Source organism: Salvia miltiorrhiza, chromosome 1 (assembly GCF_028751815.1).
Source record: "Salvia miltiorrhiza cultivar Shanhuang (shh) chromosome 1, IMPLAD_Smil_shh, whole genome shotgun sequence".
Taxonomy (NCBI): domain Eukaryota; kingdom Viridiplantae; phylum Streptophyta; class Magnoliopsida; order Lamiales; family Lamiaceae; genus Salvia; species Salvia miltiorrhiza.
Window position 1 is genome coordinate 3,416,700 of NC_080387.1, and position 72,089 is coordinate 3,488,788.

Below are 72,089 nucleotides of genomic sequence, written 5' to 3' on the forward strand. Positions count from 1 at the left end.
GAGAATTTCAAGATGGAAACTCGAGGAGGAATGCAAAAATCAATGCTCATTTATCCCATCTTGCCCAAACTATCGCTCGGATGGAAAAGAAGCAGGGCAAGCCTCCTGTCCAGGTGGAGGTTAAGGGAGTGAATGCTGTGATGCTGATGAGTAGGGAAGATATCCTGCCCCGGAAAGCACATCTCGACCAAATGGATGTTATGATCCAAGAAAGCCTGATAGAGGACTATGCCGAAAACGAGGATATGGAGGAAGCTGCTGGAATGATGGATACCCTAAAGGAGGAAGTGGGATACATAGAAGCCCTTAATATTCCCACCATCGGACTAGAGGACAAGTTGGTGTCGTCACCCGAGAGAGCACCCAAGCTCGAATTGAAGAATTTGCCCAAGCACCTAATGTACATCTATCTGGGCGAGAATGAGACTATGCCCTTGAGCGTCAGTTTGGACTTAAGCCCAACAGAGAAGGAGTAAGTCCGAGAGATTTTGAGCACATATGAGGAGGCAATCAGTTGGACCCTAGCAGACATCAAGGGCATAAGCCAGACTGTGTGCATGCATCATATTCTCATGGAGGAGGATGACGTTCCAGTTCGTGACCCACAACGAAAGCTTAATCCAATCGTGAAGGATGTGGTAATGAAGAGACCCTTGAAACCTCCTCTTGAGCATAAGCCTCCTATGGTTTTGTTTTTATTTTGTTTTGTTTTGAGTCTGTTTCGTCTCTACCTTCTTTCCTGTTTCTGTTTTGTCTTGTTTGGCCATGGTCAAGGAAGGGGTGACCCTTTGCCCTCACCTTTGTTTTGCCCAAAGCAAAACACATGGTGAGGGCACCTAAAGTTTTGGCCGATCCTTTCTGTTTTCGTTTTTATTTCCGTAGTGTCTGTTCTTCGACCTCCTCTACGCACCCACTTTGCCCAAAGCAAAGTGTGTGTGTGGGGAGGGTCACCCTTTTTGTTTTTGTTTGTTGTTGGTATTCCTCCTTCTAACACCCTTTGCCTAAGGCAAAGTGTGTGAGTGGGGAGGAATACCTGTTTTTTATGTGTTTTGTTTATGTTTCAGCATGGTTCTCCTGAAGGACGTGTGCATCAAGGGCAAGAGAGTCAGATTCACCACCTTTGTAGAGGTTACGCCCACAGCAAGCTTTCAGCCATCTACCCCAGCAAGTAAGAACAAGGAGAAGTCAGAGAACCCTGCCCATCTGAGTGCAAGTAATGACACCCGTATGGGCATAACAGAAGCCATGATGATGGAGACCAGAAAAGCACTCTTTGCCTACTTTCCGAGCACTAGATTTAGGTACCCACCTGAGCTCTGTTCTGGGCATAACCCTCCCTAGGTCTTAGTTTTTTTTGTTTTCGTTTTGAGTCTATTTTTCGACCCCCTCTACACACCTACTTTGCCCAAGGCAAAGTGTGTGTGTGGGGTGAGCCAAGCTTTGTTTCTTTATCCTGTGGTTAGCCTTTCGATTTGCAATCAATTAAGCATGATTATATTCTGAGTTTGTTGTGCAAGTAGTTTGAGATTTAAATTTTCAAGCATGTCGTATGTGACAGCCCGAAACCCATTTAATTATTTAATTATTTTGTTTGATTGCATTATTTAAATTTTTAACCATTTTTTTTATATCATGAAAAGAATATATTTATATAGCAAGTTCATAAAATATATAGTCGTGCCCCTAGTTAGATAAATAAATTTAGATTACATATTACGACTTTAGCAATAAAATTTTATGCTCAAGAATATTAAGTCATATTTGGGCCAATAAAATAAACATTTGCAAATCTTCTATATTGGGCCTTATGTGTATTTTATTTATATATTTTTCCTTGGGCTGAAATTTAAGCCCATAACATTTTATAAAATCAAGGCAATACATGTTTTTCTTCCTTAGCCAAGATATGTATTAAATTTTAACCACAAATTCTAAGCTTATTTCCATCAGCCACGTGATCTTGAGCTGCAAGCACCATTTCAAGCCTTCTTATTTAAAACATCAGCCTTTATCACCTCTGTTTTCCACCGCCTCAATTTTTCCAATGTTAAATTTTTTCATTTTCTGAAAATAACTCAAAAACCCAGCAATCAACTTCTTGTTTCTGCTGCTTTCGATTCAAGTGGTAATTTTAATTCTTGTACAGAGCTTATGTAATTTTATTTCAGCATCTCAATAGTTTCTCTAATTTCTGCCCAAAACCAAGAGTTTCCAAATCCAAACTTGCATACATACATCAATAAATTTAGTGTTTGTATTTCATAAGAAATTGAAATAGAATGCATATTTCACTGTTTTTACAATAAAGAAACTTAGATTTAGAAACCTAGAATAATGGAGGGAATTAAAATGACATGGGGTAAGGGGTTGCTCGTCGGAGCAACGGCCGCCGCTGCATGTGCCGAGGCGGCGGTGTAGAGAAGCAGGGACGGCGGCGGCGCTATGGCTTCGGCGGCTGCCCCGCTGTTCCAGTCGAGATAGGGGGAGGAGGTGGCTGGGCGGCTGCTACTGTCTGTCGTGGGACGGCGACGGCGGTGCTTCTGCCGGGCAAGAGAAGGTGGTGGCAGGCGACGTGGATCGCCGGAGAAAAGGGAAGGGGAGCTGCGGCTGCGACTGGGGCACAGTGAGGAAAGGACAGAGAGGATGGTGAGGAGAGATAAGAGGGCAAGAGGGAGAGAAGGTGGAGCTGCCGGTCTCCGCCGACGGCGCTGTCGTCCGGTGGCGCGGCGGCAGGTGACCGAGAGAGAGAGGGAGAGAGGGAGAAGGGAAATGGGGGCTGCGTATTTTGTGTTTGTGTGGTGGAAGTGAGTTAAATTAGGGATTTAAGGGAGAGAAGGAAGTATGGGCTTGGGCCTAGGAAGGTTTTAATTTAATTGTTGGGCTCTTATTTTAAATGGGCTGGACTTCATATTTTAAATTGCATTATTAAGTTGGGCCTGATTATTTTTTTATTAAATCCCAACTCAAAGTTTTAAAGAAGCATACATTTTATTATTTGATTCATTAGACCAACTATTTTCCAAATGATTTTATGATAATAAATTCTTAAGATTTAAACTACTATTATTATTATTTTTAAAGTTCAATTAGGCCCTTATGTTTATTATTTGAATTTATCTGACTAGGTGCGGCGCGACTAGGATATGGATTTTAATTTGAATTATCAGAATTAGCTTTCAAGTTGAAGTTCAAATTCAGGTGTGGGATTTATTTCAGTACATGCTGTGGTTAATTGTTGTCCATTTTAATATTATGTGTTTGCCATATGTGTTGTAAATTCAGTTATATCGCTAGGGGCCCGCTCAATGGGTCCAGGACTTCACCGTCCTTGGTATGCCACAATGCGATTTCATGTTACAGTTAAGGTTGCAACCTATTCGCCAGGGGCCTGCTCAATGGGTCCAGGACTTTAAAGTCCTTGGTATGCCACCGTGCGAATTTCAGTTATCAGTACAGTGCAGTGCGTATGTGTTGACCATTTTATTAACGTGGACAATTATTGCATGTTTCCCACACTGAGTATATTTCATATGCTCATCCCATATTTAACATTTTCAGGTAACTAAGGTTGGAGACGCGTGGAGGATCGAATGGGCGCGTCAAGTATATATATATTTTGAAAAATATGATGGCGTAGTTACATCTAGCCTTTTTCTTGTATAGTTTCAAAGTCTAAAACTACTTTTGAGATTTTAATATAACTTATCAGGTTTAATGTTATCATATTAGCTTTTCCACCATGGCTTGTCTTCTTTTAAAGTTATTTCAAATATTTTATTTAGGAATTTATTTCTTTGAATTTCTTTATAATTTAAATCTTTATGCTTTTCGCTGTCAAAAGTCATTTAAATTCATTTTTAACACTTTAATTAGATTAGGGTGTTACAGGGTGGTATCAGAGCAGGTCTACTTTCCTGTAGACTCTGCAAAATAAAATTTTTCTTAAAATGTTTCAAGTCAAGTGTGACAAGGCCATTCGACCACTACGCGCTCCGACGTCAAGGTAAAAGTTATTTTAAAAGTTTTCAAGGGGATGAGTATAAACTGTTTATATTCCGAATTTATGTTAAACTTGCTGCAATAATTGAAGTTGTTATCAGAAAGTTCAAGTTCATTATGCAAGTTATTATGAGAAAGTTCAGTATACAAGTTATTATGTTGAAGATTATTGCAGCTATGAATTTTATTTCGGAATTTTACAGTTCATGACATTGAGATTTGATGAGTTCAAACTTTTCATGTTGAATATAGTCCTCGAATTAGGAATAACCTAGCATTTTCCTAGAAAAGTCTTGTTTTATAATCCCTTATTTATGTGATAGTGCCTCTGAATATAGAACCATGAGGAATACGCGTGCACATTCCCACCACGCCGAGAACTCAAATACAAATTCCGAAGCAGAAGCTGGACAACCTCATCCAACTAAAGGAGGAAACTTCCAAGATAAGAGGCCGAAGTTTGGTGGAGGCGTTAATCTGGGAACAACGGGGACAAGACCACAATGCCAGAAATGTGGAAAATATCACTATGGAGAGTGCATGTGGGGTAAAAGAGTTTGTTTCTTTTGCCACGAACCGGGGCACACTACACATAATTGTCCTAAGAAGATATATAATGCGCCAGAAGGGAAGAAAAATGTGGGACCAGACAGAATAGGAATCAAGGAGCCAGAAAAGAAAGGAAATGCCCGATTCTTCGCTTTAGCAGATCAAGAAGCAGCGGAGGACGACGACACAATGACTGGTACGTTACTCATATCTGGAACACCAGCAGTTGTTCTATTTGATTCTGGAGCTTCGCACTCGTTCATTTCTGCTAAGTTTTGTCAAAAGAATCATATCCCTTGTGAAGTTGAAAACTTAGCCTTGAACATAAGTGTCCCTTCTGGAGAATGCATTAAGACGAATAGGATTGCTCGGAGAATTCCCTTGAACTTTAGAAATAGAAAGCTTGAAGCCGATTTGTACCTCATAGAGATCCATGACTTCGATGTGATCTTGGGAATGGACTGGCTAAGTCGAAACTTTGCAACAATTAAGTGTCACGAGAGGGAAGTTGCTTTCAACGTACCAGGAAAGAAAGAATTTTCATTTCAAGGATCAAAGTTAGGAAAAATGCCTATGGTGATATCTGCGATGAAAGCAATAAAGATTTTGAACAAAGGCTTTGGCGAGGCTTATCTCGTAAGCATTGTAGGCAAGGAAGATGGAGAACTTACTCTCGAAAGTGTGCCAGTGGTACGTGATTACTCCGATGTTTTTCCCGAGAATCTACCTGGATTACCGCCAGATAGGCAAGTGGAGTTCGCGATCGATTTAATGCCTGGAGCAGCACCCGTTTCAAAAGCACCATATAGGATGGCACCAAAGGAATTGGAGGAATTGAAAACACAACTACAAGAGCTTTTGGACATAGGGTTCATACGGCCAAGTGTATCACCTTGGGGAGCGCCTGTCTTGTTTGTTAAGAAGAAAGATGGAACAATGCGTATGTGTATCGACTACCGTGAGCTTAATCGACTTACCATCAAGAACAAGTATCCTCTACCAAGGATAGAAGATTTGTTCGACCAATTGAAGGGTGCAAAGGTGTTTTCAAAAATTGATCTGAGGTCGGGCTACCACCAACTCAAGATAAAGGGTAGCGATGTACCGAAAACAGCTTTTCGGACAAGATACGGTCATTATGAGTTTGTAGTTATGCCATTCGGTCTAACCAATGCTCCAGCGGTATTTATGGACCTGATGAATCGTGTTTTTCACTCATATTTGGACAAGTTCGTCATAGTTTTCATCGACGACATCTTGATATACTCAAGAGATAATGCACAACATGAAGAGCATCTTAAGATCGTCTTGGAAACATTGAGGAGTGAAAAACTTTATGCCAAATTTAAGAAATGCGAATTTTGGCTAGACCGAGTAGTTTTTCTTGGTCACGTGGTGACTGGAAATGGAATTGAGGTGGACCCAGCTAAGGTTGAAGCTGTAAGTAATTGGAAGGCACCTACAAATGCAAGTGAGGTAAGGAGTTTTCTTGGACTCGCTGGTTATTATAGAAGATTCATCGAGGGATTCTCAAAGATAGCGGGTTCGATGACACAATTAACAAGGAAAGGAGTTGCGTTCCAGTGGACTGATAAGTGCGAGCAAAGTTTTCAGGAGCTGAAAAGAAGATTGACGACAGCACCGGTATTAACCATACCTGATGGATCAGATGATTTTGTCATTTATACCGACGCCTCGAAACAAGGTTTGGGATGTGTTCTAATGCAAAAAGGGAAAGTTATTGCCTATGCATCCAGACAGTTGAAGCCACACGAGCATAACTACCCTACACATGATCTAGAGCTAGCCGCTGTGGTTCATGCGCTAAAGATTTGGAGACATTACTTGTATGGAGGAAAATGTGAGATCTTCACTGATCACAAAAGCTTGAAATATTTCTTCACACAGAAAGAGCTGAACATGAGACAAAGAAGGTGGCTAGAACTCGTGAAGGATTATGACTGTACTATACAGTACCACCCAGGAAAGGCTAATGTGGTGGCAGATGCACTTAGCCGAAAAGGTGAAGGACAACTAGCTTTGATGATGACTCAACAGGAGACTTTGATAAGAGAATTTGAAAAGTTGAAACTCGAAGTGATAACTCCGAATGCCAAGGAAGCTATGCTCGCAACGCTAGTTGTTAGGCCTACATTACGAGATCGAATTAAGGAAATCCAAGAAACCAACGACTTCCTCCAGAAGATGAAGAATAAGGGACTTAGCAATGATAGTACGAGTTTCTCGTTGGCAAACGATGGAACACTCACATATGCAGGCAGAATTTGTGTCCCTAAAGACAAGCAGTTGATAAAGGAAATTCTGGATGAGGCACACTGCACGACCTACACGGCACATCCTGGAAGCACCAAGATGTATCAAGATCTTCGAAAAACATTTTGGTGGAGAGGCATGAAGAGATCGATAGCTGAATATGTTGGAAAATGCATGACGTGCCAACAAGTGAAGGCCGAACACCAACGACCGTCTGGATTGTTGAATCCATTGGAGATACCCGAATGGAAATGGGAACACATTACAATGGATTTTGTAGTGAGACTTCCGAAGACAACACGCAGTCACGATGCAATTTGGGTAGTCGTGGATCGACTTACTAAGTCAGCACACTTCCTTGCTGTAAAGATGACTTATTCGATGGACCAATTGGCGAGATTGTATGTGCAAGAGGTGGTGAGACTACATGGAGTGCCAGTATCCATTGTCTCTGATCGAGATCCAAGATTCACGTCCAGATTTTGGAAAAGTTTACATGCAGCCATGGGAACGAAGCTCAACTTTTCAACAGCATATCATCCTCAAACAGATGGACAATCTGAAAGAACTATTCAGATTTTAGAAGACATGCTGCGAACTAGTGTCATGGACATTGGAGGTAATTGGGAAACTCACCTGCCCTTGATTGAATTCGCGTATAACAACAGTTTTCAAACGACCCTTGGCATGGCTCCATACGAAGCGTTATACGGAAGAAAGTGTAGATCGCCACTATATTGGGACGAAGTTGGTGAACGAAAAGTGTTGGGCCCGGAAATCGTTGAGAGAACGGTTGAGGTCATCGAGAAAATAAAAGAGAAGATTAAAATGGCTCAGGATCGACAGAAATCATATGCTGATCGCAGGCGAAAGGAATTACATTTTCAGGTTGGCGAAAAAGTTTTTCTCAAAGTAGCACCAATGAAAGGAGTCCTAAGATTCGGCAAGAAAGGGAAGTTGAGGCCTCGATTTATAGGACCTTTTGAGATCCTCGAGCGCATAGGAGACGTAGCCTATCGTTTAGCTTTAACGCCAGAATTGTCGGCTGTCCACAACGTGTTTCACGTCTCCATGCTGCGAAAATATATGCACGATCCTAGTCACATCATTCATCATGAAGAACTTCAAATCAATAAGGACCTCACGTACGAAGAAGAGCCGAGTGTCATACTAGATCGAAAGGTAAAGGTTTTGCGAGGTAAAGAAATACCCTTGGTAAAAATTCAGTGGACTAGGCACGGACCTGATGAAGCAACTTGGGAACGTGAAGAAGAAATCCTAGCTCGCTATCCCCACTTAGAACCAAGTAAGTTAAATTTCGAGGACGAAATTTTCTTTTAGTGGGTAGGGTTGTGACAGCCCGAAACCCATTTAATTATTTAATTATTTTGTTTGATTGCATTATTTAAATTTTTAACCATTTTTTTTATATCATGAAAAGAATATATTTATATAGCAAGTTCATAAAATATATAGTCGTGCCCCTAGTTAGATAAATAAATTTAGATTACATATTACGACTTTAGCAATAAAATTTTATGCTCAAGAATATTAAGTCATATTTGGGCCAATAAAATAAACATTTGCAAATCTTCTATATTGGGCCTTATGTGTATTTTATTTATATATTTTTCCTTGGGCTGAAATTTAAGCCCATAACATTTTATAAAATCAAGGCAATACATGTTTTTCTTCCTTAGCCAAGATATGTATTAAATTTTAACCACAAATTCTAAGCTTATTTCCATCAGCCACGTGATCTTGAGCTGCAAGCACCATTTCAAGCCTTCTTATTTAAAACATCAGCCTTTATCACCTCTGTTTTCCACCGCCTCAATTTTTCCAATGTTAAATTTTTTCATTTTCTGAAAATAACTCAAAAACCCAGCAATCAACTTCTTGTTTCTGCTGCTTTCGATTCAAGTGGTAATTTTAATTCTTGTACAGAGCTTATGTAATTTTATTTCAGCATCTCAATAGTTTCTCTAATTTCTGCCCAAAACCAAGAGTTTCCAAATCCAAACTTGCATACATACATCAATAAATTTAGTGTTTGTATTTCATAAGAAATTGAAATAGAATGCATATTTCACTGTTTTTACAATAAAGAAACTTAGATTTAGAAACCTAGAATAATGGAGGGAATTAAAATGACATGGGGTAAGGGGTTGCTCGTCGGAGCAACGGCCGCCGCTGCATGTGCCGAGGCGGCGGTGTAGAGAAGCAGGGACGGCGGCGGCGCTATGGCTTCGGCGGCTGCCCCGCTGTTCCAGTCGAGATAGGGGGAGGAGGTGGCTGGGCGGCTGCTACTGTCTGTCGTGGGACGGCGATGGCGGTGCTTCTGCCGGGCAAGAGAAGGTGGTGGCAGGCGACGTGGATCGCCGGAGAAAAGGGAAGGGGAGCTGCGGCTGCGACTGGGGCACAGTGAGGAAAGGACAGAGAGGATGGTGAGGAGAGATAAGAGGGCAAGAGGGAGAGAAGGTGGAGCTGCCGGTCTCCGCCGACGGCGCTGTCGTCCGGTGGCGCGGCGGCAGGTGACCGAGAGAGAGAGGGAGAGAGGGAGAAGGGAAATGGGGGCTGCGTATTTTGTGTTTGTGTGGTGGAAGTGAGTTAAATTAGGGATTTAAGGGAGAGAAGGAAGTATGGGCTTGGGCCTAGGAAGGTTTTAATTTAATTGTTGGGCTCTTATTTTAAATGGGCTGGACTTCATATTTTAAATTGCATTATTAAGTTGGGCCTGATTATTTTTTTATTAAATCCCAACTCAAAGTTTTAAAGAAGCATACATTTTATTATTTGATTCATTAGACCAACTATTTTCCAAATGATTTTATGATAATAAATTCTTAAGATTTAAACTACTATTATTATTATTTTTAAAGTTCAATTAGGCCCTTATGTTTATTATTTGAATTTATCTGACTAGGTGCGGCGCGACTAGGATATGGATTTTAATTTGAATTATCAGAATTAGCTTTCAAGTTGAAGTTCAAATTCAGGTGTGGGATTTATTTCAGTACATGCTGTGGTTAATTGTTGTCCATTTTAATATTATGTGTTTGCCATATGTGTTGTAAATTCAGTTATATCGCTAGGGGCCCGCTCAATGGGTCCAGGACTTCACCGTCCTTGGTATGCCACAATGCGATTTCATGTTACAGTTAAGGTTGCAACCTATTCGCCAGGGGCCTGCTCAATGGGTCCAGGACTTTAAAGTCCTTGGTATGCCACCGTGCGAATTTCAGTTATCAGTACAGTGCAGTGCGTATGTGTTGACCATTTTATTAACGTGGACAATTATTGCATGTTTCCCACACTGAGTATATTTCATATGCTCATCCCATATTTAACATTTTCAGGTAACTAAGGTTGGAGACGCGTGGAGGATCGAATGGGCGCGTCAAGTATATATATATTTTGAAAAATATGATGGCGTAGTTACATCTAGCCTTTTTCTTGTATAGTTTCAAAGTCTAAAACTACTTTTGAGATTTTAATATAACTTATCAGGTTTAATGTTATCATATTAGCTTTTCCACCATGGCTTGTCTTCTTTTAAAGTTATTTCAAATATTTTATTTAGGAATTTATTTCTTTGAATTTCTTTATAATTTAAATCTTTATGCTTTTCGCTGTCAAAAGTCATTTAAATTCATTTTTAACACTTTAATTAGATTAGGGTGTTACATCGTATGTAGTTGAGGACGATGGATAGGGTTGTGGGCATACCATGTGAGGTTTTGAGCTTTGATATATGTTGTCTTATGCCCATAACAGCTTTTTCTTTCTTGTGTGAAACTTGACATCTTGACTAAGGTAATGCTAGAACTTGCTTTGATTCTTAGTCGAACCCTGTGTACATAGTCTAGGTGTGTTAAATGATTTAGGCAATTCTTTCTTTAGCCCACAAAGCCAAACTGACCAACCCTACATCTATCACTTGTGAACCCTTTTGAGCTTAATAATTCATTTGAACTCACTGATAAATTTGCCCAAATTTGAGCCGTCCTGGTCAAACTGAACTTAAGGGCAAAAGAAGGGAAGATAGTGTAGTGGATCCTATGAGCAGGACTAGTGCAAAAAATTTAGTGGATCCTATGAGCAGGACTAGTGCAAAAATTGTAAAATGGGACATCTAATCCCAAAATAAAGAAAAGTCCTTTAAAAAAAATAAAAAAAAAGTAAATGTCTTGGCCAGTATGTGCTTAAGCCCGCAAGAATAGGCAAGGATCTTAAAAATCTGGGAAGTTTGTTGCCCAGAATGAAGTTCAGAATGACCTTAGCCTCGTACCAAAAATTCTCACCTTATGCCTTAAGCCACGTTACAACCCATAAAAGACCTAATGAGATACACCTAGAACTTTGACTAACGGGGAAGACAATAGAAAATAGGCAAGCCTATGGCAGAACCTAGCATGATGTCACGAGCGTAAACACATCCCAAAAACATTTGAGAGAATGAGCGATGGGGAGGAACATCCTTACGCCCACAGACCCCTTCTTGACTCAACTGATGGCATTGCATGATTTTTTTTTGTCTCTGATTGCTTGCATGTTTTTGCTTAGATATTTTCTTGCATTTTTGTATTGCATTCTCGTTGTGCTAACCCTTGTATCGAGTCTTGTCTGTTTTGTTTGTGTCTGTCTTTTTGGCATAATTGCATGTGCACGCTTGAGGACAATCGTGTTTAAAGTGTGTGCATGTGATCAGCCCATGTTTGTGCTCGTTTTTCATGTCTGTTTTATGTCTAGATAGAGTCTTTTTCCTTTGTTTTGCTAGAGTCAGTCGCCTGGGAGGGCGTAGTTCCAGGGCAGGCCCGTTCTTAGGGCAGAAGGTGCTTTTAAGGCATAATACTGCTGCATTCCGCGAAAGAGGCATGAGTTTGAAGCAGAGGAGTTTGGGACACTCAGAAGCTTGGTTTGAAGACCAAAAGTTTGAGAAGCAGGAAGTTGGGCAAACCGACCCTTTGCCCATAAGTACCGCGCGGGATCCAGTTGCATCGGAAGAACGTTCTGGGCATAATGCGACTTCGGTTCGGGGAAGAAATATGAGCACAGGTACAGAGCCAATTGGAGATTGAAGCAGCATGTTACAAAAGCTTAGATGAAGTTTGGAGTTGCTCAAGGCAAAACTGACCCTTTGCCAATAAGTACCGCGCGGGACCCAGTTGCATGAGAACATGATCGTGGGCAGAAGGTACAGACAGGGCAGAGAAAAAGAGTGCAGGAGACAAATTCGTGTTGAGGGCAAAGGCACAATCTGATCAGAAGATGTAGATAAGGAAAGAAATCCAAAAACCTTATCCCTTGAGGTTTGGATAAGGAAAGAATCAGCCTCCAGATCTGGATGCAATCTCTGGCAGAAGAAGCCCTAATTCTAGCCCACTCCTTTTGGGCCCAGCCTGCGTAGCCCTAACTTATGCCTATAAATACCACATAGCTGTGAACCATTCAAGGAGGCAGAGCAGAGGGGGAGGCACGAATTTTGAGAGACCACTGCAGTAGTTTTACTTTCCATAGTTAGGTAGGAGTAGTCTCCCCTTATGGGCATAGTTGTTTAATTTTTTGTTCATGTTTTCTGCGGCACTTTTGGCCGTAAGTACCCTTTGCCTTAAGTAAGTTTCTATTTCAGTTTTTACTTTATGTTTTCCTTTATGTCTTTTGCCTTTGTTATTTCTTTTATGTTTGGCTAAGTTTTATATTCTGATTTGGGCAAGATGATCTAAGCATGAACACTTAACCCGAGAGGTCTAATTTGGGCATAACAATTGTATGAGCATATTCCCGATACACTAGGTTTGATTCCAATAAGGTTGTAACAACTTGGTTAATTAATTGATCACTAGTTAACTAGGGAGTTCTGGCCACAAGTAATACTTTGGGCACAAGGCAAAACACCATCGACCTCCAAAATAGTACAACGAGTGTTGGAGCCGTGACTGCTGTGAAATATCGGCGTAAGAGTCAAGTGGGTCTATCTAAATCTTAAAGCATTCTGGGCAAAGCACAACTAGCGATAGGCCATCGCAGAGAGCGTGGATGTTGCCCGGGGTAGTTGATTTCCATTAGCTGAACCTTCTAAGGGATCATAAACTGAAAGGATAGATTGGGCAAGGGGTTTTTATGTGCGTGACGAGTGACAATAGGGACGCAACAATCCTTATGCCTATAACCACTGGTATGCGAGTATAGTAATTATCTTTGCACCAATGATCGAGTGTCTAGTTCATGTTTAGTGATTCAAACCCAAGTCAGAATTGTTTTGTTATTTGATTTATCTACTTTTGTTATTTCAGTTTAGGTTGGAAACCCCGTTCTGCCCATAAGCACGTTGTGGTCAGAACACTGCAGGAGGAGTTACTGCTCAGTTCCCTGTGGATTCGACTCTGGACTTACACCTAGCTAGTCTAGTTGTGGGCACAGGATATTTTATTTGCGTGAAGCTCAAATGACGGCTTCGTCAATTATCTTCTTCGGTTCAAACTTTGGAAGGCTTTGATTTACTGAGTTGTGATTTCGGCAGCGTTTCAGCTTGTGTATTTGAATCAATTTAGATTGAAGTGATCATCGAGCTCTATTTATAGGAGAGGTCTTGAATAGATCCGTTGGCGGATATGGTCTTCAAGAATTCATCCGTTGGAGAGAAAATTCGAACTTTGCTGATGCTTCAATATTCAAGGTTCCTTGTTTGGTGAGAAACGACTACTCTGGAACAGGAGGTAAGACATCTCTGAAAAGGTAATCACCAAAAAGGAATGCTCTGCAGAGAAAGGACGATCCTTGAGATCTCTGCATTTAATGCGGTTGTACTTGGGAGTGCGTGGCTTCCTTTTAATTCATGAGGTTCAGTCCGAGGAAGAATGTTAACTGATACTTGACTTTAGTATCAGTCCGCTAAATCCACTTGGCCAGCATTGATGAATTAGTCATAACTAATCCTTTAGTTGAGAAACTCGGTCACTCAAACATCAGTGTTTGACTCTGCCTTTAATTGCAACATCAGTTGAGTTCTCCAGTCTTCAATTTTTCAGTCCTCTGGTCTTCAGTCTTCAATCTTCAGAACTCTAGCTAAACTAGAAAAAGAACTCCAACACTTGAGTTCGAAAAGTTCTAGGCTATTACAAAGAAAACTTAACAATTTTGGTATCATCAAAACTAGGGCAAGGATATTTTACCAAGTTCCCAACAAGAATTTATTATTTTCGTATCTTAGATTTAATTTATTTTCTGCAAGATTGAAGATTCCAGCTATTCGTGGAGAGTTCTTTCCGAATTTTATTTATTTCAGTCTTTCCAATTGTTTTCTATTTAATCATGTTTTTTATATGTTTGGCTAGTTTCGTTTTCGATTCTACGGTTGTAGTATGTAGTTGATTGAATTTGTGTGTATGATTTGTTGATATCAATTTGCCTTCCATCTTGTGATTCATGATTCTTGGTGCCTGATTTCTTGTGAATTGCCTTATCAATAATTTGCATGTCTAGCTGTTCAGCTTGAGACTTACATGTGATAATTCTTCAGTCAATTCAGTAATGCATGATATAATATTTTACCTTGAGGCTTTAATGTGATAGGTGGACTATAGAAAGGTATTATTTGTGTCATCTTTAAAGTTAATGTATTCTCTTGAGATTTGAATGTGATAGGAAATTTATTAATCAATTTTCATAGTTGTTCGTTAGAGAACATTATGAATAGGATTGTGATATTTATCATGGCTGGATTAAAATTGGTAATTGAGTCAATAGGTTAAATGTATAGGTTTAATTAATGTCAGTACATTCCCTAGGATCAGTGTTTTTATTATCTGATTTTATTCTTTGATTTTATTTGTTTAGTCTTGAGTCTAATTTTAGTTATTCATCATATTTCTATTTTGTTGGCCTGAATATTGATTTTGTTCTAATTAGGATTACTCATTGTGTTTTCGATTTCCAGTCTCTGTGGATACGCTACATGTTTGCTATATATTCTACAATTACATTGTATTACTGGCAGTTTTATTGCTAGTAAAATGGTGATCAACGAGCTGAGCTCGATTCAGAATTCGTGAAAAATTGTCGAGCCAAATACGAGTCGAGCTCGATCTCAAGCTCGAACTCGCTCTGATCGAATAATTATCAAACCGAATTTGAACCAAGCTCGATCTCAATATTTATTTGTCTAGCTGAGCTCGAGCCGAATAAAAATTTCATGATGAACCGAGCCCGAGCTTGAAACTATTCGCCTCGGCTAGGCTAGGCTTGATTCATATACAACCCTACCTATATACAGTAATATCGTGTATGCATGAACTATTGTGCTCGCATTAATTACAACGCATATATCATGCTCCAGTGCACAAATGAACACAAATAGGCTCGAAATTCAAACTTTATGACATTGAATACTACACCAAGCATAAAATCACAATCAAATTGCAATTATATTGGGGGTACTAACAGAAGGAAAGCGATTTTAACTATTGGTCATACAATGGAGGATTTTAGGGTATTTGCCACCGCTGTTTTGGTTGCTTCTATTCCGGCGAGCCTTCATGCTCCATTGTTATTTTCGGTAAACTTGTTTTTTGAATACGAAATCGACTTCAACACGGTTTTAATTTATAAGTTCTTCAAAAATTCACATTTTTTCTAAAGAGAATAATGTGTGTGTGTGTGGGCATGAGAGAGATAGAGAGAGAGAGAGAGATTGTTCAGACTAGATTTTGAAAGTATAAATATCATCAAAAACCCCGAACTATACCAATTTTATCAAAAATACCCTAAACTATAAGAAATGTTATCTAAACCCCCAAACTATCAAGTTTGTATCAAAATAATCTGCTTTCATTTTCCGGTCCCTGAAAATTTGGCGTGGCTCGCCGGATGCAAATGTGTAATTTATATATTATTTTTTGAATGACATGACATAAAACGACGTTGTTTCGTATCATGTCATTTTAAAAATTAAAATCTACGCTGGAATATAATATCCATGCTAAAAATTAAAATCTATGCTTAGAAGGAAGAATAAATTCTTTAATTCAAACCCTAATTGAAGAGAATTCCCACAACTCTCATATCAGCTCCGATAATTCCCAAAACTCTCGTATCAGCGCCAATCGTAATCTTCCTCAACCCAATTCAGTCTTTATTATATATTATTTGATGATCAAAGACACCTAAAAATGAAGAAAGTATTATGTAGCCATGAAGAAAGTATTATGCACGGAAATTGTCGCCGCTCATCATTTAACGTATTGAGATTTTTCAATTAATACCTTCGCAAGTAGAGTCGTCAATTTTGCAACAGTATCGATGGTCCAAACGTTGTGTTTTGCAGCGGCTTAACGTATTTTGAAGCAGTATCTTGTAAGACAAATTCGAAAGAAATTTCGCTCACTGAAGAAGTACTGAATCTGATTCTTTCGTCTTCGGACAATTTTAGAGTTTTGGGAACTAATTTCAATTAGGTGATGACTGGTATGCAGGAATGGAATTAGAAGGGAATGGAATGAAATATAGGATTCTCATGGTTGGTATTACAAGGATGAATGGATAGGAATGAAATAAAATTAACACAATAATAATAATAATAATAATAATAATAATAATAATAATAATAATAATAATAATAATAATAATAATAATAATAATAATAATAATAATAATAATAATAATAATAATAATAATAATAATAATAATTATAATAATATTAATAATATTATTAGGGTTAAGGTGCAGATAGGCCCCTTAAGTGTGAGCCCTTAGAGCGATTTACTCCATTTACTAACTGTGTGTGCAAGTTAGCCCCTAAACTACCAAAAATCACACATTTAAACCCCCGCGACCAAACTCCGTTAGTCAACATTTGGTTTAATTTTCTTTTTATTTATTCAAACTGCGGGACCCAACCGCCGCCTCCGGCGTAAGGCTTCGTCTACGGCCACAACATCAGGAGCTCTTACAGATCAAACCGCCACTCAGATTAAATATTCATATTCAAGAAAATGTACAATTTAACATAGGTTCCCCCCCCCTCAGAATTTCCCAGCCACCGTAATTCCTCAGCCCGTTCGACCACGACGAAGGTACCTTAATTTCTTTCTCTAGATCTCTGAGAAATCTTGAGGAATTAAGAAAGCAATGATGATATTGATATAGGTAGGGTCGTTTACATAAGAAAAATCAGCAAATGAAAATGGTGCGTCAAATGGCGCAAGAAGAGCTCTCTGTTGATTCATGGGCATGGCGGAAATACGGTCATAAGCCCATTAAAGGTTCTCCATATCCGAGGTGCAGCACCCGCAGCAAACTCGCTTCTCCGCTGCCCAAAGGGCTCGATGTCGAATATGGCTTTTTCTTCTTCTTCGTCGCTCGCCGCCGGAGCGAGTTTATCTCCGGATACTCCGTCGATGGAAGGCGAACGCAGAACGAGGACGTGCAGATGGCCGAGGAGGACGATGGCGCCGTAGATGAGGACGACGAGAATATAATCATGATCCCAAGTGATTTGATGATCGACGATGATGACATGTTCGGATCAGGATTTCAAGATTTCAATATTATTATTATTATTATTATTATTATTATTATTATTATTATTATTATTATTATTATTATTATTATTATTATTATTATTATTATTATTATTATTATTATTATTATTATTATTTATCATTATTTTATAATTATTAATTATTGTTTTACAACTATAATTTATTATTTATTATTATTATGTGATAAAGCATAATATCAACACCTAAACTAGAAAACAGTAAACGACACACGGATTTACGTGGTTCGGTCGTCAAGACCTACATCCACGGGAGTTCTTCATTGGTTTTACTATACTGAGAGTGTTTACATATTACAAATGGTGAAAATAATACAAGATGATCTCTAACTCACTACCAAGCTTCTATTTATAGTCATGTAAAATAAACCGTAAGGCCTTTAGCCCATCTCTTAGACAATTGGGCCCAAAGCCCCTTAATACCTTAATACATTAACTATTAGCTTCTAGCTTTGAGCCTTCAACACCGAGAGCTTCATTATCTTGTGACTGCGCAGACACCTCGAGTTCTCTAGGCTGCGCAAGTGCTTCGGTTTCTCTAGCCTGTGCAAGTGCTTCGGGTTCTCTTACCTGCACAGGCACTTCGGGTATCTTTGACTGTGCAGGAGCTTCGTATTCCTTTTATTATCCCCAGTCTTTAGTTAAACCTGCGCTGGTTAGATTACTTAATAACAATAACAATAACAATAATAATATCAATTAGGTAAAATAGACTTGAATTACTAAGCTCAGCGCTGATGAGTATTCCAGTCCTCATTATTATTATTATTATTATTATTATTATTATTATTATTATTATTATTATTATTATTATTATTATTATTATTATTATTATTATTATTATTATTATTATTATTATTATTATTATTTTAATAATATTATATTATTGAAATTATTTATTTTTTTACAATTAGTATTATTATTTTTATTATTATTATTATTATTATTATTATATTAATAAAATTAAATTATTTTACTATTATTATTATTATTTAATTAAAAATAAATAAACTTTTATTTTTGAGTAATATTATATCCGTGAGAATACACAATACCATAGGAGAGGAGAGGAATGGCTAATCCCATATACATGGGAATATGCATTCCATCGGGAATCACAACAACATAATTCGCGATCACCGACGGATTTTTCCATCGGTAAAACCCAACTTTCCGTCGGTAAAGGTGGATTCCGACGGAGTGCCGACGTCAACAGCTCGACGTTAAAAGACGTGTCGGTAAACAGTACACCGACGGATAAAGGTGTCCGTCGGTAATTTCCGACGGATTAACGACCGAAAATCCGTCGCCCCATTCTCTGTAGCCGACGACTTTATCTTCCTGTGGCCGACGGAACACCGACGGACTATTCCGTCGGTAATTGTCGCCGGAGCCGCCGTGCGATCGCCGGAAAAGTTTCGACGGAATATCCGTCGGTATTCATTTTAAAAAAACTGAAATTATCCAGATTTTTAGTTTCACCTGTTATCGACGATTTACACATATTTTACAAATCAATCTATTTAACGACAATGATAATTTAAATCAAACTAAAGTCCAATGATAACACACATCCAAGTCAATCCTAATAAGTTTTCAAACATTCAAATGCAATCCTAATAAGTTTTCACATACTACAATCCTAATAAGTTTTCACACATCAAAGTCTAACATACTACATATCCAAAATAGTAACACACATCATAGTCAAAGAGGCGGAGGTGGTGGGGGGGGGGGGGGCAATCCCGACTGTGCACAAAAGCGAGTCAAGTACTCGTGCTGTGCTAGTAGGTGTGCCTTGAAGCTCTCACTCTCTTGTCGGCGCTCATCTCGCTCTTTCTGCAACTCATTCTGGAGGCCAACTATTGTATCGCCATAAGCTGAGGACCGAGCATGAGATGATCCACTCGAACCATCACTCCTGAGGGTAGATGCCAGACTACCAACACCGAACAACCTCTTCTTCTTATCCAATCCACCTACAGCCTCAAGGTATATTTTGGCCATGTCCACCTCCTGTGGCTCAGTATATCCATCCACCGGCTGACTTTGTTGTTCCCTTAGCTCTTCAATCTTTCTCTACAATTAACAAACAAATTTGCAATTGCATAAGTAACATATAATGTACTAAACAATCATAAAAGTTATATCACATACCCCAACTATCTCAGATCTAGGGTCAGTATATGATCCATCTTTGTTCACGTGGAGGACCTCATAAGCGTCATAGAAGCACTGACTGGGATCAACGCCCTTCTGTTTGGCCTTTATATTAAAAATGATTGAAGTTTATATTAAGTATAAATATGTGCAAACTATTAAAAACATTTAAATGAAAAATTAAAAAGTTACTTACAATCTCATCGGCAATCTGGAGAGTAGATTTGGAGCCTCCTTTATGCTTCAATGATTACCGATGGAATAATAGTCCGTCGGCTTATCCATCGGTATTCGGCAGTTTTTTTTTGTAGTGAATGTCGATTCCCATCACAAAGACCGTTCCAGCCATAGGATTGGGAATGGATGCAGGAATCACCATTCTATTCTCATTCCATTCCTGCATATCAGCCATGCCCTTTGGGTTTGTTAATTAAAAAAAATATTCTGAAAGAAAAAAAGGGGCAAATCACAGTTTAGTTCAAATTCCAGTGTGGATTTTAGTTTTTAAATCTTATGGTATGAAACAACGTCATTTTATGCCATGTAATTTAAAGGTTTTGATAACATTTCTTATAGTTCAAGTTATTTTTTATAAAACGAGTATAGTTCGGAGCTTTTTATGACATTTATCCATTTCGAAATTATACACGATTTGAAACATAAAGGGCTAATTGCTTGTAAATCCATAACATTTTTCAGAAATTGGTTATTGCACCAGATTTGAAAAATTGATTTTTTAATCCATAACCTTTTGTTTTTGTCTGAATTTTGTCTGGTGATCAGTTTCCCTCAAATTTTAAATGACGTGACATCGGAATATGACGTGGCACCGAAATGTTCACTATAGGATTGCCAGAAATTAAATTAAAACAACATCGTTTCACGTCGTTTCTACACAATTAAACATCTGAACTTTGAATTTCCCAAATCACTTTTCACTTTCGACAGATTAGGGTTCTCCGTAGATCATCAATAGGCGCAAGCGATTAAGGGTTCGAACAACAAAAATTACGTGCGACGATTGGACTGCGACTGGCGCCATGGCCGATGAAGTGGTGAACCCGTAAGTATTCTTCACTTTGTGGAGTGGTTGCAGAACTTTTTTTGCTTAAGTTAAGAGCTTTTTTTATTAAATTTGTATTTTGAATGCACTGACACTTTTGTTCTATTTATTCACCATGGATTGTCATCATTGTGTCGCTTCTGGGATAACGGAGCAGCTGCAGACTGATGTCCTAATGGTTGGACTAGTTCGATCACAGTTGAAGGTTGTCTACTCTGTGACTAATGAGATTCAGATTTGACAACTTTGGATTACTCTGGTGAAGCATCATTGCAAAGAACTGTTGCTTCCTCAGTCAGGTTTTCTAGTTCCTTATCCTCATCAGTCAAACTTTCTTCATCTTTCTCTTCAGAACGCAGAAGTTGGAAGTGGCTTTCTGATGTCAGGTTTTCGATGCTGAAATCAACCTGGTGTCCTTTCTTTGATTTTTCTTTGACGATTTTAATCAGTGTTTCGTCAAGGAGTCTTCTTGATTGGATTAGTTCATCTTCTGTCTCCCTGAAGATTCCTTGAACAAGTTGATTTCTCTCAATCTGAAGTGTCTACATCAACTAATCTAACCTGATAAGCTCTTAAGTTATCTCTTCCTTGGAGTTTCCGTCATGGATATTTGAAGAAATCTCATTTGCTCTGGATGAAGTCATGGCGATAGCCATTTTCAGTCTTTGTTTCTCCACGAGGATATATTCAAATTTGAATATCAGATCCTCGTAGGAGCATACAACTTGTTCCAGCTCACTTACTTCAAGGATCATATGTTCAGAGGAGGGGGCTCCAGAGTCTTCTACACTATTTTCGGCTAAGAAGAATTGACTTTCAGCATCTGAATCCGAAGTCTTACCGGAGGAGCAATCTGACAAGTAGTAGTGAGCTTTCGTGTTCCAGTCAGCAACCCCTTTTCCTTTATCCAACGGACCGACTTCATTTTCTTCGGAGAAGGTATGGAATGTTGATGAACAAGATGGATCACATGTTATTCTTATTTTCATCGGCTCTTCCGCTGGATGGGAGGAGCCAGTTGGATCATTTTCAACAGGAGTTTCCTTCTCTTGTTTATTCTCTACACTGTTCTTCTTCCATTGATTTGTACGTCTGTGCTAGCCAGTTGCTTGTAGAGTGATTTCTTCAAGCTCTTTTGATGATTGCTTAAAATCATTCTCGGCATCTTCAAGAAGAGATCGCAGCTTCGCCTTTTCAGATTGTAGAAGTTCCATCATCTTCATCAGCCTGTAGTCTTCTACAATCCTTTTATCCATGTCTGCTTCATTTGGGAAGTAAAGAATGATCGTTTCTTGATCAAACCATACTTTTATGATCTCTTTCTCAATTCTCCAATTTTCCCTAATGAGGTCTTCGAAGATCTTTCACAAATCCTGATATTTATGCAAGACTTGATCATACACACTTACTTCTTCCAAATGTGAGTGTCTCGGACTCTCATTCTCTTCAGGGAAGACAAATGAATCATCGGAGTCAGAATCCAAAGATCCAATTTCAAGCCCATTGACTCCACGGAAGTAGATGTTGATGTAGTCGCTTGCAGAGTCTTCAATGTTCCTGGCCATAGGAGAAGAGAGGAGATAGACAAGAAGGGAAGGGGAGGGAACACAAAGCACGTTGGAAGAGAAAGAAAATTTTAAAAATAACTAGGTTAGAACAAACCGTTCTTGCGAACAACCTGCTCTGATACCAATTGTTGGGGTCCTGGAGGGTTGACTGACAGGTGTATGAGGGGGAATACACCTATGAGCTAATTTTCACAAATCAAAACAAACTTAACCAGTTTCGGTATGAAAAGGTTGTAGACTGATACTGAAGGTAATTCAGTAAGTTGACAACAGTCGAGCACTGGGCTTAACTGATATCCAAGTAAGGCTTCAGTCTAGTTTGTAAAACAAAGTAGAGTTATCAATCTTCTCTGACTATTAGTTGAGTCGTCAGTATGATTAATAACTCAGCGGCGGAATTTAAACTTAGTACGAATAGCTTTTTAGAAAATGTTTGTCATTTGTAAAATCCTTAGTTACACTTTTCAGTTAGTCCAGTTCAGTTGAAGACAGTTTTGCACATACAAGGAAATAACTGAAAGCAGGTAAAGAACACAAGGATTTTTAACGTGGTTCGGAGATATCTCCCCTACATCCACATCCAGATTATTTGTCTAACAAACACTCTGGGCTTATGCTTAGAGGTGCACAACAAACCTACCAATCCATCCTGAATTGGATTTAACACTTAGCACGCCCTGACACTTTCATGCCCACATAGCTAATGCTAAGGTAATTGGAGCCAACGCCTTTAAGCTGAACTCCCTCTTGGCTTCTGGGTGCCAAGGAAATCGAACGGTTTAGTTTTGAACCGGTACTAAACCACAACCAACACCGTTTAGTTAACACACTTTTCTCTCAGTTGAAAAGAGGTTTGAACTCTTCCAACTAAGATTACTGAGAACAAGCTCTCCAATAATCCATACTAGGCTAATAATATAACATGTGGTGCCTAGTCTAATAAGAGAGTGTAGATAATCAGTTAAACTGATTTTACAACGTTGATTACTCCCTTCTTCGATTCGAAATCTGTCTATCTATGGGAATGCTAGCTCTTGAATTCGACAGAGCTTCAGCGTATGTCTTCGAATCGATGAAGAATGCAGTTGTTCCTCGAGCTCATCTATTTATAGGCAAAGTCTTGAATAGATCCGTTGGAGAGATGGTCTTCAAGTTTTCTGCCATTGTGAGAGGTTGTCGCTTCTTGGGTTGAGGTGGCAATCTTCGAATACTCCATTTGACCAAGTCTTGAATTGTTCTTGTCCTTGGAGTGGTGCATCTACATCTTTACACGCAAAGAGGAGCTCTAGTACTTGTACGGATGATCTTCAAATCTTCGGCATTTAATGCTGCTGTTGAGCATTTGATGCAACGTGTCCGGTATTCTTCTCTTCAGTTAGATGCAGAATGTCGACTGGTGCTTGACAAGTCTTCAGTTCAGAGTTGATATTGAATGTGTGAGCTTCTTCGACTGATGACTTCTAGTCGCGATACGTCCTTCTGTTTGTTCAGTGAACTGTGCTTCAGTTGTGCTGTCTTTAGTCTTCAGTCTTCAGTCTTCTGTTCTTAGTCCCACTACACTAAAGTCTTTGCAGCTTCTGTCAGGGCCTGTAAGGACTGGAACACTTGGACCAGCAATAAAAATAAAGACAAGCGAAACATTCTAATGGTTTTGGTATCATCAAAACTAGTTGGATATTCCTATTATTTCCCAACACTATTTAAAATATCTTGATTCTAGATATTTCCTAACAAAATATCTTCTACAACTCAAGTTTAATTCTTTCAACAATTGATACGACAGCGTTTACGTCACTAAGTCATAAGTAATACGACGTCGTTCTTGTTAATGACGCGTCATTAGGGCGACACGTCATTAACACGTAGGATAATAACATCGTCGGATAACTAATCGGGGCTTAAATTGAATTAATCAGTGCTAAAACTGAACACCGGGTAAAGTTATCCATATAAATTAGAACATTTTAAATTCGTGTTAAATTTGAAATTCGACTAAAATTCGTGATATTACATGCATTTAACCCTTAAAAAATAGTAAAAGTAGTAGTGAAATACGTGCGATAGGACGTAGAGTTTGGAAAAGAAGATCCCGTCCGCTTTTATGTACATGTGCAATGTTCTAATTTCATTTATTTTGTTTTATTTTCTTCTTCAATTTTAATTTTGTATGCTTAAATTTAATTTTATAATTATTAATTACACTTTATTCTATTCAATGAAAGTATATAAGTATTTAATAGTAAGATAGCACACGTAATACTGTGGGATGCAAAAAATAATAAGTCATGCTTCAAAAAAAGAAAAAGAAAAAAACTTAATAGTGAGATTATCTTGCCGACAAAGAAATATTAAAAGGCTTTGAATCGGGTAACTCCAATCTATGCATTAGAAATTCACAATATATGGTTAAATTAGTGGTTACATATTTGTGAGCAAATGCGTGAGTTTTCCGACTTGAAAAGCAAGACTCACAGTTTCGCCACCTTCGCATGGGCATCTGATCATGCAAATCTCGTACTCCTATTTTTGGCCATTTTCTGGGATTTTCAACGTTTCATGCACCCTTTTACGACTTCGTTTTTTTGTCTCTTTTCTGCAATATTTTCCAATAAATACGAGGTGGATGACTCATTAATTATCACTCATCATCATCGTCATCCAATTTAATTCCTTCATATCCAAATGGGCCGTTTCCGGCCTCTTCTCTTCATTTTTCCTCTTCTATTTTCGGCCGTTTTCGGAGAAATTGATGATGATACTGAAAATGCTCAAACATTCATCGTTAGAGTCGACAACGAGTTGAGACCGTCGGCTTTCTCCGACGTACAACACTGGTACAAATCCACTCTTCGTAACCTAGATTCAAACCTAATTAAGAGCTCCGAAACCGAAGGAATCGGAAAATCCCGAGAATTTCTGCATATTTACCGAACTGTTTTCCATGGATTCTCCGCAAAATTAACTCCAAAGCTAGCTCAACAGCTCACCAAACGCCCGGAGGTCATCGCCGTCATCCCCGATCGTCTCCGGCAGCTCCACACGACTCGGTCGCCTCGCTTCCTCGGCTTATCCTACGCCAATCCCGGGGGTTTGCTCTCGGAATCCGACTCCGGCGCCAACGTCATCATCGGACTCCTCGACACCGGAATTTGGCCGGAACGACGCAGTTTCCACGACGACGGCCTCGGCCCCATCCCTTCCAACTGGAGAGGCGAATGCATGGAAGGACAGAATTTCACAAAGGCTCACTGCAACAAGAAGATCATCGGCGCTCGGTATTTCTCCGACGGCTACGAAGCTCGGAGGGGAAGGATTAATTCGTCGGAGGAGGTGAAATCGGCTAGGGATACTAACGGCCACGGCACGCACACTGCCTCCACCGCGGCCGGCAGAGCCGTCGGCAACGCCTCTCTCTTCGGGTACGCCGCCGGCGTCGCCGTCGGAGTGGCGCCGAAGGCGCGGATCGCCGTCTACAAGATCTGCTGGCGGAACGGCTGCATGGATTCTGACATCCTCGCGGCGTTCGACAAGGCGGCGGAGGACGGCGTGAATGTGATCTCGATCTCCGTGGGCGGCAGCGCCGTGCCTTACTATCTGGACCCCATGGCGATAGGTGCGTTTGGGGCGATGGAGAAAGGCATTTTGGTGTCGGCGTCGGCGGGTAACGAGGGCCCCTCTAAAATGACGGTCACCAACGTCTCGCCGTGGATGACTACCGTCGGCGCAAGCACGATAGATAGAAGATTCCCCGCCGATCTCGTGCTTAAAGACGGGCGGGTGATCACCGGCGCCTCACTCTACAGCGGCCCGCCTTTCCCCGAAAAGACATATCTTCCTTTAATCTACGCCGGAAACGCTTCCGTCAGCTGGGGCGGCGGCAGGCGCGCCGGGAGTATGTCCTCCGCCACCTGCTTCGCCGGATCTCTCGACGAAACCGCCGTGCGCGGCAAGATCGTCGTGTGCGACCGCGGCGGCAACTCGCGGGTGGCAAAGGGCGACGTCGTCAGGAAAGCCGGCGGCGCCGGCGTGGTGGTCGCGAACGTGGAGCCGATCGGCGAGGGCCTAATCGCCGACCCGCACGTGATCCCCGGCCTCGCCGTCTCAGAATCCGCCGGGAAAGCAATCCACGACTACATCAGCTCGAATCCAAACCCTAGGGCGAAGATTGCCTTCCGCGGCACGGAGGTGGGGGTAAAGCCGGCGCCGGTGGTGGCTTCATTCTCGGCTCGGGGCCCCAATATCGATTCTCCATACGTGCTGAAGCCCGACCTCATCGCGCCGGGCGTCAACATCCTGGCGGCGTGGCCCGCCGGCGTGCCGCCGAGCGATCTCGCCGACGACACGCGGCGCACCGAATTCAACGTGGCGTCGGGCACGTCCATGTCGTGCCCGCACGTCTCCGGCGTGGCGGCGCTGCTCAAGGGCGCCCATCCCGACTGGTCGCCGGCGATGATCCGGTCGGCGATGATGACGACGGCGTACAGCCGGTACAGAGACGGCAAGCCGCTGCTCGATGAGCAATCGTATAATAGTACCTCTGTTTGGGACGTGGGTGCCGGACACGTGGACCCCGAGAGAGCCGTCAATCCGGGGCTCGTGTACGATCTGACGGCTGCTGATTATTTGAATTTTCTTTGTGCGTCGAATTACACGGCGGAAGAAATAAGGTTCATTGCTCGGAAAAGATTTAGGTGTGGTAAGAAACAGCTGAAGCCGTGGGATATAAATTATCCAGCCATTTCGGTCACGTTTGAGGCGGCGGACACCGGGGATCTTGAGGTTGTGGTTCCTAGAACGGTGATGCATGTTGATGGCGGGGCGGCCAGGTACTCGGCGACGGTCACGAATCCCAAGGGGGCGACTGTGACGGTGACGCCGCCGGTGATGAAATTTAGGGCCAAGGGAGAGAAGATGAGTTACAGGGTGAGGATAAAGGCGGAGAAAATGGCGCTGAGGCCGGGGACGGCGGTGTCCGAGGAGGGGAAGCTGGTCTGGTCAGACGGGAGGCGGCAGGTGGTGTCGCCGCTGCTGGTGATGTGGACGCGGTGGTATTGACGGCGGTGCACTTATTTGTCCACGGTTAATTAGTACTGAGCTTACAAAAGCATGTGGACTTGTATGGTATTAATATTGATGATATAATAATACTCCCTACGTCCCTGAAATGGCTTCCTCTTTGGGGACGGCACGGGTTTTAATAAAAAGCTGTAAAGTGTATTGATAATGGAGAAAAAGTGATATAATTATTATTGGAAGTTGTGAAAAGTGTTATAATTAGTATTGAGAGTGGTGAAAAGTGAAAAGTAAGAATAAATAAAGTATTATTAGTGGTAGGGTAGGTTTCCAAAAATGGAAAGAAAGAAAGAGGAAGTTATTTGGGGGACGTCCCAAAATGGAAAAAAGAGGAAGTTATTTTAGGGACGGAGGGAGTAATAATAATAATGTATTGATTAATTAATAGTTCAATAATTAAGACGATCTCGAAACTGAAAGAATATAGCATATATGGCATCTATTAATTAATTAATTATACTCCATAGGGAAACATATTTGAGAGTTCACATCAATTTTAAATCCTATGTTGTAATTATTCAATTCCTAATTTTCTAAATTTTTTATTTTATGCCTTTAAAATCCAAAAAGTAAATAAATAAATTACTTAATAATTAAATGTATTCCCACACACATGTTTTAGTGGCACAATTCTCTCTAATCATTTGAAATTGTAATTACTATTGTGAATCAAAATAGTCATTAACCATTTTAAGACACATGTACAAGAAATTGTTATTTACATAATTATATATTTACAATTATTTTCTATTTTAGTTAATATTTATTTACATGAATTTTACGATTTAAAGTATAAATTTGTGTGTCACACGACAACAATCATCTATTGAATTTTCATTCTTATTTTCTAAATTCAATGATGTATTCCTTTTTAATTCCAAATTTTATTTATTAATAATGATCTTTTATCACTTATTTATATACTTAATTATATCTTTAATGATATTATCATTATTTCCATTAATTAAAGGCATAATTAGCGTGATTTATGTTGTTAGTTGTTGAATTGAAATTTTATTAAAAGAAAAGGAAAAAAGAAAAAACCTAATCACCTATAACCTATTGATAGCACAGAAACGCTAACTGAGGCTCAAGACTCATCAAAACCTTTACGGTGAAAACCCAATGGGAAAACACTGGTAAAGGAAAAAAAAAGTACTCGTTTATTACAATTGAAAACAAAAAAAACCAAAGGGAAATATAAACGAACAAGAAATGAGCGCCTGATAAAACAGAACGCACGAAGAGAGAGTAGAATAGATCCGGACTAGGTTTCAGCGCACCGGAGACTTGAAATTTTTTGAAAAAGCCACTCCTAAAACCCTAACCTGTACATGAAGAGGTGTTAGCATTCCAGGCACGAACAAGAAAGGGGTGACCGATGAACACATGGAAGAACTCCTAAGGTCGGGCGCCGGAGCATTCCAAGGGAAAGCCCTGTGAAACTGCCACCACCAAGGAAGAACATCAACAAACACCCGAGCCAGACCCATCAAATGGCAAAGAATCCTCGAGCCACAATAGCGACAACAAGATCCCTGAGAGTGATTAGGAAACGCGAATAAACAAAAACTTGTAAACATCCGCATTGATGAAAGGGATGATACCATCGATGGCATGACTCCACCAGCCCTCCTTAGTTACGCGATAGGAAAGGTAATCTGCAACTTGATTGCCTTCTCGATATATGTGAGAGACATGTAGGCGGATGTGCTGGGTATGTGCAAGGACTCGATGCCAGCGACTCCGAAAACACCAAGGAACTTGGGTGGAGCAGGAATGCAAATGAACAATGTACATGGAGTCAAATTCCAGCCATATGCGATCACAATTATGAGCAAGAGCTTGTACCAAAGAAATAATTGCTATGAAGAGCTCCGCCTCAAATGCAAATCCACGATTACCTACGAAGTGAAAGCAACCAATTACCTCATTAAACGCATTACGGCAACCGACATGGATCCGTTATGGGGAGCCTCTGATAGAACCGTCGACATTAATCATAATCCAGCTCGGGGATGGCAGCTGCTAGAAAACATTCAAGAGCTTCAAAGGATGTTGAAGAACTCCAGTAATACAAATGTTACGGAGAATCATTAGATCATGGCACCGATGTTAAAGTGTGAAGCCTCTTGAAATTCCACTTTGACGCCAGTAAGAATGCGATGTATGCTAGGGCGGGCAGCCTCATGGATAACATTATTACGAATGATCCAAATGTTCCAAATAAGCGAGATAACACCAAGGCGCCAAAGATTGGTGATCTGCTTACCCGCTTTGTATTGCATGGCCTTAATAATTAATGATCCGCGTCTGAAATAGCAAGCCTGTTGTGGCGAAACCAATTAAAGAAAGTGGCCACACTTGTTGCGAAAAATAACAGTGCCAGAAGATGTGGTCAATAGATTCACCATTGCTTGAGCATAGGACACAGATGCTCGGGCCGTGAATGCCATGTCTTTGGATAATATTAAAAGTAAGGAGACAACCCAGGATCATCCGCCAAGTGGTAATGGAACGACGAGTAGGTATGAAAGGAGCCCAAAGCTAAGTTCCCCAATTCACTGAAGGGGTTAGGAAATCATAAGCAGAAGCGGATGTGACATTACCAAACCCCGCATGAATCCAACGATCGGAGATGATATAATAGGCAACATCCGAGCAGATACCAATAAAGGCCAAGATGGTGCCATTTGTCCTCATAATAATAATAATAAGATATGCGCTGACCCAGGAAAGAATGCATGTAAAACAGGATGCCGAGACGATCAATAATTTTATAACCAAGTCAATTGTCAAGCCAAAATCGAACCGAGTGGCCGTCTCCAATCGAGCAAAAAGAATCTTTGCAAAGAGAGTCAACCAATTTTCTAACACCAAGCAAAATAGTCAACGTGAACCAATGAGAGGCATACTCCATGCAACCCGAGAGGTACCGACAGCGGAATAAAGAGAAGCCAAAAGAATTCCAATTCATGATGTGCCAACCCAGATGGAGAAGAAAGCTATTATTAATAGTCTGAAATCGATGGACTCCAATACCGCTAAGAGCTTTAGGAAGACAGACCATATCCCAAACCACAGAGAAACGAGGCTGAGTAGAGGTACACCCTGTCCAAATAAAGTTCCGGTAGACTTTATTGAGCTCATTCAGAAGAGCAACAGACCACATATAAACTATCATACTGTGAGTAGCCGCACTATGAATCACAGAAGAAACCATACATATGTGACCCGCCATGGAAAGCTGAATACCTTGCCATCGAGGAAAATTTGATATAATTATGTCCATACTTTATGTTGTTAGCATAAATTAGTAAATAACCTCAAAAATCAATGTACATATGGCAGTTTCCCATATACTATTTCATACATTCCCTTCTCTGTTTTTTATTCTCAAAGAGGCGATGCAATGCAAGGTCTACTTTACGTACTCTTCAACTAGCAAGAGAAGTCGTCTTGAGAAAGTCTCACCTGAGAAGCTTAGCCAAGAGTAGACATCTTTTTATGTTATATTGTGGATGATTTATTTGAATTTCGTTGTTTACATTGCTTTCTTTGAATGCACTATAAATATAATTGCTAGCCACAATTTTTCTCCCATTGATCAAGCACCCAATTGAGTTCAGTAACCAATACTAATGAACAACATTTGTAATAGCCCGAAACCACAAATATTATTTGAAATTATTTCAGTTTTGATAAAGCATTTAAATTTTAAAATTTTTGAAAATATCTTATATGTTGAAATTATAAATCGTCTAGTCACGCCCCTAGTTATATAAATGACGTTAGATTATATCATTAAAATTTTAAGATTCTTTTTATCTAAGAAGCCATGAAAAAGATTTAAATCTTGGGCCTTGAGTACTTTTTTTTTATTATTATTGGGCTAAGGATGGGTTGAGAGCCCATCTCCTTTACTTCTTTTCCACTATTGATCGATTTTTGTATAAAAAAGAATAGCATTAACGTGTTTTCTTTCTCAGCCACAATTCTGAAAAACTTCCTCAGCCACAATTTTGTTTTCATCCACATGATTTTACTTGAGCTTCACTAATTTTTACTTGAGCTTCGCTAAAATCCTTTTAACTTAGTCTTTAAGACCACTTATGCTTGAGGGTCGCTGGAGAAGGAGGAGGCGCGATGAGGAGAGGGGCAGAGAGAGGTGAGGGATGAGGGAAGGGAGAGAGGTTGAAGGGGGGAGAGAAAGGAGGCAGGAGCTGCAGGCCTCCGGCGACGGCACAGCCGTCCGATCGCGCGACGGCAGGAGGCCGAGAGGGAGAGAGAGGGGTGGGAGAAGGGGGTGAGTGGCTGAGAGGGAGAGAGTGTGTGGCGTGAGCTGTGTGTGTGTTAGGGTGTGGGTGTGGGAGTTAAATTAGGGTGAAGGTGTGACATCCAAATCCATTTTAAATTTACATGGAAACGCACGCGGAAAAACTATGAATATAAATAAATATTTAACGAGAAAATAGTGAAATAAATTTTTATTTAAAACAACTTTACTCAAAATAACGTTTTAACTATAGCTAAATTAAAAACATTTGACTCGCCATTCGACCTTCCACGCGCCTCCGGCCTTTAAAACCTGAAAATGTTAAATATGGGATGAGCATACAGGGTACACTCAGTGTGGGAAACATGCAATCATTGTCCACATTAATAAAACGGTAACACATACGGTCACTTCATATATATCCTCAATATTCGCACTGTGGCAATCCAAGGACTATTAAAGTCTCGGACCCTATTTACGGGCCCCTGGCGACATCCTCAAAATAAACCTCAAATCGCATTGTGGCAATCCAAGGACGGTGAAGTCCTGGACCCTATTTACGGGCCCCTAGCGATATCCTCAAAATATACGTCATAACACATATGGTAAACACATATTATTAAAATGGACAAAGATTAACCACATCATGTACTGAAATAAATCTCACACCTGTAACTTGAGCTTTGAAAATCACTTGAATAATTTAAAGTAAAATCCACGTCATAGTTGCCCGCACCTAATTACATAAAATAGGACGATACACATAAAGAACTTAAGAAAAATTTAAATATAATTATTGTAACATAATATGTGCTATAATATTTCTATATATGTTTCGTTTGTGCGTGTGTAATATATATAATATAATAGGTGTATAAATGTTATTTACCTCTCGAAGTGATGAATCATGCACTTTTCAAAATTTTCTTGTAGTGTGTATATGTGCTTCGTGGGTGATCTTATATATACTAACAAAAAAATTGATGAATCATCATCTGATATTAGTCTAGTATATATATAGGTTTGCTTACTAATGTTTAAAATTTTCACACGTGGCTACTGGTGAATGAGTCATACATATAAATTAATAATAAAAAACTTCTATTATCATAGTATATACTATATATTGTAATTAAGTACTTAAAAAGTAAAAATAAAAGTTACGATATCAATACAAATATGTAATGTATATATATATATTTTTTAATCATTCTTCCAATTAGGGATATGATTAAATTAATCATAAATATAAAATATTTTTCAAAAACTTTATAACCTAAATATTTAATAAGTTTCAAATAAAAATTGCAAAGGAAAAAAAACGGTTTTGGGCTGTAACAAACCTACCCACTTAAAAAAATTTCGTCCTCGAAATTTAACAAGTTTTGGCTGCAATAATCTTCAACATAATAACTTGAATACTGAACTTGAATTTTCTCATAATAACTTCAATTATTGCAGCAAATTCAACATACTTTCAACGTAAATAATTTATACTCATCCCCTTGAAAACTTTTAAAATACCTTTACCTTGAAGTCGGAGAGCGTAGTGGTCGAATGACTTTTTTTAAAAATTTTATGTAAAATATTTTGCAGAGTCTACAGGAAAGTAGACCTGCTCTGATACCACCTTGTGACATCCACTACAAAAAAAGCGTTGATTACCGACGGCTAAATGCCGTCGGTAACAAAAGACGGCCGCCGGTAAATAGTGTTACCGGCGACGATAACGGCGGCAATCCCCCGCCGCTAAACGGTTCGTCGGCAACGACAATTACGGCGGCGAACATCCGCCGTCGGCAGTTAACGGCGGCGATGCCGTCGGAATCGTCGCCGTTAAACGGCGGAGCCTAGCCGGAGAATTAGCGGCGGCAGACACCGCCGCTAGTTACCGAGGGCTATTTTGCCGTCGGTAGAGAGCCACCGGAGTCCGGCTGACCCTGCCGGAAAACTACCGACGGCGATTACCGCCGCTAGTTAGCGGCGGCGAATCGCCGTCGGTAACAAGCTACCGCCGGCCGGTGGGTCATGCCGGAGGATGGCCGGGTATTTACCGAGGGAAAATTGCCGTCGGTAACTACCGACGGCGTTTTGCCCACGGTAATGTTTTTTATTTTATTTTATTTTATTTATTTATTTATTTATTTATTTATTTTATTGTATATTGTATATCCACAATTTATTTCCGTATTTATACGGTATTGCATACTTTAGACGAACTTCCCAGTCGGCGACCCGACTTCCCAGCGGGTCACCCATCTTGCTTGTGCTCTGTGTCAAGCACGCTTAACTTTGAAATTCTTTTCGAGTGATCACCAGTACAGAACACTCGTATTATTGATATATCTACATCTATTAATTCATTTAAATGCTATATACTCACTCATATAATTATAATCTTTGAATATGTGGAGATAATACCTTAAATATGTTGTTAATTAGTGAGCGAGTTCGTTTCGGTTCTTATTTTTATCGTCGGTAAAATATTTAATTAATATTTAATAATTAATTAATTAATTAATTAATTTTTTTTTTTAACATTAATACACCAAAAGTGTTTTAATTTGGTTATTATAATGTGATTTGAATTTATTTGTTTATGTTAAATGCAATCATCATCATCATTGCCATAAATATATAAAACATATATAGTTTTAATAATTAAAGCACTTGAAATATATAGTTCAATAAAACATAAATTTGAAAAGAAAGTGCAAATGTAATTTTGTTTGAAAACATAAACATAAGTCTAAGCATCATCATCATCATCATCATCATCGGCATCAGGGTGTGGAGGTGGCTGAGCATTATACATCCTCATAAACGCCTCCAATTGAGCCATGCGGTCCTGCATCTGTTGACGTTGTGCTTCCTCTGCCGCCATGCGCTCCTCCATCTGTTGGCGTTGTGCTTGCTCTGCCGCCAATTGCTCCTCCAGCGTGGAGATCCGTGTCTCATAAAGCTGCTGAGACACCGCAGAACTGCCCGTGCTGCGGATAGACCCCCTACTAGCCTGACTCTGCCCAGCACTCCCGACGCCGTAGATCCGTGACCTATCAATTTGCACCACCTCCAAATACACCTCGTCTAGCCGCTCCTGTCGTCCTGTGGCAGCGGCCAGTCGATGAACCTCGGCCTAATACATACATAACAATGCATAATTGTTAGAAAATAAATACATTCACTAAATATTTGAATAAACTTAAACACTTACGTCAATTCTAGCATCTCTCTCCGACGTATAACTTCCGTCGGCGTACGTGTGGAGGCGGAGGAAGGTGGCATAGTTCGGTGCATCCTGGGGAGTACCAGGATCCAAGCTCTGTAGATGCATTTATATAAGATAAATAAGTTATATTAGTCAATATATTAATTTAATTTATATACTTAATTATTTGTTAATTACATACCATATACTGCTGCAGGATACGAGTCGACTGGGACCCGCCCACGTGCCTACTGATCCCTGTACCCTCCCCATCGGGCTCGGACATCCGGTTTGCACGAGCTCGATTTGAAACAGCCTCAACCTCGGGCTGATGCCAGTAATCCCGGAGTCCAGTCCAAAAATCGGGAGTCATCCAGACGGGCCTAGACATCTCTCTCCCTTGGCTGATACACTGCTTGAGATCTGTCTTGTAGTCGCTCATCATGTCGGAGTACCTTTTGCGGGCTTTTGTCTCCCACATTTTCCTCACGTCACGCTCATCATCGGGCTGCCACGTAAACTCTTTCTGTTGAAAGAAAGAGAATTAATTTAATATCAAACATTTTAACAATTTAATATGATATATTTATATGTATTATAAATTTAATTGTACCTGTAATTCATCAAAAAATTTATCCTTCATCGCCGGGGGCGTCAACTTCCATGTGTACCCGCCTGGGTTTTCAAACATCTTAAATGTGCACGTGCAAGCTTTGGACAGGCCAGTGGGCTCCAACAAAACACTGTGTACAAGTAATTTTGTCACTTAATCATGGTGTACGAGAAACAGTAATTTTAACTAATGTACTTACCCAGTCGTAGGATGCCTCTGAAATACCGTCCTCCCATCAGGTGCCTTAACCTCTCTCTCTCTGATAGCGGCAGCTGTAGGGCCCCTAGGCCTTCTAGCCCGTGAACTACTAGAAGCCTGGGGAGTCTCGGGAGTCCCAGAAATATGCGTCCCAGACCCATCAGATGTATCTGCTGTAGCTTCTGGCGCATTAACGCCAGATCGCCTCCCAAATCCCAAGAAACCTCGAGAGGTAGACATGATGCCTGTTGCATACAATTAAATTAACAAATATATAGCGAAACATAACATTAACAGTAACTAACAAACATAACAAATTTGCAATCAAATTCAACCAAAATGTGCATTTACATTTATTCATAAGCATCACTACTATCATCATCACTATCGTTAGATGTCAACGGGGAATCATCGTCTTCTGCTTCATCGTCATCTTCAATCTCAACGACTCCACCGAGGGGATGAAGGAGAAGTGGTTGTTCAATGCCTACACTTGTGTGAGTAGGCATAATAGTAACCACTTCTTCTTGAAATGGTTGATCTAATGTTGATGTAGATGCTGCAGTAGACACTTCAACCTTTGATCTTGCGTTGACTTTGCATGCTGACCACCAATTTTTCTTTGATTGGTTCGTATTGGGATAGGGACAGTAAAACACTTGAACTACTTGACTCGCCAAAACAAAGGGATCATACTTCTTATATCTTCGTGTGTGGTTCAGTGAAACTAACTTGAAGTCTGTATCAATAGAAGTTCCCTGAGCCGACAAGTCAAACCATTCACAGTTGAACAAGACTGTCTGCTTAATTGGATACCCCGGATACTCCAGCACGCAAACCTCTTGCAGACGCCCATAAAAGTCTAGCACATCTCTATCACTACCATAGACCGAGCCTTTTATGCAAACGCCACTGTTCACAGTCGCACTCTCTCTATCATGCTCAGTTGTGTGAAACCTGTAGCCATTCACGAAATAGCCGGAGTATGTTTCAATCTCCCTTAATGGTCCAGCTGCAAGCGACCTAATATAAGGGTTCAACTCGTCGTTACAAGGACGACAAACCTGTTTCACACAAATATAATTTAAGTTTGCTAGCCAATTTTAGAGTAAGTAAATGTATATTTAACATAAATTTATCGTCTCTTACGTAATGGTTAAACCACACAATAAACTCGTTGTGAAACGCGACTTCAAACTCTGCATCAGTCATGTAAGGATTTGCATATCGTTTTTCCTCCTTGAAGATCCTTGGATACAAAGAATCAAATAAATATGTTAACACCTATATATGATGAACACTTCTTATACGTAAATTGAACGAGAATACTCACTTGCTATATGTCTCTGCAACCTCTGCACAATTGCTCAAAATATACATGTGTGCAGCAAGCCATTCGCGCTCATCCATGTATCTCTTCGTCCCTCGGCCAAGTGAACGCCCAATAGGTTTGAATATGGCGAGACAAAGAGGATCATCATTTTCAGCAACGGGCATCTCAATATTGCGAGGCAAAGTTGTCCACTTTGTAGATATTTGATCTTCAAAGTAAAACGAAGAGAAGGTTGACATTTCTGCAAGTAAGTATGCATTGGCGATGGACGCCTCAACCTTGGCTTTGTTTTTTATATGATTTTTTAATGTCCTCAAATATCTTTCAAAAGGATACATCCACCGATATTGCACTGGACCAGCCAATCGTGCCTCATCTGCCAAATGAACTGGTAGGTGCTCCATTGAATCAAATAAACTAGGCGGGAAGATACGCTCAAGTTTGCAAAGAGTAACAGCTATCTTCTCACTCAGTATTCTCATGTCATATATGGCCACGTTGCGGGATGTTAATTCTCTGAAGAAGAAACTTAACTCTGTAATTGCCTCCCAAACATTCTTAGGAAGAAGTTCTTTAAATGCAACAGGCAGAAGGATTTGCATGAACACGTGATAGTCGTGACTTTTCATGTTGTGCATCTTCAGGGCGTTCATGTCAACGCATCTACTAATATTTGACACGTACCCATCGGGAAACTTAAGACTCTTGATCCATTGGAGTAAGATCTTCTTCTCTTCCCTGTCAAGCGTATAACATGCTTTCGGATACCCTCGAGTTCCATCCACTTTCTTCAACTCTTTCCGCTTGCAGAAGGTGTTCAATTCTTCTCTAGATTTTTCTGTATCTTTTGTCTTCCCCTTCACATTCAGGACAGTATTAAACACGTTATCAAACACATTTTTCTCAATGTGCATGACATCCAGATTATGTCGAATCAAAAGATGTCTCCAATAGGGTAGATCCCAAAATATGCTTTTCTTTTTCCACCCTACATCTTGATATTTGGCGAGTTGAGCGTTCCTGCCATCGAAGTCTTCGGTAACCTTCACGAAGCCTAACCCCTCGATTTGATTCAAGATTTGTATTCCTGATCTTTGTTCTGGTGGACCAACATTGCATGTCTTATTCCTCAAGAATGAAGTTTTGTTTCTCCTAAACACATGGTTAGGAGGTAAGAACTTCCGATGATTATCAAACCACGATTATTTTCCACTCATCGGCAAAGTGAATGCTTCTGTATTCTCCATGCAATGTGGACATGCCAATTTCCCAGCTGTACCCCACCCAGACAACATAGCGTACGCTGGAAAATCACTGATAGTCCATATCAGAGCTGCTCGCATCTGGAAATTTTGCTTCAACGATATGTCGTAAGTGTTCACACCAACCTCCCACAGAGATTTTAACTCGTGTATCAATGGCTGTAAGAATACGTCCAACTTCATCTTTGGGTTTGATGGGCCAGGCACGAGGACTGTGAGGAACATGAATTGTTCTTTCATGCACAACCACGGAGGCAGGTTATACGGCGTGACAATAACTGGCCAAGAAGAATATTGACGCCCTGATTGTGCAAATGGGGCAAAACCATCTGTAGAGAGGCCCAATCTCACATTTCTGATCTCATCGGCGAATCCAGGAAAGACTGAATTCAAATGTTTCCATGCCGGAGAGTCGGCCGGGTGGCGCATTATCCCATCGTCTGTGGAGGTCGCATGCCACCGCATATGTTCAGCAGTTGCAGGAGATGCAAACAATCTCTGCAATCGGGGCGTCAAGGGAAAATAGTGCATCTGTTTGGCGGGCACTTGTTTCTTTCTGCGACTCCCAGATGCACGCAAGCTGTCCTTATATCGTGATTGGTCACAGAACATACAACTATGTAGCTCACTAGTTTCCCCCCAATACAACATGCAGTTATTAACACAGCAATCGATCTTCTCTACTGGCAAACCCAAACCACGTAGATTTCTTTTCGTACTATAGAAGTCTTCTGGACAGTTGTTACCCTCTGGTAAAGCAGCTTTCATCATCGAAGACATCTGATTGTAAGTCCTCTCTGACATGTGGCTTTCAGTCTTTATGCTCATGAATTGAGTCATCCAACTTAATTGTGTGTACGTGTCACATCCTGCGTACAATGGAGTATCCGCTGCATCCAACATGTTATAAATCTGTTGAGCGTCATTATTGGGCGGCTGCTCCAGATTTGGAGGATCTTGATAATTACTAGGTCCAGCATGGTCATGCACCATCCTTTCGTAGTTATTGTATAATCCATCATCCTCATTCATTATAGCATGTTCTCTCGGCATAGACAGCGGTGCTTCCCCGTGACAAACCCAAACTTTGTAATTCAGGACAAATCCACGCCTACTAACATGTTCTCTGACCGTAGGTACATCTAAATACGCTTGATTCTTGCACTTCTTACACGGGCACCTAATGTTACCTTGTCTATCTGTGTACGCCGTTTGATTGAACGCCCACTCAAGGAAAAACTCAAGCCCCGTTTCAAATGCGGTACGATCATTGTATCTCGCGTACATCCACGTACGATTATCACTCATTCTTGCAAATTCTAATTGAAAAAAACAAATAAAATATAATAAATTACTTGAAATCTAACAAAATTTCGACAGCATAACCCCACTATCCTAACTACCAAGTGCTCGACTCTACCAGCAACTATAGTGACCATAGTGGTCCTAATTTACTAAGCCTATACTAGGTCTACCCGGCCCCCCAATGTCGAAGCAATAATACAATACAAATAAAAGCAATAAAAATCATGGTAATTAAATTAAAAACAATCATTTGTAGGGAGAAGATCCTTAAGAAATAATCAATTTCTATCCCAAAGGGAGAAGATCCTTAAGAAATTGATTAAATCTATCCCACAATATATATATATATATATATATATATAATATAACATTTCATAAACACATAGCACATAACATTTAATTTAACAAAATTATCCAACATATATAAATTATTCTAACAAACAATTCTTAAACTAATTGATTAAAATTAATATAATTTAAAATTAATCATGCTTCATAATTTAAAATTAATCATGCTTCATAATTTAAAATTAAACTAACAACATATATTAAATAGATTAATATAATTTAAAATTAATCATGCTTCATATAATTTAGTTATAAACAAAATCAATTATAAATTAATTAACTATATATAACAAATAAATCTATTTAATTAATATATAATTAAATACATAAATAAATTCATAATTACATAAATAAATAAATAAATAAGAGAGCGTACGGTGGTGGTTTCCGGTGGGTGTCGTGAAGAATGCGGTGAAACGAGGTCGTCGAACTACAATAAATAATATAAGTGAAAATTATATAATTATATATATATAATTAAAATTAATGAGATATATATATATATATATATATATATATATATATCTAGAGAGAGAGAGAGATACCTGCTAGGGCGGCGGCGGTCGGCGGCGGCGGTGAAGCAGCAGCGGAAGCAGCAGCAGCAGGCAGGGGAGGGGGGGTGGATTTTCGTGTGTGTGTGCGGCGCAGAAACTGAAAAAAGAAGGAACCCGCTGCCCTATATTTAAACGGTTACCGACGGCAAATGCCGCCGCTAGCTAGCGGCGGCAATTTTGCCGCCGTTAAATCTATAAAATAAATTATTTAATGCGTATTTTAATATTAACGGCGGCGTCGCCGCCGCTAGCTAACGGCGGGGAATTTGCCGTCGGTAGATGGCCGGTAAATTCGAAAGTTCGGGTCGCCTGGACTGCCGCCGCCGTGCCGCCGTTATCTACCGACGGCAAAGTAGCCGCCGGTAGTTTTCGCCGGTAAAAACGCGTTTTTTTGTAGTGATCCAAATCCATTTTAAATTTACATGGAAACGCACGCGGAAAAACTATGAATATAAATAAATATTTAACGAGAAAATAGTGAAATAAATTTTTATTTAAAACAACTTTACTCAAAATAACGTTTTAACTATAGCTAAATTAAAAACATTTGACTCGCCATTCGACCTTCCACGCGCCTCCGGCCTTTAAAACCTGAAAATGTTAAATATGGGATGAGCATACAGGGTACACTCAGTGTGGGAAACATGCAATCATTGTCCACATTAATAAAACGGTAACACATACGGTCACTTCATATATATCCTCAATATTCGCACTGTGGCAATCCAAGGACTATTAAAGTCCCGGACCCTATTTACGGGCCCCTGGCGACATCCTCAAAATAAACCTCAAATCGCATTGTGGCAATCCAAGGACGGTGAAGTCCTGGACCCTATTTACGGGCCCCTAGCGATATCCTCAAAATATACGTCATAACACATATGGTAAACACATATTATTAAAATGGACAAAGATTAACCACATCATGTACTGAAATAAATCTCACACCTGTAACTTGAGCTTTGAAAATCACTTGAATAATTTAAAGTAAAATCCACGTCATAGTTGCCCGCACCTAATTACATAAAATAGGACGATACACATAAAGAACTTAAGAAAAATTTAAATATAATTATTGTAACATAATATGTGCTATAATATTTCTATATATGTTTCGTGTGTGCGTGTGTAATATATATAATATAATAGGTGTATAAATGTTATTTACCTCTCGAAGTGATGAATCATGCACTTTTCAAAATTTTCTTGTAGTGTGTATATGTGCTTCGTGGGTGATCTTATATATACTAACAAAAAGATTGATGAATCATCATCTGATATTAGTCTAGTATATATATAGGTTTGCTTACTAATGTTTAAAATTTTCACACGTGGCTACTGGCAGGGGCGGATCTAGAATTTGTCAATAGGGAGGGCTGAACTGGTTGAAAGTATTGCGCGGGGGTTCGGGGGCGGTAGCCCCCGAGCCAAAATTTTTGGGTAGTCCATACTGTTTATTTTTATGTTCAAGTAAAATTTTAATGGATATAGGATTAAAATTCGATCACAGATTATAATAAATAATTTAATAATATATACATTGAAAGCATATAAAAAATGACCTTTATATATTTTTTAAAAAATTAATCTATCTTCTACAAGAATAAATTAATTTTTATTATTATGTTGAAATTTTTTTATCTTTCTCTAAAAATTGGACTGGGCTAAAAGCTGAATTATATAAATATTAGGCTAAATATATTTAATATATATAGGGCAAAATTTGGGGTTGCACTGGGCTCCAGCCCAGTGTAGCCCCTATGAAGATCCGCCCATGGCTACTGGTGAATGAGTCATACATATAAATTAATAATAAAAAACTTCTATTATCATAGTATATACTATATATTGTAATTAAGTACTTAAAAAGTAAAAATAAAAGTTACGATATCAATACAAATATGTAATGTATATATATATATTTTTTAATCATTCTTCCAATTAGGGATATGATTAAATTAATCATAAATATAAAATATTTTTCAAAAACTTTATAACCTAAATATTTAATAAGTTTCAAATAAAAATTGCAAAGGAAAAAAAACGGTTTTGGGCTGTGACAGAAGGCATATGTGAAATGGACTTGGGCCTTGGGTTTGTTTTAATTTCATGGGCTCAGATATAAAGTGTTTGGGCTCAGATTTTAAGTATCATATGGGCCTCCGATTTTAAATTCCATTTTTTTATGTTGGACCTTATTTTAAATTAAACCCCAACCCAAATTTTGATAGGAGCATACATTTTATTATTTGATTCATTAGACCATACAAAATAAATTTCTAAAGTTTAGATTATTTTTCTAATAAAGTTTAATTAGAATCTTATGTTTTATTATTTGAATTTATCTGACTAGGTGCGGCGCGACTAGAACATGAATTTTAATTTAAATTATTCAAGTTCAAGTTCAAGTTACAAGTGTGAGATTTATTTCAGTACATGTTGTGGTTAATTTTTTGTCCATTTTAATATTATGTGTTTACCATATGTGAATTAAATTATATAGCTAGGGACCCGCTCAATGGGTCCAGAACTTCACCGTCCTTGGTATGCCACAATGCGATTTCATGTTACAGTTAAGGTTACAACCTATTCGCCAGGGGCCTGCTCAATGGGTCCAGGACATTAAAGTCCTTGGTATGCCATCGTGCAAATTTCAATTATCAGTATTACAGTGCAGTGCGTATGTGTTGACCATTTTATTAACATGGACAATTATTGCATGTTCCCACACTGAGTATATTTCATATGTTCATCCCATATTTAACATTTTCAGGTAGTTAAGGTTGGAGACGCGTGAGGGATCAAATGGGCGCGTCAAGTAAATATTTTTGAGAAAAATATGATGTAGTTGCACCTAGTATAGTTTTTGAATCTCAAACTACTCTTGAGATTTTGTTTAACTTATCAATTTTAATGTTATCATATTAGCTTTCTATCATGGCTAGCCTTATTTTAAATTCAAGTTTATTTCAAATATTTTATTTAAGAATTTATTTCCTTGAATTTCTCTATAATTCAAATCTTTCTTTATTTATTTATTTATTTATTTATTTATTTATTTATTTTCCACTGTCAAAAGGTAATTAAATTTATATTTAACACTTTAATTAGATTAGGGCGTTAGACCGCCACACAACGTGGATTGTTTCTTTCTCTTCGATTCTCTAAATATTTATGAATTTATTTATTGTATTGGTGAAAGTATATATTGAATTCGTTTCATTTCATATTATTTAAATGACTTTATTATCAAGTCATCTCATTCCAACGGAAGAGTACCAGAAGTACTCAAAAAAGACATCTCCAGAAAATTGAAAACAACAAAACTGAGAGCAAAAGAAAAAGGAGACTAAAGATTAGTCGGCATACAAAGGATAGGATGTGAACTCCACTCATGCAGAGAGGCATAAAAGGAAGATGGGTAGTGCACCTTCAACCATTTCCATGAGCAGAATTTAATACTCTCCACGATGTTCTCCGCGATCGGTATTGAGTTTTTGAAAATCTTCTCATTTCTCGCCTTCCAAATTCTCCACACAACACATTGCCAAATAAGGCCAAGAATTTTCTTCTTAACTTTCCCAACACCAAAGCTCACAAAGTCCTCGAAATGTTCTTTCAAAGCAGCGACATAAAGTAAAGAACAATCAATCCAATCACAAACCTTAGACTACACAAGGAGTGCCTCGTAGCAGGTAAGAAGGACATGGCACGAAGATTCATTTTGAACCGAGCACAACGCACAGACACCGTCTTCTTGCGAGTGTAAAATTCATCTTTTAATCAAATTATCCTTCGTTGGCAATCTATCAAGCAATGCTTTCCAAACAAAAGCCGAAACCTTCAACGGAATGGCTTTCCACCACAAACTTGGCCAATGATCCGTAGCTTGTTCCTCACTTGTTGCGCCTCACCATCAATTTCATGGCAATGGATAGAGCGGTGCTTGGGAAAGACACTAATCTTACTTTTAATATTTTTATAATTGAATACGAAAATGCACTAATATTATATTTTATATATAATAGAAAAATAGTTTAGTTTTATGTGGCTTCACAAATTTTTACTTTTTTTTTATTAATTTTAATTCTACAATCATTTTCAGATTTATTCATTCTATTTATTTAACAATTATACTTATTTTTTTAAAATTTCAAATCCCACATTGTTTTTTTACTAAACATTATCAAATGAAAAACTACTAGGGCGTTTTTGTTCTCTCATTCAAAAAAGAAACCAATCATTATCATCCTATGGTTACATGAAACATAATTTGGCTAATTAATTAATTGGTCAAATAATTTGTTATATTTTTTATTGAAATTTTTAATTCTAACAATTTTAATTTTAAAGTACTATTGTTTGTACCAAAATTTGATGGTCAAATTTATTTTTATTGAGAATTTTAATTTGACCAATTATTAATTTAATACTTTTCTTTAATAATAATGGATAAAAGAATGTAATTTTGAGATAAAAAAATTACTTGGCTTCTTTTCAATTAAAGATAACAACTTACGTTTGAGATGAATTATCTCAAAATTACTTGACTTCTTTTCAATTAAAGACAACTTACGTTTGAGATGAAAAAAAATTACATAAAAATGGGACAAACAAAGTACACAAAAGATATGTAATATCTCAAATCCCTAATCAAATTTTTATATATATATACAATTTCATAAAATGAAAACTTATATAAAAATGGTATTTGTATTCTCCCAATCAACAATGAAAGTCAATCATAATCATGTTACAGTTACCTTAAATATTCAACAATTTGTTCACTCATTTTGTTTATTAAAAATTAATGAGAACAAAAATATGCATCCTTCGAAGATCGGAAGATTAAAGTCAATCAAACGATAATAGCGCTGTTGATAGCCTAGCAACCCTAATAAGACCAGATCATTTGAGTATAATAATCTCATATGGACATAATAAGACCAGATCATCATCTGAAGCTCTAAAGACCAACATTTGACTTTTCAGCATCATATTATCTAGAGCTTGAAAACTATAACTTATTTGTGAGCATTATTTTATCTAGAGTTTGCAAGACTTAGAGCATCCACAATGGTTACACGATAGCCATTACACGATAGGGCTATCGTGTAAATGAGCTATCGTGTAACCGTTGCGGGAGAGGGTTACACGAGGGCTACACGTTCTATCGTGTAGGCCTTTAAACGGTAATATATAGGCGCGTGTTTTACACGCGCCTCTTTAAAAAAAATGGAAATTCGAATTTTAAATCATTATTTGTAGGCTTTGACTCCTCGGTTTGTGTGCCAAAATTTGACCGTTTGGAATTTTTTTTTTTTTTCAATTTTTCTTCTCTTTATAACTACATCTTCCTCCTTCATCTTCCTCACTTTCACTCTACAATTCTCCTTCTTCTTTCAATTTCTTTCATTCTTGTTCCTCTTTCAAGCGCTTTCATCTTATTTCTTCCGACAATGGCGGAATCCGACCACGGTTCTTCGTCTGATTCATCCGACGGTGTAGCTAATGCGATCATGGAGGAGATAGAGTTGCAGAAACAACTGCTTGCTCACATCTATGGCCAGCCGGCTCCGGAGGCGGGACATGTGAAACGTCCCCGATCTTACGTCCACCGTGATAGAGAGGAAGCCACCTACGTCTTATGCAAGACTACTTCCACGACAATCCGACGTACGGACCTACATTTTTCCGGCGGCATTTTCGAATGCAGAAGGAGCTTTTCTTGCGCATCGTGGAGGCTGTTCAAGGTGTAGATACTTTCTTCCACATGACCACTGATGCAATAGGTCGGGACTCTCTTTCCCCGTTGTAGAAATGCACGTCGGCTATCCGCCAGTTAGCCACCGGGCTCTCTGCGGATACTTTTGACGAGTATCTCAGAGTCGCCGACTCCACCGGGCGTGTATGCCTCAAGAAGTTCTGCAAGGCGGTCATCCGGGCTTTTGGAGCCCATTATCTACGCCGTCCAACGCCGGAGGACATCACACGCCTTACCCAGATGCACGAGGTGCGACACGGATTTCCCGGGATGCTCGGGAGTCTTGATTGTATGCATTGGGGGTGGAAGAATTGCCCAAAGGCGTGGCACGGCGCCTACACACGCGGGGATCAGGGAGAGCCCACCTTGATATTGGAGGCCGTTGCATCCCACGATCTGTGGATTTGGCATGCCTTTTTTGGTGTCGCTGGTTCGAACAACGACATCAACGTTCTCAACCAGTCGCCTCTCTTCGCCGACGTGTTGGATGGAACTGCCCCACCTGTGCTCTTTCAGGCGAATCAGCGCTACTACCAGATGGGCTACTACTTGTGCGACGACATATATCCAGAGTGGCGTTGCTTCGTCAAGAGTCCACCGATGGCGACAAATCAGAAGGAGGCGAGGTTCAAGAAGATGCAAGAATCGGCACGGAAGGATGTTGAACGTGCCTTTGGAGTCCTTCAAGCACGGTGGGGAATAATTCGCAATCCCGCGCGGAATTGGTACTTGGAGCACCTCCGGGACATCATGCTGTGTTGCATCATTCTCCACAACATGATTGTGGAGCACGAAGGTGAAGGAGCAACCAATTGGAGAGATGACGACGCGGGACATGGGGCGTCTAGCAGTGACTCGACGGAGAGTGGTCGAGCAACCCCCGTTTCATTCGAGGAATATGTCCAAAGAGATGTCCTTCTCCGAGATAGGCAGTTGCACGCCGCGCTCCAATATGATTTGATGGAGCATGTTTGGGCACGTTTCGGACCTCTAGGGCCGGAATAGTTATTTGTAGTATTTGTTTTTATTTTATTAAATTTTATGTAATTTTTAGGAATTTAAAATTTAATGCAATTTAAATTTGAAGTAAATTGTGTAATTTAAATTTATGAAATTAAACTTAAATGAAAAATGAAAAAATCAAAACTAATTCTATCATGTAAGCTATCATGTAACCCCACTGCAGCATCTTTACACTATGTGGTCCCCCCATCATAAACCCCACTATCATGTAAGCTATCATGTAACCCCATTGCGGATGCTCTTAGTTGAGTTATGAGAACCATCTTATTTGGAGCTTGACACGTCACCTATTACTTATGAGTATTATCTCATCTAGAACTTGAAAGACCATAACTAAGTTTTGAGCATCATCTCATCTGTAACTTGAAATAGTATAACTGAGATGAGTATCGTCTTGTCTGAAATTTGAAAGACCACAACTAACTTGTATGCATCATCTCGTCTGGAGTTTGAAACATCATAATTGTGTTATGGTAATCTCTCATAGAGCTTGATAAACCACCTCTTAGTTATGAGCATCATCTTTAAAACTTGAAAGACCAAAATTGAGTTATTAGCATCATATTGTCTGAAACTTGAGAGAGCATCATCAAATGTTGAATCATATTGATGAAGATAAAAATATATATTCCCATAATATCGAAGGAAAACAACGAAGTGGGAAAAGAATTCTCAACAAACAGCGATTCTCAACAAAACAAACCTGATTTCACGGGTCCAACCTTATCCGGAAGAATCCTCAACGCTCAGTCAACTGAAATCTAAGACTAAGATTACAACGAAAATATAGGATAAGCATGAAGAGTTACAATTCGATTATAAGTTCTCTAAAAAAAATCGATTATAAGTCAAATAGGAGTCCTTCTCCTATTAAAATTCTTAGAATTTTACCTATAAATACATGTAAAACCCTATTGTAAAACCATCCACAATCATTGTTCAAATACTTTCAAAGCCTTACACTAAATTCAATACAAAGTTTCATTGTTTTCGCATTACTCTCGCTTTTTTTTTTTCCGGTACTTTTTATTATAGGTGATATTTTTGGGCATATCACATATTCAATAATCTCCAATGATAAAAGAACTCTAGTAAACGAAACTCTAACAACTTAATTAATACTCCTTCCGTCCATAAAATATGTGCCACATTGTGGACGATACAGGTTTTAATAAAATGTGAGTGAAGTTGTTATTGGAGTAAAGGTTACACTTTAAATGTGAGTGGAGTTGTGTGGATCCTACTACTATAAATGAAAGTGACAATTTTTTTGTAGACGGAGGGAGTAATAATTAAAATTTTAATTATAATTTGAGTTTAATAATTCATAGGAATTAATATTTATTATGTCATATCTAGTGCTAGATGATTATATTTAAAATTTTATCTCATATCTACTTATATTGATTTTTCCACTATAAAGAATAAAATTACAAAATTGAAATTGTTTGGTTAAAGATAGCAAAGCAATTATTAATAATCTACAATGAAGATAAAAATATTTAAAAGTAAAAGTAAATCATTTTTTACTGTCAGAGAGCAACATTTAAGTTGAGTTGAATTATTTATAAATTTTGATGAGGATAAAAATATGCATCCCTTGAAGACCGAAAGATCAGAAGGGATCTAGCTTGTCTTCTAGACCATCATATATCTGTTAAAGAAGGAGATTATCACAAAGATATGGATAAACATGAAGAATTATAGCTATATTATAAGTATAAAATGAATCTTATTTCTACTAGAATCCTTAGTAATCCTTAGTATTTTGCCTATAAATATGGGCATATATTCATTATTCAAGACACAACTTTGTAATTGTAAACCCCAAGCACAAATAGTGAATTCTCTCGGCCAACCCTCTGTGGATATAGATCATTTATGATCGAATCATGTAAATTCTTGCGTTTTTTTAGCTTTCTGTTAGAATTGTTATTTTTAGGCACAACAACTTTGATAAATAAAAATAGTAAGCTAATCTCTTGTTTACTTAGATTGATTGAACCTTTGAGATATTCTAAGGCTCTTGATTATTTCTATCATTTGAGCTAGTTTTGCTTGATTCATATCTCATTGAAATTGTGAGATGAGAGAAATCATAATTTTGAGCATAAAAATACTCAATCATGCAAGGTAAACATCCCCTTAGAAATACGAATTTACTGTATGCTACTCCCTCCATCCACAATTTAAAGCCTCACTTTGGTGTGGACATAAAGACTAAGAAAGCAGAAAAATATGATGTGGATGAAATATAAGGGTAATTGACTAAAGTGATAAAGGTAGTTGACTAAAGTGATAAAGGTGTTGTGAGTAGGTCCACTAGTGATAAAGTGTAGTAAATATATAATATAAAAATGATAAATGTGTTTTAAGGTGGGTCCATTAGTGGCAAAGGGTAGTAAATATAAGAAAAGAAGAAGAGTAAAAAAGTACAAAAAACAGAATAGGACTTTAATTGTGGACGGATGGAGTACTTTTTTATAATTATGAAATTTAAATAGAATAAACTTGGTTTATATAATAAAAAATAAAAACTAAATAAAAGTAAAAATATTATTTGGTTGGTGTTACTGATGAAGCATGAAATGATAAAATTGAAGTGGATAACAGAGAAATGAATTTCACTCTCTTTGTCCCTCATTTCATGCTTCTTTGAGAATAACACGAATTTTAATAAAATAGTTAATCGTATTGTGTGTGAAATAAAGGGTTCAGTTTTATGATAGTGTAAAAATAATTAAGTCGAGTAAGGGTCCTATCTTATATCGGGTCGTGTGAAGTAATTTTACAAAAAATAAAAAAGAGAATGAACTAAAATGACAAACGAAGTATAAATTTGAGGGACAAAGAGAGTGTATTAAAAAATTGGGTTGGAATGGATCATGAATGAGAGTAGTCCAACTCTTTAGGTACATTCTTTTAAGAGTAAATGTGTTAAAAAGAACAAATGCTCATCAACGATTAGCCTTGAAAAGCACGTTGCTCTTAAAAGGACCCAAACAATAATTATTAAGCCCAAGTAGTAAAAGCCTATATATTTTATAAACTATTATTAAGCCCAAGTAACTAAAAGCCCATATCATAAACCCTAGGGCGAAAATATTATAGAGCGCCGTATAAAATCTTATCATCATTCCTACACAGTTCATTTGCCATCTGCACACCCACCACCGGGGAAACACAGAGAGAGAGAGAGAGAGGAGAGAGATGGTGTCGCTTAAGCTGCAGAAGCGGCTCGCCGCCAGCGTATTGAAGTGTGGCAAGGGCAAGGTTTGGCTTGATCCAAATGAAGTCAACGAAATCTCCATGGCCAACTCTCGTACGTTCCAATTTCTACTTTTCAGAGTTATATTCATGTTTTAATGGTCTTACGCGACGTGCTCTGAGATCTGATTTGTTTGATTCGGTTGAATTATTCTGTTTGCTTTCCTTCATTTGTTATCGAGCGATTTTCGATTAAATTGGGTTCAAGAGTGCTATTTTGTGTTTGATAAACTAGTTTCAGATTTATCTGAGCTCGGAGAGACTGCTTAGGACTGGTTTGAGCTTTTGTATGTAAATTACGTTACATGATTCTACTAAATCGTTTTGGTTATATTCGAAAAATTATAGAAATGTCAATTGTATTATTACCGAGTATATACTTGGTGATGGAAATTATATTATTAGATTAGTTCGGTTCAAGTGACTGTCGATGGAGCTTGTCTTACACAATTCTAATATATTTGCAGAGAAGAAGCTAGTGAAGATTGTCTAGAAACTTGCATGAAACTTAATGGATGATTTACTGCTGCACATAATATCTTTGCAAAGATTACTTATTGGATGATTTACTGCATCACATAAATGTACTGCCTATTGGTATGAATTTAATAGTGATTGGAATTGGAATTAGTCAATTGTAGGGATTGAAGTTTGGCAAAGCATTTATGTGAGTATATCCTGTAAAAGTGTGTGAATGAATTTAGACTATTGTGCATAATACATATGCGAAGAGTACCTAATTGGAAATTAAGCAGTGCAATTAGTGAATTTAATACATATTACTAACCTGGTTAGTTATTTGAAATGATCTGTAGTAGGGATTGAAGTTCAGCAAAGTATGGTTGTTTGTATCATTTAACATTACCTAAATGGCTTTATTTGTTGATCTCTTTTAATACTGAGCTGTTATTTCTTCTTTGTTTTGTTTTGTGGTTATTAATTTATATTCATGTTTATATTATTATGGATATTCTCTTGGGGTGCAGGACAAAATATTAGGAAGTTGGTCAAGGATGGTTTCATCATCAGGAAGCCAACAAAGATCCATTCACGTTCCCGTGCCCGCCGCATGAAGGAGGCCAAGAGAAAGGGACGTCACTCAGGATATGGTATTGATTTCTGATTATTTGTAAATGATACTTCTCCTTGCATTATATCTTGTTTTATAATACTCATTTAATAGAAAACATATTTATACCATAAAATGTTTATCAGGCATATATTTGCATTTCTAATACTTTTGTGTAGTTTTTTTTTACCATAAAATGTTTCTCAAGCATATATTTGCATTTACAATACTTGTGTTAGTTGTTTTTGTTACTGAGACCCATTTTGTTATGTATTTGTTATATCTGAATTGAATTATTGCAGGTAAGCGCAAGGGTACCCGGGAGGCAAGGTTGCCCACTAAGATTCTGTGGATGAGGAGGATGAGAGTGCTGAGGCGTCTGCTCCGCAAGTATCGTGAGGCAAAGAAGATTGATAAACACATGTATCATGACATGTACATGAAGGTCAAGGGTAATGTGTTCAAGAACAAGCGTGTGTTGATGGAGAGCATTCACAAGTCCAAGGCTGAGAAGGCTAGGGAGAAGACCCTGATCCGACCAGTTTGAGGCCAAGAGAGCGAAGAACAAGGCTAGCAGGGAACGGAAGTTTGCTAGGAGAGAAGAACGACTTGCTCAGGTATAACTTCATAAACATCATAATATATAAACCGCGCATAGGTTTCATCACAAATAAATCAAAATACTAAATTCTTTAATTTGCTGCTTACTTGAATTTCCAATTTCATAACCAATGTAGGGACCAGGAGAGAAGGTAGCTCCACCAGCAGCTGCTGCTCCTGCACCGACATCTCAGCAAGCACAGTAAGTGTATTCCCGATTGCTGCACAATTTTTTCTGTTGTCTGTTCAAGCTGTATTTATCTGATATTTGTTACATCTTTTTGCAGGCCAGCTAAGAAGTCGAAGAAGTGATAAACTCGACGACTAGTTTCAGCGACTGGTTGCTCAATATCGTGTTTATGGTTTTGCTAGGGCTGTACCCCAAGTTTTTTGATCTCTTGCGTTTTAGTTGTCTTTATCATATAACTATGTTGTTTAGTGAAAGGAGTATTGAAATCATACACCGTCTTTGGATTATGATATGTTTTCTTAAGTTGATTCAGTTTCTTATCAGTTTGTGTGGTTTTGCAGCTGTGTGCGTCTGTTAACATTATTTTTTGATTATCTTATCTCTTTGTTATGTGTTTTCTTGTTTTTGGATGCGATAATTGCTCGAGTTTATTCAACCGGTTATTGTTATTGGTCACAAGTTTAGGGGTGTTTATTTTGCATAATTGAATATTTTTGCTTCAAATTACGATGTTTTCAATCTCATTCTATTATAAATTAAACAAATTAGTTTAAATTGATTGAAATAATAAAAAAATTTAGTATATTTTAAAGTTTCAATCCATAAATAGAAAAACAAGAGATTAATTTTGTTATTTTTATTCATCATAGTGGAATTGTTCATCTTGTCGTACAAGAATCGTCTCCTGATTTGTTTAGATTTCTCCAAATTTACTCTAGTTAAATTATTTTGAGGGATTGAAATTACATTTGATTATTAGAGCACTTCCAGTAGAAATTCCAAAATTTTGCTCATATATTCCTCCCTAAAGCTTTTCTATTTAATTTTAGAATCTCGATTTTATAAATGCATACACCAGATTTTCTGTTTTCTACATAAAAACAATAATTATGTGTGGGCCCTACTAATTATAAGTTTAAAATAAATTTAGGGTGGGTGTATTTAAGATTGAATTTAAGTAGGTGTAAAAAATTTTATGGGCCCAATTCAATTTAGGGGATCTGCTGAATGCATTTTTTTTTATCTCATTTTCAATTTCAATTATTTTAACCTAAATTTAGAGTTAGTGATGCATTTAGGTGATCTGCTGGGAGTGCTCTTATGATGCGTTTAGTTTTAATTAAAAGTTCCAACTTCGAAGTTACAAAAATGAATATCTAAAATATACTTTTTCCGTTCCACGAATCTTGACACGTATTTTTTTTTTGAATCGTCCCACGAATTTTAACACATTTTCAAATAAGAAAATAATTATTACATTCTCTCTCATACTTTATCACTTTTATTACATTTTCTCTCCTACTTTATCATTTTTATATTTTACTCTCATTATCATTTTTATATTTTACTCTCTCCGTCCCCAAAATAAGTTCTTCTTTGGAAACGGCACGAGTTTTAAAAAAAAGTGGTAAAGTGTATTGATAGTGGAGAAAAATATGGTATAATTAGTAGTGAGGTAGTTGTCCAAAAATAGAAAGAAAGAAAGATGAACTTATTTGAAGGACGTCCCAAAAAAAAAAAAAAAAACTTATTTCAGGGACGGAAGGAGTATTACTTATACACTTAAAGCACTAATTTATAATTTCTTCCGTGCCGAAATCAAACGTCTCAAGATTCGTGAGACGGAGGAAGTAGTTAACTTGACATTTTGGTTAAGATGAGCATGGCGTTATGATTTATTATGATGAATAAATTCCGATGAGTCCCAACTTCCAAATCTCATGTATAACTTAATTCCGTGATGTACAGATCTTAAGATCTCTTTCACATGACTTCTCAACTTGGATTTCCACATCTACTTTTTGGTTGCATGATATTGCTAATCTATAACTTTACCCCATCACGTAAATCACACAATGTACCTCCTTTTCTTTGTCGCATTACCTAAATAAGATTTCTTCGACACCATCGCTCCGGTGTCGTTTCGATTGTAATCGAAGAAGGTGGTGCCGTCTACTCTCTGACTTGCAGCAGCAGCATCATTTGTTTTTTCGCACTTCCCGAGCCTCACTACGAACGTAACGGTGCTGCCATGCCCCAACCCTTCGCTTTCGATCCACACATGACCTCCCATGAGATTCACAAACCTGCTCAATTCAAAATGTACAAGATGAAGATATTAATATAACCAAATATTCATTTCGTTATTATAAAAAATAGCTACAAAGATAAAAACAATAGTTATTTTAATTAGCATTAATTTACAACTAATAGTTTTGCGGTTATGATATGCGAGTAAAATAGAGTTAGTTTACGCTTCAAACGCTTGGTGATTGTGAATTGTAGTCCAATGAGTCAATTCATGATTATGGGGTCGTGATTGTGAATTATAGGCAAAACAAAATCAATTTATGATAAAAGAGTTTCATGATTGTGAACTGAAAGCAAAATATGATCAGTTCACGATTAATGAATTTTGTGATTAATGAGTTTCATGGGTAAAATTGGAGTAGTTTTTTTTATTTTTATTTTTATTTTTTAAATCTTTTGTTAAATCTTAGTCACTATTTTTTATAGTTACAACAATAAAATGTACTCCCACGTGACACTTTTGATAGTACGAGTTTTAAAAATACAGATTAGGTGAGTGTGAGTGAAGTGATATCCAAAATAAAAAGTATATATTTTTAGGGATGCATAAAAATGGATAAATTGTGCATGTTTTTAGGATCCCAGAGTATAGTTTCAGGTCAACCATTTCTAAACATTTCCAAGTTTTAGGTTTGTACCTTTTGCAAATGGGAAGGCCGAGACCCGTACAGGCTCGATTCCGGCTGGACGAGTTTCGCGGATCGGCAAACTTGGTGAAGAGACGAGGGATGTCACTTGGGCTGATGCCACAGCCAGAATCTCTAACCTGCGTGTATATATATATATATAGAGAGAGATGATTATGACATTTAAGAAACGAGAAAATAGTAAGGGGTTTGGTTCACATTGATTCTGATTTGAGACCTGCACTCGCAAGTAAAAATGTATGTCTGTTGATGACGGATATGTTTCCGAAGGTTGCCAGCCTCTAATGTTTTCTGGCTTTGCAACGGAGGCCTCGATCGCGATATAGCCTTCCTTTGTGAACTTAACGGCGTTACCAACGACGATCAGTATGATCTGCATCAGTCGTTTCTCATCGCCAGTAGCGTACACAGGCATATCAACACCCATTTTCAAACTTAGGGACACTTTCTTCACTGATGCAATAGGCCTTATCAACTCCACAACCTGAAACATGGGCTCTTCACTTTTGAAAATTATTCTATAAATAAAAATAATAATATAAGCTAATCCATTGTTTATTAAAATGTATTGGAATTTTGAGATATTTTAAAACCTTTGGAGCTTATTTTGCTTGATTCATATCCCCTATTAAGTGAGCAAGATTGGAGAATTTCTAGTAATGAAGATAAAAATACTCTTATCATATTTCCTCCTTCTACAATATCATTGCCACCTAATGCACGACATAGTAGTGGGTACTGTTGTGAGTGGAGTTCGGGTTCCATTATTATCGTGAGTGAAGTTTGTGAATCCTATTACTATAAATAGAAGTGACAAGGATATTATGGATGGACCAAAACAGCAAAAATGATGACGATATTGTGGACGGAGGTAGTATATCTTATTAATCACAAAAAGCATAAGCTACATTAATGTCTCAATAGAAAAGGAGTTGATTTGAAGTGAAGGAAGAAAGAGAGATGTTACCTCTCCAAAAGCTGCTTGAAGATTGAATAATTCTGCTTCTAAACGAAGGCTGCCATCTTCGAGTCTTGAAAGATCTAAAACATCGTTGATGAGTGTTGCTAGCACATTGCCACTCTTGAGTATGGTCTCGATCATAACCCTTTGGTCCGGAGCTAGCTCAGCTTCTAAGAGCATTGAACATAGAGATAAGATGGCATGCATTGGCGTTCTCATCTCGTGGTTCATTACAGCGAGGAAGTCGTTCCTAGCACGGATAGCCAGCTCTGCTTCTCGTCGAGCTAGATCCAGTGCTACATTCTGTTGCACGAGCTGATCGTGGGAACGCATGGATTCTTCCAGGATTGCAGCATGAGAGAGAGCTACTGCCACCTAAGTGTTATTACAAATTGAATCAAGAAAAATGAGGTTAGCAAAATACCATTCTTGTGATGTGGATTACGAACCAAGAACACAGACAATGATTCTCAGTTGACAATGGCAACACATGGCAAATAACCATTTCATATGTGAAATTGATAGAAACAAATTTAAATCAGCACAGTGTCCAATCACAACAAGATATCAATCCAACATACCTGGTCAACAACGACTTCTACAAGTTCAAGCTCATGCTCGCGCCATTGTCTAATTCCATTGAGAACAAGAACCATCACAGCATAGCTTTTAGCTGACAGTTCGGGCCAGTTGTTGATATGGAAGTTTGAGAGGTCCAAGAGTGGTACACGGACAGCAACAGATTCAGGAGACATATATCGACCGGGGACAGGCTTAATATTTGCCAAAGGGCATGTGTGTGGAATATGGATTGCTTCAGCCCGGCTAAAGACTTCATTCACAATTGGAAGGACTAGTGGGCACAGTGGATCCAACTGGTATGAGATTGCTCAGAGTATGGGATAACTGCAGATTCAAGCCTCGTTGAGACGGCATCCACAGTGCACATTCTTCCAAATCTAAGGTCCTTCCCAGCTCAACGAGAGTAGTTCTCAGTATAGTGTGCCTGTCAAGTGTGCTTCTGATCTCATGAGTTAGCATTCGGACATGCCTGCTAGTTTCCTCTTGCTTTATGATAAGCCCCATCTCTCTATCTAATTCTTCTGCCTTGTTTTTCAGAAACGACTCTCTTGTTTTCACACTGAGCAGATCGGGAATGATGTGAACGAGCATTAACGCTGTCACACACGATACAACAGCAGTAGAGACTTTTGCTATGGTCATTACCACTGCAACAGTTTTCGAGTGAAGAGTGAATGTCCACAGATTAATTAGATGAGTTGCTCCACAGAGAATGATGAAAGCACCAAACTGTATCAGCACCCATCTATATGGAAAGAATGAAGATTTCTGAACAAAGTAAATGAGCTCCAGAGGAATAGAGAAGTATGCAATTGCGATGAGAAAATCTGATATGTATTGATATTTCACCAGGATTCCATCAGCTGGCCAGTGGCTCTCAACGCAGTCGCATGACTCCATTAGAGGAACCTGTAAAACACGAGGCAACTTCCAATTGGTTGAATATACAATGTAGACATCAAAAGAAATTGTGCTTGTGGAAGCAGCAATTCTTCAGATCAGACATAAGTCCAGTACCCCAACTAAGAGAAATTTGAATACATGTTTGCAGTCTGTGGACTATAGTCCTCACCTCACACATAATAACATATCAAGATTTCAATGGAAGTACCAAAAATTTGCATTTTTGTTTATGCAAAACATCAAGCAAGATCTTGAATCCCATATCATCGATAATTTTGATAGATAAAAGTTGTTACTTATCAATGAACAATACCATAAAGTTTAGCTTCTCCATCTTTAGCTTATTCCACCACAAACAATGAATCATTCATTCTTCACCTATACATTCACGCGGCTCCGTAAATATCCATTTTCACGTCTTCCACATCAATTGATCTTGCTAAACGCAGTTCCTAACCCACTTATTCAGCACACATTATAGATTGGCAATAGAGCTAAAATAATCATAAATTCTCCTCATCCATTACACTAAACTCAAACAAGGTAGCACGACAACAAGATCTGATGCACAACTTCCTCCAATCATCAACACTTCCAGCACAGAAAAACAGAGATCACGCAGGAAAAAGACGCATTTCTCCAAAACTACAATAATTATCTAATATTCCACACGCAGAGACAACACCAAACCAATTTTTATTGAAAAAAAAAAAAGTTACCTTATAATTAAAATCACATCACGCGAATCCTAGAACATCACTCCGCGGACTGATTCACTTGGACGAATCCTGCGGAGTTTCATTCTGGGAAAGGAAAAATGGTTGGATCGTTTGAGGAGAACATAAATAGGAGTGAGAGTTGAGCTCATTAAAAAGTGATGAAGTAAAGTGGAGGGAAAAAAAAAAAAAATACTTATAGCTTTGATTTGAGCCATCACGTCACGGGGGATGAAAACGACGCGCAGAGCTCTGGTTCAATGAATTTGGGTACACGTGTGACGACTGCATTGGATCCATCCCCAGCTCGCACGTGTGGGAGCGGCATTTTATTGGCCGGCCAATATGCGGCGCCAAAATAAATTACTATATGTACAAGAGTTCTTTTTTCTTTTTTTCCTGGGTAGTTGTTTACACTCCAACTTCTCTTACACAATTGTGTTAAAAAAAAACTTCTCTTACACAATCATATAAAGGAAAGTGATTTTACTCTTAAAATTTAGTCAAGGAAAATGATTTTACTCTTAAAACTTTGGTAAAGGAAAGGAAATACTGGAGATTCACTCCAAATCTTCGACCCCCAAACTTTATGATCGGAGATATAGCACACAATTTTAGTAATTTGATAGGAGAAGAAGGTTGTAACTGATTTATGCCTAATTGTTCATATTTTAAGGGACTATTTGATGATAATTTGAACTCTTAGTTATTGATGTTGGTGAATTTGCTGAAGAGTGTTTCACTTTTTGCAGAAGAGTTTAAAATGGAGGAAAATTGTTATACTTAGCAAAATGGGAGAAATTAAGGAGAAAAAGGCATCGTGCACATAGGCCATCGCTCGAGCCCTCAAGCCAGCATCGAAGCCCCACCGCGACCGAGCCAAAAGCCATCGCCCGAGGGGTGTTCCAAGCCCATCGCCCGAGTTCTCTACCTCGCGATCGAGGCCTCGCCAACCCAGCGGCCGAGGCCTATCTCCCAGCGGTCGAGGTACCCGCTCCACTCCCGCGACCGAGGCTCAAAAGCCAGTGGTCGAGTGCTCCCTTGCACCCAGCGCCCGAGTCCTGAAGTTCAGCGGCCGAGGGCCTCCTCAAGCACCATCGCCCGAGTGCTCTTTGCAAGCCCCGCGGTCGAGCTCCCCCTTCCGGCGGTCGAGGGGTGCTTCATAGTCCCTCGTCCGAGTTCAACTCGAGCGGTCGAGTCCTTCTCTGCCCCGTGTTCGAGCACAAGGCCCAGCGCCCGCTGGGCCTTTCTTTCTTCAATTACGCTCAAGTTTATTTTAGAAGAGACTATTTAAAGAGTTTGACACTCTTTTGACCTATCACTTCTGCCCACGTTCTGGCACAAAAAAACATTACTTTTCTAGGGTTTGAGTTCTTTGAGTTTTTCAAGTATTTTGTTCTAGTTAGAATTTAATTCAGCATTGGATGTCTATTCCTTGAAGTTGTAAGCAGTGACTTGTGATTCCATCTTCTCAAACATTTATTGGTATTTAGTTCTTTCTTTTTATTTGAATCTGATTAAAAGTATGTCGCATGTTTCAATATATTGCTTCCTTTATGTAATTCTAGATCAGTAAATTTAATTCTCAGTATTTTCAGTTCGTTAATTCAATTTTCAGTATTTCATTTCAATAGGTTGTTAGTTAATTATCTTTTTATTATTGTCTAGGATTCATATTTATTTTCTACATCGGTACTCGTGACTTGTTTATTTCTGTTTTGTCATTGCTAGAATTAGATTTATTTTCAGTTATTTAATTAAGCGCATTAGGATAATAGCACAAACAAACAAATCAATTAGAGTGTTTAGGTTTTACTGTTTTCTGTGTGTGACGTGATTGAATGCCCTGATAAATCTTCCTTGAGAGACGACTTGAGTTAGCTTACTGCACTAGGATGACCTCGTACGATTGTGAGTCAATTCAATAGGTGTTTTGAGTTGAGTCAGTAACTGAGGACTTGATAAATATAACAATGAATAAACTTAGAAAAGAAGTAGAGAAAACGATGAACACTTAGAAAAATTGGAGTTGTTTTATAACACTGAGAGTTTACAATGTCAGGAACAAAGGATTAATAAATACATGAATATAAAGGGAAAGAAATAAGTATTTATAGACAAATCTAGGCTAAGGGTGTCGTCGTCTTTTTCTCAATTCGTTCGCGCGCTTCTCTGGAGTAAACACGTCGTTTTATAGGTTCACGTGTAGTATGCTTGGTTGGGATCCCCGGATAACAATAACATTTGTCTCCTTTTGGCAGCGCTATAACCACAACCTAGATTAATCTCTTCAACATATCGTTCCTTCCTTACGAGCAATGTTGACAAAGAGTAGGCCCAAACTCCTTAGTTTACCTCAACATTGACTTGTTAGTTATTATATTCTCTTGCTATAGGGAGATCACTGTTAATTCTTCTTGTTAGGGTTAACTTATACAGATCTCTCAAGCTCATCACATTTCACTAAAGTAAATAATAACAAAATCCTTTATATCGATGGGTTTTTGGACATCAACTTAACTTTTTCGCCAATGAGCATTATCTTTATGGGCCACACAAAATCATCCACATCAACCTTGAGATAAATTGGGATAAACTAAATTAGTGGTATCGCATGAGTAATTTCTTTAAAACCTGTGCACTCAAGAACTATGTAGGGCTACTTCTTTCAAACCCGAGCACTCAAGGGTTATATATGGTTAATTTTGCTCAAGCTTGTGATAAGGCAGGGCCGATTTCACTCACGCCAATGTATTTAAGTGTGACGCACTAATTATTCTTATCATGTCTGTCATTCACGGATGTTCAACCCCCCATTCTAATGGTATTGTCTAATCTCACGTCATCTACAATTGCCAGTCTGATAACTTTGAGTTTGAATCTCCGCTATTTACATTTTTTAGGACTCTCCCTTTCAACTATTGGCTCAATATCCACAATTCATTTATAATTTTAAATGCCAAATCAGTCCTAGCCACTTGCTAACACCTATGCTTATATGTTTTTTCACCTAATCATTTATCTCCTATAATTACCTCTCTTTTATTTCTTTTTCTACTTTTTGAATATCCATCATTGTCATATTACTTTACAACTTTCTTTCTTCTGTATTTTCTTCCAAACATCTTTTTGGCGATCTCTCTGACCATACCTCTTCTTCTCCTTCCATGCGCTCTCCTCACTAGGTACTCATCTTCATCTTCTCTTTATCTAAGGCCACCCCCGACACTAAACAAGCGACAATGAATTTTAGGGACAAGATGAATTATGATGAGTTACCCTCTTCCACTCTTCATGCCAATTATTTGAAAAACATTAACAAGTTTTTACATTTCCCCATTTCAAATTTAGATTTATGACTTCAATCTGTGAAATTAAAGAAACCTGATAATCTTCCACGGACCTTAATCTTACATTGGAAAAGGCAAATCAGGCCCTTATTTTTTAATTGAAGTCGCTAACTATTTGAAATCCATTTTTTTCAATTGGCCCGCTCTACCATATGCATAGCCCTAACCTTTTATATGCCCACTTAGATATGAAATTAAGATTTTGTCAAGCCTAACTTCCTATGACAAAGACTTCAACACCCAATACTTTTTCACTCAAACCTTGCGAGGGGTGGCATTACCAAAATCGTTTGGCACCCCTCCAAACAGACTTCCCCAAAACCCATTTGTGGCCCTACTATCATAGACGTGGAACTCTTCAAGCACCTGAACGACTCCACATTGTCTTTTGACCTGCAAGGGCGAACAAACAGTAATTCAATTATGGCTGGTAGTGGGTTCTTTTCTCACTACCCCACCAATAACATTAGTAAGTCAAAGTTGTTACATTAATATTCGGCTTATTTACTTCTTGTTGTTTACTTATCATTTTCCCTCCTTGTATTTTTTCTGTGCAAAATTGGCTTGGAAAGCTCGGACCAAACTGGTGGTCGGCGAACTTACAGCATCACCACTAGGTGGATCTGGTTCAGCCTTCGAAACTCCAACTTCATCCAAAGTTCCAACCTCTTCCGGCTGGAACCATTTCAATCATGGTGTTCACAGGGCTCATTTTTCCTAAACAACTCCAACCGTGACATCATTAGGGGTTCTGGTCCAATCGTGATTTCAAATCTCAGCAGGGCAGTTTCTTGGAGGGGGGACAATCCCTTTAGCATTCCCGAGGAAAAAATAAGGAAAAAATAAGAAGAACAGACCCAACATCAGCCCCGAAAGTGGAAAACACGTGGGGCTCCAGGTGGTGCTGCTGCCAAGAAGCATGCAGACAAGAGGCTAGCACATCATACCATTCCTGCTTCAGACTCTCAAGAGAGCTCAGAGTCTCCGACATTCTCTCTAACCTAAGGGAGGATGAAAGGGGATCGACAACACTGAGTAAACCTATCATGACCATGAAAGGGCAAGATCACCTAACGTTGCTGACCAGTCAACCCCACTGTTGAGGATAGTATTTGGGCCTCCGGTGGATTGTCGTATACCACCAAATAATTCCTACAATCAGCTAAGAATTAGAATAGTATAGCAACAAGCAGGGTCGAACCACAGAGAACGGGTAATTGCAATTAATTTCCTAAAGATTAAATTAGTGTAGCCACCACGCCTTAAATTTGAGAGAACATATTAATCTACTAAGAAAGCAAATAAATCAAATAACAATTACTAGAATTCAATCAAAGAAAGGTAACTTGACTCGAATAAATCCGATCATCGACGCAAAGATAAAATAATCCCTATAAACCAACCAGTTATAGGATACCGTGAACGCAACAAACGTACCCCAATTTCTACTTACTGTGTCGATAGACAGCTGGAGACGCCAGACCTAACTATTCCCCTTATCAAAACACAACCTAGCTGGAGAAGCCAGACCTAAATTTAATGTTTCAATAGCATAAGATGAAGGAACCCGATTTAGACAAATTACCCAAGAACACAAGTAATAAATCTTCTACCAATTTATTCCTACTACGAACATGGTAGCTTTATCACTAGGGGTGGTAAACCAGTGTCAGTTTTTCGGTTAAAATCGTAACCAAACCGAAAAAACCGATAACCGGTTTTTTTCCGGTTTGGTTCGGTTATCGGTTAGCACTTTCCCAATAAACCGATTAATCGGTTTAACCGGTCGGTTAACCGGTTAAACCGATTAATCGGTTTTTTTTTAAATTAATTAATTTAGGGTAATAGGTAGGGTTTAGAACTTTAGGCAATACTACAATAGCGTGTTGCGTGCGGTTCCTTCCCACTTCTCAAACCCAACTGTTCCAACCGCCTCCCATCCCCGCCTTCCTGTCCTGTTTCCACTCGCAGCCCGCCTCCTCCACGGTTCCCTCCGGCCTCCCATCCCCGCCTCCCACCGGCATCGGCGCCTTCTCCGCCTAGTTCCTCCCTCCGGCAGCAGCAGGCAGCACCGGTCGTCCCTTGCACCGGTGCCTTCTCCGCCTGCAGCACCGATCGTCCCTTGCACCGGCGCCTTCTCCGCCTGGTTCCTTCCTTCGGCAGCAGCAGCAGCAGGCAGCACCGGTCATCCCTTGCACCGGCGCCTTCTCCGCCTGGTTCCTCCCTCCGGCAGCAGCAGGCACTTTGCCGGCGTCGCTCAGTTCGCCAGGCTCGCCTCTTCCCTCGTTTTTCCCTCCGTCAGCAGCAGCTCCTCCATTGTTAAAGGTATTACAAATATTACAAAGTGAGTTTACTTTAGTTTACTTTACTTTAGTTTAAGTGTTCACTCAGCCACAAGCAGCTCCTCCATATATATTTTATTGTTCATATATTTCATATATACATTTTATTGTTCAAGTTGTTAGCTTGCTCGTATAGGAGTTGCAGTTGTACATGATAAAAATATCAAATATGTAATTTTATTTGACAAACCTATTTAAAAAGGTCTACATGTGGTTTTATAGTTAGCTGGCTCAAATTAATGCACTTAAATAAAGAAAACAATAGAGAAGAATCCAATGAGAAGATAAATCGGATGTGAAGGTGTGATAGTTGTGCTTGTTGAAACTTATGATTACAACTATTTGATTGTTTGCATAAATAGTGAAAGTGGAGTTGAACATTGACAAATATTAAGAGTGTCTAACTATCATAATGACAAGTATAAAGTCAATTGACACTAATCATTGCAACTAAAACATTATAGTGGATGAGCAAAAGCATAATGGGTTTACTAAATTAGATAGAGCTAATTTGCTGCATATATATAATGTACAAAATTCCTAAAAAAACAAATATCTTTGAGAAATTAATGGAGTATATAAGAGAAGTGTATAAGAAAGTTTGATCGGTTAAGATAATTCAGATTAGTGTATTTGAATCCTTTTAATTACTTTTCCTAAATTGTAGAGAGATATAAACACATCAGCTCCTCCATTGTCTAAATTTATTTATTTTTTGATGGAGAGAATTACTGTATTATTGTCATTCGTATGCTCATAATTTGTATCCAAGTAATAAGTGGACGAACTTCTTGATTAGATGGAGAGAATTGAAGATGGATCACAATCGATCACACAACAAGCTAGCAATAGGCTTGGAATTGAAGACGATGATATGTTTGAAGAGGTTGAGATACGTGAACTAGAGGGTCACTACTACAAAAGTTTACATACATAACAGTGCATAGATAACGGTTTTTTTCAAAAACCGTTATGTATGAGCGCACTTTTAGGAATAGATAACGGTTTTGGAAAAATCCGTTATCTATGTAGTGTTGTCTATATGCATAGATAACGGTTTTTAAAAACCGTTATGTTTTTTGCGTTATCTATTAGTTGCATACATAACGGTATTACAAAACCGTTAAGCCACCGTTATCTATGACCATCTTTTATAACGGTTTATTCATAACGTTAAAGAACCGTTATCTATAAGAGTCATTTATAACGGTTTTGGAACCGTTATGTTTGAGCGTATCTAAAAACTGTTATGTATAATTTTTTTTAATTTTTTTAATTATTTTTTTTAAAATTTTTTTAAAACTTATATTTTATTAAACCATTTGAAACTTTCAAAATTTACACAGAACATTCTCTCCCCCTTATTTTTCAAGCTGAGCGGACCAGCTAGGGCTCCGCCGCCGCGGCCGCCGAAGTTCCGGCGAGGAGCGCCGGCCTCGCCCACCTTATCTCTCATTCTTTTGACTCAATTTGGGCATTCACAAACTCACACCACCGCCCAATTTCTCAATCTCCGGCGAACGGCAGTGAGGCCGCCGCCACTCTCCCTCAAAATCTCACTTAAGCACCGCCTCAATCTGAAAAGGTTCCAGCCGCCACCACCGCCTGTATCTCAAGAGGCGGCGCCGCTCTCTCCTCTAAACCCTAGATCCCTAATTCCTCCGTCTGAAACCCTAGGGCCCCAGATCTAGACTCCACCCTCTCCGGCCTCTGGCATCAATAGCAGCTCCTCGCCGCCGTGCCTGGACTTCCTTGATCCCGAGTCATGCGGCGGCTAAGGGTCACCGGCGACACACTCTTTAATTTTTATGAAGCAGGATTAAGTTTATTTAGCCACATCAGCCTCCAGGTTAGTTGTACTTCACTTGTTTGCATCAAATAGTCAAATTAGGGATTGATTATTGAGTTTTAGTGATAAGTCAAAATTAGTAGAATTTCTTTGATTTTGTTCTTCAATTTCTTTGATAATAAAATTTAGAGATTTGATGCTCTAATTTTGTACTTCCATAATGTTATTTAGATGGACCCTGGAAACAGAGAGGCCTGCATAATTCTATCATGGTTTTAACTTTACACAGATGGAGATGCTATTTTGCTCGACAGTTGTTGGTTTGCCTTTCTTATTTGAGTGCAGTAGTAACATTGGAATTAAATCTTGGCCTTGACTGAATGGCATTCTAGCCTATTACCGAATTAGAAGAAATAAACAATAATGAACAGCTAATATGTTTCTGTATGAAGATGAATGCCTTGTTACTTCAGAATGGCAAGTACTAAAATCATGATAGATTCAGCCTTAATCATTTGTGCGTTCATGTTATAGTTTAAGGTAGTAAGGCCATGAAATTTCTTGTAGATTAAATACTAGCATAAAGTAGGGCTCAAGGTTATTGTGCGTTCATGTTTAAAATTACACAGAAGATCTTGACATTTATTTCTATGTCTTAATACAGATGCATTTTTATTAAAATTTGATATTATTCAAAGTACTCTAATTTCTTATTTTTGTTGGTGATATTTAAGATTGTAATCATAAGTTTTTCTTTTACTTGCCTACTTTTTCTGTAAACTGCATACAATTAATATTATGAACTGGCTTTTGACAAAAAAATTGTTTTATAAGATTGGAGTCACCAAGCTTTAAGCTGCTCGGTATCATGCTTAGATCTAAGAATCAAATAGATCCGTAGGCTGATTTCGTAGTGAAACTGAGGGTGTTTTTTGTTTTTTTGCACTCTTATGCAGCATATTTGACATTGACTTTGGTTAATGGTTATATAATTGGATTGAGCGGCGAATTCAACAATTTGTTTCCTTGTACTGGATTTAGGTATGGTTTCAATAGGCGGCATGAATGATATGGCTTTGATGACTAAAAGAAGGAAGGTGAAGGTACAGTTACTTAAGCTAGCCTAAGATGTTTCAACTTCTTTGATATACTCGTATAATAAACAAAAGTAGATGTAGATGAAATAGATGATAAGTTTTATGGTTGTGTTATTGACCACCTGCACAGCAGCAAAACTTTTTTCCCAATATTCTTGTTTTTGGCTTGATGCACCTTCTTATCCTCATTTAAAAATCCCTGGCCTTAATGCACCAATCCCCGCTGGAGCTAAATTTGGCTATGGGCATGGAGAATGGGGCAAACCACCTGTTGATGAAGTGAGTTTACCTTAATATACTTTGTGGTTTTACCTTGAGTTTCATTAATGAATATCCCTCACATATTTGTATTTTCTCTTGTGAACTAGTATGGACGTCCCCTCTATGGAGATGTTTTCGGCTTTGTGCAACAAGAACAGCCCAATTATGAGGTAAAGGAACATAGTATATTAGAACCTTTTTCATACATGCTCCCCTCTTTGTAACGGCGAGCATTTTATCATGATTTTGTCTCCATGTAATTCATACCGACTGATTTTCAGGAAGAACCAGTTGATAAGACTAAGCACTGGGGTGACTTGGAGGAGGAGGAGGAGGAGGAAGAGGAAGAGGAAGAAGAAGAAGAGGAGGAGGAGGAACAGATGGCAGAAGAGGAACTTGAAGATGGCATTCAGTCTGTTGACAGCCTTTCAAGGTGAAAGACATGCTTTGCTCTTTTGTGTTGAGATTTTGATTGTACTGTACACTAGAGACTGGTCTATATGTCTTCTTAAGTTGCTCTAACTGGTTATCTGGTGGATGATTGTAGCACTCCTACTGGCGTTGAAACCCCTGATGTTATTGATCTTCGAAAGCAGCAGAGGAAGGAACCTGATAGGCCTCTCTACCAAGTAATTATTTTTCTTTTTTCCTTACATTGTTACACCTTATTTTGAAGGTTTCTAGATGAAAAATCTTTCCATTTCAGGTAGCTTCTTTGCTTGATTATGTATTTCTTTCTACATTTTATGCCTGCTGGATTATAGATTCATTTCAGGTTCAAGAGATTCTGCCTGAAGTATAAAGGTTACAAGTCTATTGGTGCTAGAAACATTGTATGATAGATTTTTGTTTTAGCTATAAGGTTGTTGGTATTTTCAATTTTGAATCGGAATATGCAATGATGATGTATACTTGATATTTGGTTCATTTGTATAATAATGTATGAATTTCTTGGATGATATATAATATTGTTATCGTTGATTTTATCATTTTGTCGTTTTATAAAAATTGCAAAATTTAAAAATATACTACAATTATATAAAGTGCAAAAAACTATTATAAAAGGTGCAAAAAATCGTTATGTATTCTAATTAAAGATAACGGTTAAAATCGTTATAAAAACTGCAAAAATCGTTATAAAAAGTGCAAAAAATCGTTATAAAAAGTGCAAAAAACCGTTATGTATTCTATCAAAGATAACGGTTAAAACCGTTATAAAAAGTGTAAAAAACTGTTAACTATGATAAAAAAAAATAAAAAAAAATTAATACATAACGGAAAAATCTTAATACATAACGGTGAAAAACCGTTATGTATTCTATCAAAGATAACGGTTAAAACCGTTATAAAAAGTGCAAAAAACTGTTAACTATGATAAAAAAAATAAAAAAAAAATAATACATAACGGAAAAATCTTAATACATAACGGTGAAAAACCGTTATGTATTCTATCAAAGATAACGGTTAAAACCGTTATAAAAAGTGCAAAAAACTGTTAACTATGATAAAAAAAAAAAAAAAAAAAAAAAAATTAATACATAACGGAAAAATGTTAATACATAACGGTGAAAAACCGTTATGTATAACCGTTATAGATAACGGATGCGTACTGTTATGTATGACACATCGTACCGTTATCTATGCTACTATACATAACGGTTTTGAAACCGTTGTCTATGACGTATAGAATAGATAACACCACTATACACAACGCTTTTTTTGCTCATAGATAACGGATAAAATCCGTTATCTATGAGCGTTTTTCTAGTAGTGGGTGATGATGAAGAACCAAAGGCAAAAAAAACTAGGAAATCTTCTGGGACAAGGTCCAATGTTTGGGCTGATTATATTCAGCTTATGGACGGAGAAGGGGATGAAAAGATTAAGAAAGGGCAATGCAAGCGTTGTGGCAGACTAATAAGGGCTGATCCGAATAGAAACGGCACCACTGCTTTGAGGAATCATACTACTTCGTGCTTGAAGAAGCAAGCAACAACTAGTCAATCGGTTCTCAACTTACAACCCACTACTGATGGAACATGATCGTTGACAAGTTGGAAATTCGATCAAAATGTCGTTAGAATGGCATTGTGTCAGATGATCATCATGGATGAACTTCCATTTAGATTTGTCGAGCGTGAGGGGTTCAAGATGTTTATAAAGGCTGCATGTCCTATGTTCAAGATCCCGGGCAGACAAACAGTAAGAGCTGATTGTATGAGATTGTTTTTGGAGCGGAAGGCTATTTGAAAACTTTTTTTCAAGCTAAAGGCATGCGACGACTGTCGATCACGACTGATTGTTGGACAGGGATCAACAACACAAATTTTATTTGTGTCACAACACATTGCATCGACAAGGACTGGAAATTGCATAAAAAGATAATCAGTTTTCGCAAGTGCATTAGTCACACAAGCGATGATCTTGCTACTGCAATCATATCATCCGTGGAGGAGTGGGGCTTGCATAAGGTACTCTGTTGCATGATGGACAATGCAACGTCAAATGATGCTGCAATTAGGTACATGAAGCCAGACTTTGAGAGGTGGGGGACAAGTGTTGTTGGTGGCAAGTATTTGCACATGCGTTGTGTTGCTCACATCCTAAACTTAATTGTGAATGAGGGATTGGATGAGATTGGCATGTCCGTGAGACGAGTAAGAGAAGTCGTCAAATGGATAAAGGCATCACCATCTAGAGCGGATAAGTTTAGAGGTTATGTGGAGGAATTGAAGATTGCTTGCAGCAAGTCTTTGACTTTGGATGTGCCGACGAGATGGAACTCTACATATTTGATGCTCGAGTCTGTTGTGCCATATGTTGAGGTCTTCAATCTACATGTGAATGTAGTTAAGGAATTTGTACATGATTTGAATCAAAATAAGTACAAAGACATGACAATTGAAGTTCGTGACAGCAATGATTGGGCTAAAGTGAGGATGATTTGTGATTATTTGGGTAGATTTTATGATTTGACACTTCTCGTCTCAGGTACCACTTATATCTTAGCCAATTTATTTTTCAAGGAAATAAACAAGTCTTTTATTTCATGATTTGACACTTCTATTCTCAGGTACCACATATGTCTCTGCCCATTTGTTTTTAAAGGAAATGTACTCTATCTTTGAGTTCATTACTCAGTTACAGAGGGACACCGATACTGAGATTAGGGCCATGGCCAATGAGATGAAGGACAAGCTTGGAAAGTATTGGTTGGAAACTGATGAGATGAAGCCAAGAATGAACAAGTTGTTCTACATTGCAGCATTGTTGGATCCGAGACAGAAGATAACACATGTGGAAAAGTGCTTGAATAAAGTTTATGCTCCGCAGCGAGCAATTGAATTGTTGGGGGAGGTGCGCAACTCATTGAATGAGTTGTTTGAGTATTACAAGAAACAACTTTCTTCAACTGATGAAGCACTTGCGAATGCACCTACTTCGGTTCAAATTGAACCTCGAGTTAGTGGTGCTCGAAGTCATGTTGATGTTATTTCTGATGATAGTGAAGACGAAGATTCAGGCGATATGTCAGAGATTACTGTGTACTTTGCTGAAAAGAAATACAAACACAAAGCTATTGAGGGGGATCAGTTTGATATCCTACAGTGGTGGTCCAAAAATAGCCCGCGCTTCCCTATTCTATCCGAGATGGTGAGGGACATTATGGCTATCCCTATATTGAGCGTTGCTTCTGAGTCTGCATTTAGCACGGGTAGTCGTGTTTTATCTAAATTTAGAAGTTCGTTGACTGTTAATATGGTGAAGGCTTTGATATGCGCTGAGGATTGGCTCAAATCTAGTTCGTCGGATAAATTTCTCCAAGATGAAGAAGATGTGTCTGAGACTGAGTTAGAGAAGGAGTTTGAATCGGGTGAGTACTTTAATGTCTTATAAACTATAAAATTCAAATCATTACAATTTACAAATATGCAAATTATTCTTTTTGTTTAATTTTAAAAAATTAACAATTTTGACACAACTTGGGATGAGTGGAGGACATGGAGTTCGTGGAGAAAGTAGTGGAGATGTTCCTAGTCAGACAAGCCGAAGTGTCTTACCGTGAATCCATTTCTTTGTTGTTTGTGTTGATTGTTGAACTTTAGACTTGTGCTACTTTATATTATGTTATGTTTGTTGCCTTGTTGGTGGAGTTTAGACTAATTTTATCAGACTTTTTTATGGATTGAAAGTAATTGACTTATTATTGTTGTTTTTGGGTTTTGGCTATAATGTGAGTTAATATTGTTGTCTAGGTTGGGAATTAATTTATTATCATTGTTCTTTTTTTTTTAATTTAAATTACATGTGTCTATAATTTTTTTTTGTTATAAATTATCACAAGTTATGAATTGGTGCAGTGGATAAGATCTCTTTCTTTCAAAGGTCAAGAGTTCAAATCCTATTGCACACATTTCATAAATTCGAATTTTTTTAAATAAACCGGTTAATTCTGCCAAATTGAGAAACAGTCTATTAATCGGTTTTGACCGGTTAACCGATTAACCGGTCGGTTAATCGGTTAACCGGTCAAAAAACCAGTTCGGTTTTCAGTTAGAGGAATTCCTCTTAACCGGTTCCGGTTAACCGGTAAACCAGTTCGGTCAGCCCTATTTATCACTAATCAGCCATATTTCAACAATTACGAATTGGAGGAACCAATTAACTTTAATCCAATTAAACCTAAGTTGGCCAGACTTAAATAAAATCAGAATTGTCTTTAAACACAAGGAATAAATCAGAATCAACATGAATCAATTATATGCTCAATTAGGTCTCACAGATATTAAATCAGTATTTCATTATTCTCGTCGAATTAAGAAATTAGCCACTTCAAATTCCATATCACGCCGATGCTTATCAGCATACTTCTTCATCCGGCGCTGTGCCTTGGCGAGGCTATCTCGTGCCTCATCCAACAACTCTTGCTTCTCTCGAGCAAATCGGTAAGCCGCGGGACAATCTCCACCACTCCTTTGTACCGCGATCTCGTGTGGTGCTAAAGGCTGCTGCCCATACACTATCTCAAAGGGACTCTTCCCCGTGGCCAACGATCGGTGTAGGTTATAACTGAACTGAGCCACGTCCAACAAACC

The 72,089-nt window shown here is 38.4% G+C and overlaps 5 protein-coding genes across 5 annotated transcripts; 4 read left to right on the plus strand and 1 right to left on the minus strand.

The window, feature by feature from the left end:
- Window positions 1-17,017: 17,017 nt before the first annotated feature.
- LOC130990487 (uncharacterized) lies at window positions 17,018-17,977 on the plus strand. The gene is made up of 2 exons (XM_057914921.1): window positions 17,018-17,340; window positions 17,878-17,977. Exons 1-2 carry the CDS (start codon window positions 17,018-17,020, stop codon window positions 17,975-17,977), a joined length of 423 nt encoding a protein of 140 aa, XP_057770904.1.
- A 6,585-nt stretch (window positions 17,978-24,562) lies between these two features.
- LOC131007301 (subtilisin-like protease SBT1.5) lies at window positions 24,563-27,426 on the plus strand. The gene has a single exon (XM_057934442.1). It carries the CDS (start codon window positions 24,854-24,856, stop codon window positions 27,224-27,226), a length of 2,373 nt encoding a protein of 790 aa, XP_057790425.1. The 5' UTR covers window positions 24,563-24,853; the 3' UTR covers window positions 27,227-27,426.
- A 22,817-nt stretch (window positions 27,427-50,243) lies between these two features.
- On the plus strand, window positions 50,244-52,575 carry LOC131007302 (60S ribosomal protein L19-1-like). The gene is given in 6 exon segments (XM_057934443.1): window positions 50,244-50,450; window positions 51,382-51,504; window positions 51,767-51,996; window positions 51,998-52,081; window positions 52,202-52,266; window positions 52,352-52,575. Coding segments are annotated over 6 exon segments (639 nt in total). The 5' UTR covers window positions 50,244-50,338; the 3' UTR covers window positions 52,377-52,575.
- A 1,378-nt stretch (window positions 52,576-53,953) lies between these two features.
- LOC131007303 (ethylene response sensor 1-like) lies at window positions 53,954-58,324 on the minus strand. The gene is given in 7 exon segments (XM_057934444.1): window positions 53,954-54,341; window positions 54,984-55,111; window positions 55,210-55,476; window positions 55,960-56,328; window positions 56,535-56,804; window positions 56,806-57,444; window positions 58,158-58,324. Coding segments are annotated over 6 exon segments (1,902 nt in total). The 5' UTR covers window positions 57,436-57,444; window positions 58,158-58,324; the 3' UTR covers window positions 53,954-54,103.
- An 8,285-nt stretch (window positions 58,325-66,609) lies between these two features.
- On the plus strand, window positions 66,610-67,979 carry LOC131007304 (uncharacterized). The gene is made up of 5 exons (XM_057934445.1): window positions 66,610-67,011; window positions 67,101-67,163; window positions 67,275-67,426; window positions 67,541-67,622; window positions 67,700-67,979. Exons 1-5 carry the CDS (start codon window positions 66,823-66,825, stop codon window positions 67,793-67,795), a joined length of 582 nt encoding a protein of 193 aa, XP_057790428.1. The 5' UTR covers window positions 66,610-66,822; the 3' UTR covers window positions 67,796-67,979.
- Window positions 67,980-72,089: the final 4,110 nt, after the last annotated feature.

What these genes read in the sequence shown, in the direction of transcription:
- LOC130990487 (XM_057914921.1), top strand. Translation starts at nt 17,018, where the DNA reads ATGGCGCAAGAAGAGCTCTCTGTTGATTCATGGGCATGGCGGAAATAC. An exon ending in ATGATCGACGATGATGACAT is followed by an intron (nt 17,341 to 17,877) that starts GTTCGGATCAGG and finishes GTGACTGCGCAG; the next exon opens with ACACCTCGAGTTCTCTAGGC.
- LOC131007301 (XM_057934442.1), top strand. Translation starts at nt 24,854, where the DNA reads ATGGGCCGTTTCCGGCCTCTTCTCTTCATTTTTCCTCTTCTATTTTCG.
- LOC131007304 (XM_057934445.1), top strand. Translation starts at nt 66,823, where the DNA reads ATGATAAGTTTTATGGTTGTGTTATTGACCACCTGCACAGCAGCAAAA. An exon ending in GCAAACCACCTGTTGATGAA is followed by an intron (nt 67,012 to 67,100) that starts GTGAGTTTACCT and finishes CTTGTGAACTAG; the next exon opens with TATGGACGTCCCCTCTATGG. An exon ending in TCTGTTGACAGCCTTTCAAG is followed by an intron (nt 67,427 to 67,540) that starts GTGAAAGACATG and finishes GGATGATTGTAG; the next exon opens with CACTCCTACTGGCGTTGAAA.